The following is a 72,089-nucleotide window of genomic DNA, read 5'->3' as shown; positions in this document are numbered from 1 at the left end:
TCCTATACTCTATTCCTCTAGAAATTAATGCCAACATTGCATTCGCCTTCTTCACCACCGACTCAACCTGGAGGTTAACCTTAAGGGTATCCTGTACGAGGACTCCCAAGTCCCGTTGCATCTCAGAACTTGGAATTCTTTCCGCATTTAAATAATAGTCTGCCCGTTTATTACTTCTGCCAAAGCGCATAACCATACACTTTCCAACATTGTATTTCATTTGCCTCTTCCTTGCCCATTCTTCCAATCTATCCAAGCCTATCTGCAGACTCTCTGTTTCCTCAGCACTATCGGCCCCTCCACCTATCTTCGTATCGTCAGCAAACTTAGCCACAAAGCCATCTATTCCATAATCCAAATCGTTGGATGTACAATGTAGAAAGAAGTGGCCCCAACACTGATCCCTGTGGAACACCACTGGTAACCGGCAGCCAACCAGAATAGGATCCCTTTATTCCCACTCTCTGTTTCCTGCCAATCATCCAACGCTCTATCCACGTATGTAACTTTCCCGTAATTCCATGGGCCCTTATCTTGTTAAGTAGCCTCATGTGTGGCACCTTGTCAAAGGCCTTCTGAAAATCCAAATATACAACATCCACTGCATCTCCCTTGTCTAGCCTACTTTTAATTTCCTCAAAAAATGTAATAGGTTTGTTAGGCAGGATTTTCCTTTAAGGAATCCATGCTGAGTTCTGCCTATCTTGTCATATGCCTCCTGGTACTCTGTAACCTCATCCTTGACAATCGACTCCAACAACTCCCCAAACACCGATGTCAAGCTACCAGGTCTATAATTTCCGTTTTGCTTCCTTGCCCCCTTCTTAAATAGCAGAGTGACATTTGCAATCTTCCAGTCCTCCGGAACCATGCCACAATCTACCGGCTTTTGAAAGATCATCGCTAATGCCTCCGCAATCTCCACAGCTACTTCCTTCAGAACACGAGGGTGCATTCCATCTGGTCCGTTAGATTTATCTACCTTTAGACTACTTAGCTTCCTGAGTACGTTCTCTGTCGTAATTGTGACTGCGCACACTTCTCTTCCCTGCCACCCTTGAGTGTCCGGTATACTACTGATGTCTTCCTCAGTGAAGACTGATGCAAAATACTCGTTCAGTTCCTCGGCCATCTCCTTATCTCCCATTACAATTTCTCCAGCATCATTTTCTATCGGTCCTTTATCTACTCTCACCTGTCGTTTACTCTTAAGGTACGTAAATCACCTGGGCTAGATGGTCTACATCCCAGAGTCCTCAGAGAGATTGCTGAAGAGATAACGGATGCATTGGCCATGATCTTTCAAGAATCACTTGATTCTGGCATGGTCCCGGAGGACTGGAAGATTGCAAATGTCACTCCACTCTTTAAGAAGGGAGGGTTATAGGCCAGTTAGCCTAATCTTAGTGGACAGGAAAGTGTTGGAGTCTATAATTAAGGATGAGGTTTAGAGGTACTTGGAGACTGATGATAAAGTTAATTCAAAGTAAGCATAGTTTCTGTGAAGGGAAATCCTGCCTGACAAATCTGTTAGAGTTCTTCGAGGAAGTAACAACCAGGATGGACAGAGGCGAGGGAGTGGATATCATTTACTTGGATTCTCAGAAGGGGTTTGATAAGCTGCCACACATGAGGCTGCTCAACAAGATAAAACCCTATCTCGTTACTGGAAAGCTGCTGGCGTGGATTCCAGAATAGCTGACAGGTAGGAGGCAGTGAATGGGAATAAAAGAAGCCTTTTTTCGGGTTGGCTGCCAGTGACTAGTGGTGTTCCTCAGGGGTCAGTAATAGGACAGCTGCTTTTCATATTGTTTATCAGTGGTTTACATAGTCGAATTGATGGCGTCGTGGTAGAATTTGCGGATGGTACGAAGATAGGTGGAGGGGTAGGTAGTGCTGAGGAAGCAATGCAATTGCAGCAGGGCTTAGATAAATTGGAATAATGGGGAAAAGTGGCAAATGGAACACAGTGTTGGGAAATATATGATAATACATTTTGGTAAAAGGAACAACAGTGCGGACTATTATCTAAATGGGTAGAAGTTTCAAATATCAGAGGTGCAGAGGGACTTAGGTGTCCTCGTGCAAGTCTCCCAGAAGGTTAATTTACAGGTTGAGTCTGTGGTAAAGAAGGCAAATGCAATGTTGGCATTTATTTCAAGGGGAATAGAATATAAAAGCAAGGAGTTTGTGCTGAGCCTTTATAAGACACCAGTGAGGTCGCAGTTTATGTATTGTCAACAGTTTTGGGCCGCATATCTCAGAAAGGATGTGTTGTCATTGGAGAGAGTCCTGAGGTGGTTCACGAGGATGATTCCAGAAATGACGGGAAGTACATATGCGGAGCGTATGGTAGCTTTGGGACTATACGCACTGGAATTGAGAAGAATGCGTGTGGATCTCGTTGAAACCTACCTATTGTTGAAAGGACGAGTTACAGTGATGTGGAAAGGATGTTTTCTATGGTGCGGGTATCGAGAACTAGATGGCACAGCCTCAACATTGACGGGCGACCCTTAGAACAGAGGTAAGGAGGAATTCTTTCAGCCAGAGCGTAGTACATCTGTGGAATGCTCTGCTACAAACTGCGGTGGAGGCCGTCCGTGCATATAGTTAAGGCGGAAGGTGATCGTTTCCCGATCGGTCCGGGCATCAAAAGATATGGCGAAAAGACAGGCGTATGGGGTTGAGTGGGATCCGGGATCAGCCATGATGGAATGGCGGAGCAGACTCGATGGGCTGAATGGCCTAATTCTGTTCCTATGTCTTATGGTTTTTGATCTTACTGTAAAATTCACCCGGAATTAGGTTAGGGTTAATCAGGTTTGTGCAGCTATTGGGGTGACGTTGCTCGAAAGACAGAAATAGCCTACTCTGCGCTGTATCACTAAATGAATGCATCATGGTTCGCTGTATAATGGGATCTAATGGTCCAAGCGATTGACAGAACTATGTTGACTTCGCAGCTTCCTGTGAATTACATTTCAGTTTCTCCATAAAACAGCTACGTCTGAAATCCTTAAACTCCCCGTAGATAGTCGTGGATGTTATGTTTTGTTGTGAGATCCAGGCCGAGGACCATCAACACCATGCGAGAGAAAAAAAACTGACACTCAGACATTTTTTCTCCAGTCCAGATCGAATAGCTGCTGATGGTACGGAGGATTTCAATACTTACTTAACTGTGACTCACATCAGTTAGTTGGACCTACATTTCTTTAAATATTCTAATATATAAGGCAGAATAGGACCTTCCGGCCATTCGGGCAGCGCCCAGCAACTCCCGATATAATCCTGGCCTAATCACTGGACAATTTACAATGACCGATTAACTTAGTAACCGGTAAATCTTCGGACTGTGGAAGGAAATCGGAGTAATAGGAGGAAATCCACGCATTGCACAGAGAGGACGTACAAAATCCTGACAGAGGATGGCCCCACCCAGTTATTCATGCCAAACACATCGGAGACTCATCGCTAAACCATCGGTCTATTACCTGTGAGCTATTACTACACTAATCCGAATGTATTGATTATACTCCACTTGAGCTTAAACAAGTCTGTTTACAAGTGTGGTCCATTAAACAATCTTAGAATATAATCAGAAACGCCAAGAATGGACTCCAGTCATATTGTCATTCAGCATTTAATGTACGTACACATTCCTTCAGCTTTACCCTATTTAGCTCCTATTGGTGAGGCAAATTAATATTATAATGCAGCTTGGCTTCTCAGGTTCAACAGAGATCCGATTACATCTCATGAATTTTAGTTGACGCTCATATATGTTATTTTAGCGGACCACCAGAGAGGTCTGATTACAACTATAGTACATTACAATGATCGTTTCAATCTGCTTATTGCCGACCTTTGTTGTATTTTTATCTCTTGACTGGGATGCAAAGCACGGAATGGATGTGAGCCTTTTGGCAAATTGTACTTACCTTTCGGGGTCCTGATGTTTGCTTTCACAGTAGATTGTGAAGGTGGGTGCGTGGCGACACAGGAGTATGTTGCGTCCTTCTTCCAATCGGCTGAAGTCAAGTAAAGGAGGCTTCTGGTGTTGAAGGTCATGTCCTGTTGAAGTGCAGTGGGGAAGCTGGTAGCGTTCGAGTAGAATGCGGCTCCGTCCTTCTGCCACAAAACGGTTATGTCATCGGGGTAGAATCCCGTTATCATGCATGTGAGCGTAACGATACCCACAGTTTTAATCTCCTCTGGAGACGGGGGCATGAGGCGTACCCTTGGTTCCACTGCTTTGGCTGCAAGAGAAGGTCGACCAGTGTTAATCTCCAAAAACTGTCTTTTTACGAAATGTGGTTGAAATGAAACGGTGCAAATAATCAGCTGGACTTGTAGGATCTCCGGAGAAGAAACATTGCCCCCTTTCTATTTGACAAGATTTCTAACAAAGCGCTTGTCAAGTTGTTTAAGACTCCATGGTGAGCAGTCTACTTGTTAGTGAGCTACTAAGGGTAATGGCGACAATAACTTTCTGTTCGGAATTATGCTGCGTGCGGCGTACCACAGTCCTGTGATCTTTGTTGTTCGTGATAGAAATAACCATTTCCATGTGCTTATAGGAAGTATAATTTTTCAGGTTATGGTTGACACTAAACTTGCTGAATCGTGAGGCTTGGTGTCTAAACCTGTGACACGACACAGATCAAATAGAAAGTTGCACGTGCGGCGGCAGATGAACTTTAATAGCTCTTTATTAAGAAACGTTTATGAACAGAGAGATATTGTAGTTCAAGTCCATAGTACCCTGAAAGCGGCAGCACCGCTAGGTGGAATGTTGACCAAGGATCACGACATACTTGCCTTCTTAGATCGGGGTTTAGCACGTGAAAGTTGGGAAATTCTGTTTTAAATTTACCAAACACTCGTGCACTCCCGTTTGAAATACGGAGTTCAGTTCTGGTCGCCGCTTTATAAGATAAATGCGCTGGAAAGGGTGCATATGATATTCAACTGTATGTTAACTGGATTGGAGAACCTCAATTATGGCGAGCAATTGGATAGGCTGGGCTTGTTTTCTCTGGAGTGAAGGGAACTGAGGAGTGACCCAATGAAACCAGATACAATTATTAGCGACAAAGATAGGCTAAATAGACAAAATCGTTCCTTATTACTAGGCTATGAAATCCAAAGAGAACACATGCTTAAGTTAAGAGAAGGAGCTTTAGGGAAAGGTATATCAAAGGAAATTGTTGATATCTGAATCATGCTGGACGTGGACGTGGTCACTACATTGAGAAAATATTTGGACGATCACTGAAGTAGGAAAGATATTTAAAGAATTATTTTCTGTTACTACACATTGGATTGAGATAGATGTGAAACAGCTTTTAATATGGATTTCAGAGGACCAGATGTATTTGTGTTGTGTGATTTTATGACTTTGCGATAATTGAGTGTGGTAGCACAGGGATACCGCTATTAGTATATCTGACGCAAATCTCTAGAAACCTGGTTTCAGTATTGATCTGCTCCGCTGGATTTTATACGGTTGTCGAGTGACTGCTCGCGTTTAATTTAGATTCTTCAATTCCCATGTCGGCGAACATGCAGGTGCTTGCTACGTTGACTAGTATAACTTACTCTTAATGTGGAGGTGGAGAGTAGAGTCTGTGAGGAGTTGTTGAAACTACAAAACAATTTTTAAAAAATGTAGTCCTGACGAAGGGTCTCGGCCTGAAACGTCGACTGTACCTGTTCCTAGAGATGCTGCCTGGCCTGCTGCGTTCACCAGCAACTTTGATGTGTGTTGTTTAAAAAATGTAGAATTCGTTAGTGCCGATGCGCACTCTGTTTTACTGGGCCGAAGAGGCTGCCCCTATGTTCTAGGACCCTATATTTCCAACATTTCGTTTAATAATGCATTGGGGGAACTTTATCGGTGCACTAATTATCGCAAGGCCCGTCTTCCCCTGAATTATATAATGCCTTACAACTCTACCAGAGGCCAACTCGCTCACCACCATGCCTGTTTTCCTCTGCAATCTGCTGACTGACTTTCAGCAGTTTCTGTTCCTCTTTCTGCATCTGCACTGCTTTGCATTTCGATTGTTGCTATTGCACCCACCTTTTGCGTTTCGTGTCCTTTCTGATAAGGGAGCAGCTGATTGATTGTCCTGCACCGAGCAGGAGTATTCTACCCCGCTGTCCCACTCGGCCACGCTGCTGGTCAAACGGCCGACTGTCATGTACTGACTTCCGATCTTAGCTGCTTGTTCTGTTTGAACACCATCAGCCCTTTCCTTCCCACCCACTGTCCAAGAGATGGAAACCTCAGCTGGAGTTGTGGCGATCACTTCACACACCAGTGTGGCAGTTTTGTTTATCCACATTTCTTCAACGGTAGGATCTCTGAGAAACAATGCGAAACCTAGAACACAAAATTGAGAGGATGATTTATTGATGACGAACCTGAAACTTAGCAATGATTTCAATTTAATAATAAAGAAGGGCGAAGGGACGGATACATTCGGACATTCCCTGAAAGGACGACATGATAAAATACCGGAGTGGCTTGTGGCAGAATAGTCAGAGGTATGGAGCTAGCCAGAGAGGCAGACTGAGCGAGGACAGAACACAGAAAGTTAGAATGTGGAAGCGAATATTAGATGGAAAAAGGCAGCGTCTAAGATCATTCCATGTATTTATGCAAAAATGAAAGACCAGTTTAGCACGAGGTTTAACTGTTGAAGTCTTCCGGTGGCTGCCTCGACTACTTTCTTCCTTTCATTTATTTCTTTTCCAACACTTTCCTTATTGCATGCTATTCCAGCCAGAAATATAACATATCAGCCCTAACGTGTTGCGAAATTTAAAGAGGATCGCAGCAGATTTCCTCATCCCTTGCCCTTGCTTCTCTTTTAAGATGCCCGGATTCCTTAGAATCGTTTCGGATACACAAATTCTATTCGATGCATTAACGTGATCGGAAAACAATATTCAATGACGCACCATGACATATTGTAACTACAGTTTCCAAGATTTGTTTGGAATTCTTACCTCTGATATTTCATATTTGCTCCCTAAACCTTCAGAATCACATTCCTGTCTGTCCCTTATCCAAACTTTATATTGACGTTCATCTCAACCTTTATTAGTCTGGTTCTTTTTAATTCTCTTTGATAAATGATCACAACCCAACAACTGTAAAACTGAGGATGAAAGTGGAAATATTTCACCTGTAAATTGGGAACTCCCTCTCACCTGACTCAGCTCGTATTCCTTTGCGGATGTTGCTGCTGGTTGCAGAGTGGGATACTTGGCACGTGTACACAGCACCACTGGCCCATTCGTTCACAGGCACTTTGAGCACACTTGCTGACGTAAACGTTTCGTCTGATGTTTTAGCCGGAGGTCTGGTGATAAAGCCGGACTGTACGGCTTGTCCGTTTTTCTGCCAGCTCACTGCGATGTTTTCAGGTAGGTATTCGCTCATGAGACAAATCAATTCCACAGAACCCCGTGCCTTTTGTTCGTCAGTTGCAGAATAGACAAGATTGATATTTGGTGGTATCGGTTGCCTTGCTAAAATTAACAAAAATACAAGACTTACTTCTACTGATTTGGTTAGACACTTAACACTGTCCTGCAAAATATTCATCTCAGAAACATAGTTTAAATAATTCGATCAATTTTACGTTTTTCTTCGTGAGATCTTGTTAAGCATAAGACAACTATAATATTCCTTACTTCAAGAGCTTAGCGCTTCTGAGACGTTTTGGCTGAAGGTATTCAAGCTGCGGTATTTCCTTCAGTATAATGGTATCAGAGCTTACAGTGAATATTTCGTGTACGTTGAATGGTATCTTGAAATTTCGCCTGATAAACTCTTGGCGTTTCAAAGGTGGTCACGAAGCAACACAGAGAAGAAAGATTGAAAATCCAGCTGCCAGAATAACAATCTTTCACTCAATGTCAGCAACACCAAGGAGCTGATTATTGACTGCAGGAGGAACAGACCGCGGGTCTATCAGCCAGTCCTCATCTTGGGAGAGAATCACCAACTTCAAATTCCTCAACCTACACGGAATCCAAGCTCGTAAGTGTCATTAGAAAGAAAACATAGCAGTGGAACTGCTTTCTTAGAAGTTTGAGAAGATTCAGCATGTCACCTAAAACGTTAACAAACTTATGTAGATATGTGGCAGAATATACTATTGGAAATACCAATGCTCTTTAGTGGAAAGCCTACAAAAGAGGTTGTGGATACCGGCCAGTGCATTACGAGTAAATCTTCCCCCCCCCCCCCCCCCCCGCCCACCATTAAGCTCATCTATATGGATGGCTGTCACAGGAAAGCAGTATTTATCTTCAAGGACCGCCGCCATCCGGGCGACACTCTCTTATCGCTACCGCGATCAGAAAGGAGGTACAAAAGCCTCAGAACCCAAACCATCAGATTCAGAAACAATTATTACCCCTTCAAGATCATGTTTTTGAACCAGAAAGGATACCTTCACTCAACTTCATTCACCCTGATCCTGAGCCTTTCCCACAAACCACAGCTCACTGTAAAAAAATCATCTCATGTTGTCGATGTTTATTGTTTATTTATTTATTATTGTTATTTTATTTGCTTTTTAAATTGATTTGCACAGTTTGTGTTTTGCCCATTGGTTGTTCATCTTGATGTGTACCGGTTTTCATTGATTTTATTCTGTTCAATCATATCAATGAAATTCATTTAATATGAATACCCGCAAGAAAATTAACTTCAGGCTTGTATATAATGACGTATATGTACTTTGATTATACTTTGAACTTTGCACTTTGATGATCATGATGTACTTAATACTCGCAGCAAAAATACGAGTAGTGCAAAGTTTGTTAAAAGGTGATCATATCTGAAACGTCGTCAATCTGCCCATAGCACACAACACTGTATTTTATAATCTGCACAATTACATTTTTTCAAACTGCACCTTAATGTTGATGAGTGTCGAGGTGTACTGAATGTGGGAATCAACATGGCAAGTTTACAGTGTGCCCGCTGAGATGAACCTGGCATTAGATAGCATTGATCATTATGCCACTTTAATTCTCCAAGTCCACCCTGCCCATTAAGTATCCCGTTTTACACTACGAGAGACAATTTCCAGTGCCCGGTGGGATGAAACTGAAGCAAACTCGTGAAATGCGCCGTTTGTGTCAAATCAAATTAGCCAGGAATATACTGGGCAGCCTGCAAAAATTACCGTTTCCGGCGCCGACATAGCACGCCCACACTCACTAACCCTAAGCGTAATGACGGACAAGAATGTACAAACTCCTGACAGACGGGAATTGAACCCCAGTCTTATAGCTGACACTGTAATTGCGTTATTCCAACTGCTCGCTAGAATCACATGGATAGGTGTTGGGTCCCAAATATTTATAATTGGTCTAAACGATAAGGACGAAGGCAACATGGATATTTAGAAAGAGTTTTGGAGAAGTAGAAGGCACACGGTAGCTCAGCAGTTATCGCAACGCTATTGTCATTCGGCGAGTCTGATTTTGGAGTTCAGTACTGGCCCCGTCTCTGAGGAGTTTGCTTGGTCTCCCGAGACCGTGTGGGTTTCCTCCCGATACTCTAATTAACTCCTACAGACCAGTTAGTAAATTGTCCTATGGTTAGGTTAGGATTAAAAAGGAGAGTTGCAGGGAGGCGTGACTAGTTGCGAAAGAAGGTCCTTTCTGTGCTATATCTCTGAATAAAATAAAGGCAATAAGCGAAAAATATAGAAACACGTGTTTCGATCCACCGAATGTGTGCCGAACTTATACAAGTCATTTACACTAATTCTACATGAATCAATTTTGGTTTATTCGCCTCCACAATCACAACAATTCCACCCAAGTTCTTTCATTGTTCTAAGCACTGTGAGCTGTACTTTTTTGACAATTAACTAACCAACTGCACGGCTTTGGGATGAGGGAGGAAACTGGAGCATAAATGTGGGGTTCCTCTTTTATGACAAAGTCTAGGTAAAGTTTTCTTTTCTCTCGTAGTGTATTACAAATGTTGAAATTATTTAAATGCAGTAAGAGGTTATTGCAAAACATTTTAAAGCAGAGACGGATGCGTACATACAAAGCAAAAGGCAATCACATATCACGGGTGGGGAGTGAAGGTTTGAGCTCATAATAAGACTGACGCTGGTGAAGTGGAAAAGTAGGATCTGCGACGGGATGGCCAGGTCCATTTCCTAATTTGTATATTTGAATTCTTGCCTTGAGTGTAAGCAAAGGAGTCAGAAGCCAAGGGTGAGGAGAGTTGGTGAGCAGATTTAATTTAATAGTTGCACCAGTTGAGGGAAATGGGATGGGAAATCACATCCATAATGTCGCTGGAGTTATGAAGTCACTGTCTGAAGCGTGCGTGCAGGCAACAACTGTGATCCTATTTTGAAAATGCATGGTTCCCTACAGTTTGCAAGATGCAGGAGGTTGGGCTCACATTGGATACTATGGGGTTAAAAGCCTCATTCCTTCTGGGCCTTCTCTTACGCATTACTGTACTACTAACCAACTTTCGATCACCTGCGCAGTTTACATGGGGTGGGAAAGTGAACAAATAAAAACGAGGAAGCGACAAGCAGAGTAGTCATTGTGTAAGTAGAGCAGTGTTGGAGTAGGGAGGATTTGACTCACCAGGCTTGAGCGACAACACACTTGTGCGAGGTAAGTATCAGGTTACTTTCTTCTTCTATATTCTTCCTCGGTTGGTACAGAGAGCAGTGAGGATTGCTCCAGGGACGTGTTGTGTTCTTTGTGTGAGAAGTGGAACTCTGGGAGACCTCCAGCCTTCTGGATAACCACATTTGTATCAGGTTCACCGAACTTCAGCTCCTCAGAGAACGTGCTGTGGAACTGGAGCTGCAGCTCGTTGACCTTCGGCTCATACGGGAAAATAAGGAGGTGAGAGATTGTACCTACAGGGAGTGGTCACCCCTAAGCTTGGCGACTGTCAGGAGAAGGAAACAAAATGGGCAGCCAATGCAGAATACCTCTGTGGCTGTTCCCCTCAAAAATAAGTATATCATTTTGGATCTGGTGTGTGTGTGTGTGTGTGTGTGTGTGTGTGTGTGTGTGTGTGTGTGTGTGTGTGTCCGTGTGGTGCAGTACGACGACCTACCAGCAGGGGGAAACCGCAGCGATAGGGTTTCTGGCACCGCATCTGCTGCTGTGGCTCAGAGAGGAAGGGGGCAGAAGCGGACTGAACTAGTGATAGGATCAGTTGACGCGAGCATCTGTGGACACGATAAAGGCACACGGATGGTATGTTGCTTCCTAAGTGCCAGTGTCAGAGACATCTTAGAATGGATCCATAGGATTTTAAAGGGGGAAGATGAGCAGCCAGAAGTCTTGGTACTTAGTAGCACCAATGGCATAGGTAGGAGAAGGGAGGAGACCTGAACTGAGAATTTAAACTGCTTAGTAAAAAGCTGAAAACCAGGACTTCTAGCGTTGTACTCTTTGGAGTTCTGCCTGTGCTACGCCACAGTGAGGTTAAAAGTAGGATGGTTAAGCAGGTGAATGTATGGCTGAGGAACTAGTGAAGGAACACTGTTTAAGATTTATGGATCATTGGGATCTCTTCTGGATGACCTACACAATAGGAGCGTTTTGGGGACCAATATACTTGCGGAATGTTTGCAAGAGCTGTTGAAGAGGGTTTGAACTAACTTGGCAAGGTGATGGGAAACTGTGAGATAGTGCTGAGGATGTGGCAGCTGGTATGTAAGCAGAGGCAGTGTGCAGTGGGATTGTCAAGAAGGTCAAGTAGATGATTGGGCAAAATGACAGTCAGTGAGTTGCAGTGTAACAGGGGTCAAATGCAAAAATGGTTATGAATACTGGACAGAAGATCTTATATTTGAATGCATGCAGTTTGCGAAATAAGGTAGATGATTTGTGGCGCAGTTTGAGACTGGCAGATATGACGATATAGGCATCACTGAGTCGTGGCTGAAAGAAGATTATAGTTGGGAGCTTAGCACCCAAGGATACACATTGTAAGGAAAGAACAGGCAGGTAGGCAGAGGGAATGGTGTGATTCTGTTGGGAGAAAATTAAATTCAATCCTGAGAAAGAGGTGATACAGGATCGAAGATGTAGAATCGTTATAGGTAGAGTTAAGGAACAGCAAGGGTAATAAGGCATTGACGGGAGATACCTACAGACCTCCAGGATGTGGGCTGCAAATTATAACGGGGGATAGAAAATGCATTTCCAAAAGGCAATGTTATGATATTCATGGGAAATTGAAGTATGCAGATAGACTGTGTAAACCTGGCTGGTGCTGATTTTGGATCCCAAGAGAGAGAATTTTTAGAATACTTATGGTATGACATTTACAGCAGGTTGTGGTTCAAACCACTAGGATATCAACTATTCAGGATTTGGTGTTATGAAATTAACTGGAAATGGTTAAGGGGCTCAAGGTAAAGCAAACTTTGGGAGGCAGTGATCATAACAGAATTCAACCTGCAATTTGAGAGGGAGAAGCTAAGGTCACGTGTATCAGTATTACAAGAGGTGTAAAGGGTACTATAGAGGCACGAGAGAGGAACTGGCAATAGTTTTATTGAAAGCCGACACGAACAGGGATGACGGTAGAACAGCAATCGCTGGAATTTCTGGGAGCAATTCGGAAGGCGCAGGGTTGATACATCCCAAAGAATTAGCGTTCTTAGGCAGGACGACATAACTGCATCTGATAAGGGAGTCCTAACCAACAAAAAAAAAATCAGAGCTAATATTGCAGGAAGTTAGAGGGTTGCGAAGCTTTTAAAAATCAACAGAAAGCAACTAAAACCCCATCCATAAGGAGCGGAAATATTAAACATGAATATCAACTAGCCAATAATATCAAAGAGCATACCATTATTTACAGATATATAAAGAGTAAAAACGAGGCTAGAGTAGATATCAAACCACATGAAAATGACACTGGACAGCTAGTAATGGTGGACAAGGAAATGACCGACGAATTGATTAAGTATTTTGCATCAGTTGTCACTGTGGAAGACACTGGCAGTATGCTGGATACCCGAATGTGTCATGCAGCAGGAGTAAGTGCAGTTGCTATTACTAGGGAGAAGGTGATTGGAAAGTTGATAAGGCTGCAGGTAGATAAGTCATCTGGACTAAATGGACGACAGCCGAGGGTTCTAAAAGTGGTAGCTGATGAGATCGTGGAGGAATTAGCAGTGATCTTTCAAGAATAACTAGATTGTGGCATGATTCCGGAGGACTGGAAAATTGCAAATGTCACTCCACTCTTCAAGAAAGGAGGGAGGCTGAGTAAAGTAAATTATAGGCCAGTTAACCTTACCTCAGTGGTTGGAAAATGTTTGATTCCATTGTTAAGGCTGAGGCTTCAGGGTTCTTAGAAGCATAGTTTCCTTAAGGGAAAAATCCTCCCAAATCATTTAGAACTCTTTGAAGAAGTAGCCTCGGCATTACGGGCAAGATACCAGCATGGATAGAGCATTAGCTGATTGGCAGGAGGCAAAGAGTGGGAATAATGCAAGTCTTTATTGATTGCCTGCCGTGACTGGTGTTCTACAGTGGTCTGTTGGGCCGCTTCTTTTTACGTTATATGCCAATGAATTGCATGACGGAGTTGATGATTTTGTGGCCGTGTGCGGAGGATTCGAGATATGCTGAGAGTCGGGTAGTGTTGAGAAAACAGGGAGTCTGCAGAAAGACTTAGACGGATCAGGAAAATGAGCAAAGCTGTGGCAGTTGTAATACGAAGACAAAGTGTATGGTCATGGCCTTCGGTAGAACGAATTAAAGCCTAGACTATCTTTCTGAATGAGGAGAAAATTGAAAATAAATCTGTGATGTAAAGGGACTTGGGTGTCCTTGTGCAGGATTCCTCTAAAGATTAATTGGAAGTTGAATCGGTGATGAGGAAGGTAAATTCAATATTAGTATTCATTTTGAGAGGTCTAGAATATAAAATCAAGGATGTAACGCTTTATAAGACACTGGTAAAGCCTCATGTGGAATACAGTGAGCAGTTTGGGGCCTCTTATCTTAGAAAGGATGTGATGACATTGTTGAAAGTTCAACGGAAATTCACAAAGGTGATTCCGAGTTTGAACGTCTATCAGATGTGGAGCGTTTGATGGCTCTGGCCTGTATTCATTGGAATTTAGTAAATATAAGAGGGTGATCACGTTGAAACGTATCAAACGTGGAAAAGCCTAAATAATGTGGACGAGGAGAATATGGTTCCTGTTGTGAGGGAGTCTAGAATCAGAGGGCACAACGTCAGAACCGAGGGACGTCCATTTAGAAAGGAGATGAGGATGAATTTCTTTAGCCAGAGGGTGGTAAATCTGTGGGTTTCGTTGCCAGATCATTGAGTGTATTTAAAGCTCAGGTTGATGGATTCTTGATAAGTCTTGGCGTGAAAGGTTTCAGGGAGAAGGAAGGAGTATATGGTTGAAAGGGAAATCGATCAGCCATGATGAAATGGCGGAGCATACTCGTTGAGCCGAATGGCCTAATTCTGCTCCAATGTCATGGCCTTATGGGTAATCTTGGGTACTAATTGAGAGACTTCATTCTAACGTCACTGGATTTACAAGGGAAGGAAAGATGAGGATAAAATATGTGCATTGAGTTATGGGGACCAAGACAGAAAACCCGGGTGTCACTTGTTGAAGGGAAGGGAACCTTGAGACGACTTGGAGATCAGGAGCCATCCATTCGTGTCATTGGACTGAATAACAGGTGCTGGTATCAAAACAGCTTCCTTTCGATTGTCATTAGTACAGTAAAATAGAAAAGGCATTGATTTAGTTTGGAAGTGTTCAATAAGTTCACCGTTTGATACTCCTCTGTCGAATCCTTCCCAAATTTTCGGTTAAGTGCGCGGAATCGGCTGTGTTTGACGTCTGAGAAGCTCCTTTCACCAAAATGATCAAAACCCAAGGGGCAGGTCTACTTTAATTGCTAGAGTATTGGGAGAAAATGGGCTGGGCAGGCGGAATATTATACAACAGCGCTACATGCGAACAAAGACGACTTTTTTACTTGCCTATTTAAAAAATAAAACACGTAGAGTTGGACTAGGTTCCAACAAAAATACAAACAAAAACGAGATTCAGAGGATTTTTAAAACCATCTAAGTTCGGACAAAGGAGCTCCACAGCATGTTTAAAACTAAGAAAGGTGAAGCAATAAGGTCAAGTAAATTGCACGAATTATGGGTAGTTTTGCAAATTGCTTCCCTCCGTTTTTGTGGGTCCCAGGATACCGTCAGACGTTTACCTTCTTTTGAGTTTGTATTGTGGAGGGATTTCTTGTAGGCACTATCGTTCAATTCATTTGATGAAAATTAAATCCCGTTTCGCAGCAATGTTTCCATTGCAACCTATATTTTAGCTTACTGATTAACTAACGGCAGCTTTATATTCTGTACTGCAACACAGTCTGTTTAACACTGGGGACTCTTATAATTGGTGTCTTTACCAATACTGAACATCTGAAATAACATTCATTACGATCTGGAGTGTAACTTTTAATTGAACTTAGCTCCGTGGCGATTGACTTAGAAGCATTCAGCGAGATGGTGGAGACTTAATATTATCATGTCCTGGTTTCACAGAGTAAGTTGATTATGTCATCATTCAACCAGTATCTCTTCTGGCCTTGCGATCAGAACCACATTTCGCCTACCTCTGCCCTCCCTGACCATTCTGACTATTGACATTAAAATATAACCAAAGGTATACAAGTCAAACGAGTCTGACAATATTTGTTTCATCCAGTACTTCCAGACTTGTACGAATTTTAAGGAGTTGTTAGACCACGATTTGTGTTTCTAAATGAAAGGCATTTTATTCTATTTCAGCAAAGTACCAAGTTGTTTTTACTACGAGTTTATGCTTCAACTTCTCCGCCAAGTATCAGATTATTAAAATACTGTTTATATTTCTATCCACCCCTTTGTGCACTAAAACCTATTTCATCTTCAAAGTTCTTTCGTACTTGGGTTCACATTACACACTAAATCTTCATATATTTGAACCGATAAAGAATTTTTCTCTAATATAGGTATCGCACGGCACTGGAGGTCATGTCTGCGACCAGTGGGAAGTTAATCGGCACTCAAATATATGAAAAATCGTATTATATCAATGCATAAGGTAATACTTTAAAGTTACTTTCGGAGGAGGCGTGCAGCAGGTCGAGGGTAATTGGTGCGCTTCGATTTGTAAAAATACTCCAAGCTCAATTTTCTTTTTAGCCAACGAAAATACTATAGTGGGACAAAAGGCGCGTATTTAATTTCTTCGGGACATTTCAGCGAGTTAGCATTTTTCTATTCCAAAAGTACATTATCATATTGCCCTACTCCGTTTGCATAATTTAAATTAGAATATAATTGCCCTTCTCATCGGAGAACAATATGCACTTGCCCAAAATGCAATAAAAGATGTCACTTACCAGCTTTCACAGTCAGCTTTGTGCCACCTCCGTATTCGCAAACACAACGGTCTACTTCCTATTCAGCCCAATACAGAAAGCAATACTTAAAAGTGAATTATAGAGGTAGGTCTTCCAGAATAAGACTGGAACAAAAGGCTTGACAATATATTCAAGTTGTCAATGGGTCTCAATTTCTTTCAGTTTTCCTCCGCCCTTGTGTTTGTTTGGCGCATTATAAGGGCATGTGATATTGAAACCGGAATTTTGATGATTGAGAACCAAGGAATGTGGGTAGAATTCAACCCAAAGAAGAAGTGTTTTTTTCCAAATTATGTCGAGCAACATCCATGAATGTAAAGGCACAGTTTGTAATCCCATTTTCAAATCGACGAATAAAATAAAACTTTTCCGGAGGTTTGTGCTATGGCTTAGACCACTGTGGCATAGTACAGGCACATCATTTCACGTGAGTACAATAACCTCACTGTTGTAAATAGTGTATAAATTCGTCAAGTAATCCAACACCTCCATGATATCAGGGCACTGTACATGAATGAAATGGTTTTACTGGCTTCTGTCGAAATAACTCCCAGTCAGGCAGATATTAACGAAAATATCAAAGCTTTGTTATTAATATGATTATAACATTTGTACTACAATTACACAAATATATAGAGGAAGGCTCCATTAGGCATACCAGTGTCTGGCAGAGGTAGAATGTTTGGGAGTGAAAAGTTTTAGTCGCTGAATGAATGTCTTGCATTAGTTTTGCATAAAGAACTGTGGAAGAGATTTATGTATGATGGGAATTGAAGATTCATCACTGTGACACGCCCCATACACACAGTCATTGATACTAGGACTAAAAGGTTCCTTGTACATCAATACAAGATCATGAGGTCAAGGGGCAAATTGCAATCTTGCTGAACACCGTTTATATTCCATACAACTACTTTTATGACCAATAATCCTTCGAAAATAGTGTCTGCACTGTACGGTTCAGAAATAGGTTAGCATTGTCCTTTCTCCAATTACCAAATGCATTGGTGTTTTTTTGAATTGCAGAGTCCGTGTTTTGGATCACTGTGACAGTATATACTGGCACAGTGGTTGATTCAATAGCAATAAAGTCACCATTTGCATAACTCTGGAAGGAGAGTGACGCTGCACCTCCAACTGTGCCCACTTGGATATATGCGGCATAGTGACTGTCGCTAACTTTTTATAAACCAACCCTCGCTCTACAGTGGAATCCGTTACTGCTCAGCAATTTTCTTTTCCACAGGACCGAAGCAATAACAGTTTCTTGCGTGAAAGATTTTCAAACGTATTTGAATTGGCTTGTGCTCAGTTTCGTTACTGTGGCAGTCACAAGCCTGGCAGAAATACGTGGCTGTGTCTTCAGGTATTAGATTCCTGATCGTCAGGGAAAAGGCCTTTGTTGGCTTGTTGACAGATTCCGCATATCGTCCTCTAATCGATAAGCTTTCCCTATTGCTTTGACCCGGCCTTTGGCGGTACCAATATGTGCTATACAGGTCACAGGAAGTATCTTTTAAAACACAGTTGATGGTCAGAGTTTCGCCTGGTTGTTTTGTTGCTTCTCTTGGTGTCTGTTCTACCCATGCACTGAAGGCATCTGAAGGGAGAAAAACATATTTAATCATCGCATATCTGAAGGATTTAACATAAAATGAAATTTGTTTACGCAACGGTAAAATAGTAATCATTATTCTCTTTAAAAATGAACTGCACGTACTGGGTAGCCACGCTAAAAATATCGATACACACAAAATATTCATTGTTTCTTCACGACCAGAAAGCCTGTTAAGTAGAGAAAGTTCCAGACAGCAGCGTCAGTTGTCTGTGCAACCATGTGGAGGACCAAAGACTTTATAAGCCTCGAGAGCCTGGGCTCATTTGCATAATTCAGTAGACGTATTAACTGCGATTATAGCTCGAATAATGATATGCATTATATCCGATATTTCCATAACTACATCGGTGAAATATATGACGCATTAACATAAATGTATGGATAGAGATATAGAGAAAGGTCTTCATTGCTTCCTTCCATCCGCACTGAATGTATTTCCATTATTCTTTGCTTTATTATCTGGAGAGGGCTTCAAAAATATGTTAAAAGCATCCATGAGTAACCGTCAACTTGAGACAGGAAATACACTAAAAGCCATTCGTTTAATAACGACGAATAACTAAATAATATTCCTGTTGTTGCATATTACTATCTCGCGGTCCTTCGTGTGTTCAACGTTGGTGGTCAACATGAATCTGAGGCCAGCCGTACTTACAAAATCTGACCCTGAATTTATTGTCAATAGTGGTCTCTTAGAATTTAGTGACATCGCTTGCAGTGTATGTGCGTAATAACAAACCAACACACAAGATTCTGGAGGAACTCGGCTAGCCAGAAAACATTACTGCGAAAAAAGAATCCAGATGTGCCTAATTTAGGGCAATAATCCGGGTCATTTATGGTCAGGAAGAACAGAACAGGGAAAACACTGCAGCTAGATTTAGGGACGAAGATCCTGTCAGGTTGTTTATTTTAATTCGAATAACATGGCAAAATACGACACACATTTCATTTTGAAGTACAGGGAAGAAGCAGATGGGCAACGAATGTGAATAATTATCAACCATCGAAGGTCGATATTACTCATAAAAATACCTAACTTGAATGGAATATACAACTTTTAAGGAACCGTCGATGACGACAGGCGTGACAAATTTAGTTAATAAGAAAAATAAAGCATTCATAAGGTTTAGGAGGATTATATCGAACAGTGATACCGAGAAAATATAATCAAGCCCGAAAAGAACTTCAGAATTAATTTAGAGGACAGAGGGAGATATAATCATATTTTGGTAAGTTGGATACATATATCAAGAGACAGGGGATAACTAGGATGAGAATAGAACCACTGAAAGAAAAAGTAGGAAGCATGTTTTTGGAGAGCGAGCGGTGCGGTTCTAAATGTGTACTTTGCGTCGGTTTTCACCAAGGAGAAATATTTACAGGATAGTGAGGTCACAGTGGAGCATGCTAAGTGCTAGGAAATTTTGATAATGAAATAGGTAGCGTTACATCACTTTAAAATCATTTTTGATCCAAGTGTTTCCGGGTCCTTATGAAGTATTCTGTAGAGAAGCGATAGGTGCAACTACTGTTGACCAACAACGTCGGTCAAGTTCAAGGTCATGTTCATTGTCATTTGACTGTACAACCCAAATATTATAATATTCAGTACAGTCAGACTACGGTGCTTCAACATAACATACAGTATATCACACACAGCACTTAAACCAAAGTATTATACTATAAATGAGTTAGTAAAATATAATTGAAAGTGCATGTTGTAAAGCGCAGCACAAGTAACCAGTAAACGGTTTGCAGTCCTAGTAACGGGACCTCAGTTGTGGCAGAGTATTCATAAGTCTCACAGTCTTCAGGGAAGAAGCTGTTACCCTGTCTGGCCGTCCTAGTCTTGACGCTTCTTTATCTCCTTCCGGATGGAAGTGGGTCTAAGGGATTGTGGGACGGGTGATATTGATCCTCAACAATGCTTCTGGTAAATGTCACAAATGGCTTGGTGGGGGGGGGGGGGGCGGTGTGGGAGACTCCCAGTGATCCTCTCGGCTGGTTTTGTTGTCTTCTGATCTTGCGGTCCGATGCCTCGGAGCTTTGGTGCCACGTAATGATGCAGTCAACATGACACTCGATGGCACTTCTGTAGAAAGTTGTTAGAATGGCAGCGGGAGACTTGTACGCCTCAGGCTCGCATTAAAGAGCTGCCGTGCCTTCCTGACTAGTGAAGAGGTGTTGTACGTCCAGGTTAGATAGTAAGTTATATGCACACTGAGAAAATGTGTGCCCTTGTATCTCTCTCTATGGCACAGCCAACGATGTGCAATGGACAGAAGTCAATCTGTGCCTTCCTGAAGTCCACAGTAATCTCTTTTGTCTTGTCCACCTTGAGACTCAGATTGTTATTCTAGCAACATTTGACATGCGTCTATACCTTATCTCTGAATGCTAATTCATGATTGTTGCTGATGAAGCCAACCACTGTAGTATCATCAGTGAAGTTGATGATGCGGGTTGAGATGAATCTAGCAGTGCAGCCGTGAGCCCGAAGCATGAACAGCAGTGGTCTGAGCATACAACTATGGGAGCTCCTGTGCTCAGCATGATGGAGCTTGTGATGTTCCTGCTGACACGGAGTGACTGGGGTATTTCCATCAAGGCGTCCAAAGTCCAGTTACAGAGAGGGGTGTTCAGTCACAAATAAGAGAAGATCTGCAGATTAGATTATGAGGGAACGCAGTCCTCTTTTATTGTCATTTAGTAATGCATGCGTTAAGAAATGATACAATATTCCTCCGGTGTGATATCACAGAAACACAGGACAGACCAAGACTGAAAAAACAAACAAAAACCACATAATTATAACATATAGTTACAACAGTGCAACAATACCCTAACTTGATGAAGAACAGGCCATGGTACAGTTAAGAAGTTCAAAGTCTCTCGAAAGTCCCACATCTCACGCAGACAGGAGAAGGAAGAAAACTCTTTCTTCCATGCCCGACCACAGTCCAGCTCTGAGTCGTCCGAAAACTTCGAGCTCTGATCAGCCCTCTGACACCGAGTAGCGAGCACCATCTCTATCCGAACGCTTCGACATCAGCCTCGGTCGCCAGCAGCAGGCAAAGCCGGGGATTCTGGGGCCTTCCCTCCGGAGATTCTCGATCGCACAGTAGCAACGGCAGCGAACCAGGCATTTCAGAAATTTCTCCAGATGTTCCTCTGTTTCTCACGTCTTCATCAAATCAGAATTGTCCACAGTCCCTATTTAACAGATACGATATCATTTCACTGGAGAGCTGAGCGCGCTCCTTCACGCTGCCATCTTTTCCTCCCGCCTTAGTGCTGGAGATCCAAGCAACACACATAAAATGCTGGAGGAAATCAGCAGGACAGACAATATCTATGCAAAAAGTACAGTCGACGATTCGGGCAAAGACCCGAAACGTTGACTGTACTTTTCTCCACGGATGCTGCCTGTGATGGGAAAGTGGCCAAGTGGTTAGGGCGTTCGTCTAGTGATCTGAAGGACGCTAGTTCGGACCTCAGCTGTGGCAACGAGTTTGTGTCCTTGAGCAGGGCACTTAACCACACATTGTTCTAGTGTCTGTGTGAGGAGTGGCGCCCGCCGCAGGCCTCTTATGGTCTGAGTCGACGTTCCCGGACCTGCTGAGTTCCTTCAGCATTCTGTATGTGTTGCTCGGATTAACGGTTGTTGTAGTGAAAATGACCATAGAAATAATGTCTTGGAAGCAGATAGATTGAAAGTAGCAGTCTCCAGTAGATTACGAATCAAAACTGTCGCTCGGTAACTACAAGGTTATATTTAAGTGAATTGGGCATTAATCAAGAAACGTTCAGTAGGTTCAATGCGGGAATCACAACATATCTTAATGTTCAACATCTGCTTGGAGAGCAGAATGAAGGGAAGACGCTGCGTGCTTCTGAAGAAAGATGGATGTGAAGAGAAGCGTCCCTTGCTCTGTGTAAAAATCAGAATAGACCTCTTACGCGAGATCACCAAATCCTCGAATTACTACCTTTCAGAATGTAGAGTGCATAATGAGAAGAGTGCTACAAGCAATAATACTCATCATTTTTGAATTCCAAGTTTGCAAAAAGCTGTTAGAATCTGCGATGTTTTCACACCAAATTGACGTTGTAGTTCTTTCAGGAAATACGTTCCATGAATTATGATCTTATGGTCTTTTATATCTATAGCGTTGAAGTTTAAAAACGATATGTACCAGATAATCAATCGAAAGGCTCTCCCACATATTTCAATTGTCTTTCCAACTGAGGACCCACAAAGAATTTTCAGGGGCTCTGTGTACCTTTATGATCCTGCCAAGGCAGTGAGCAGAATTTTACTCTTGGTTGCTTCTTGTAAACGTGCAATGTAGTTGAGCAATATACATCCAATTCTCTGACTTCCTAGTTCCTCTTAACACAAGAACACTTACAATATATATTCCTTTCTCAGTTTTCCCAAACAAAATGATACTTCTCACACTGTCCAAAAATGTATTATTTATTTACCCAAATCCCAGTCTACTTCTGAAGCTTGTTACTCGCATGTTTATTCTTTACATCATTCTGGAATGTTAATTCCTGTTAGTGACAATCGACTGAATAAATTGCATGGGCAAAGGAACCAAGATTGGAGACCATGTAACCTGATAGAACAATGCCGATTTAATGGCGCTATTTAAGGTGGCCGAGTCCTCTAACAGGCACAGCGAAATACTTTATTATCTCTTGAAATTAATTGTGTTATCCACGTCAGTACAATGACCAAAGAGCAGAAAGATTTGAAAGCAAATTGAAATCGATATTCATCATTTTCACAGACTAACAAGAACACTTCCGACTGATGGTATTGCCGTGACTTTAAATATATTTATTCATGCAAACAGCCCAGTCTATTTCTTGATTCTTGGTGCTATATTATGACTGTCTTGGTGTAACGAGGTTGGTGCTTCAAATGAGTACATGGAGCTTTGAAAAACCATTCACCGTTTCGCTACAAGAAATAAGTGACACCGGCGCACCTATCTTCAGTTGCCGTCCATTATCGTCCATCTGTTCTGCATTAGTGACCGCAACATCTGAGGTCGGGTTTGCCCCGTACTGCATTTAGAAGAAGGTGTTCACTTAACTTTCAGGAAGTAAAACTACGGGATGAGTCAGTAAATACAATTATAACACAGGCTGACAGATAGAGTAGGTTGGTGGAGGCGGCAGTAGTTTTGTACAGCTGTTTCAGTGGGCGGAGCTGCCAACTGCACTGCGTTGAAAAATCAAAGCCATAAACAGATTTATTGGGCATTCACTTGGTGATGTTGGTCAAATGTAAGCAATTAATTCAATTGAGATTTTAACCTGTGGCTTCTCAATGCATTTAGCTTGTACGGTGGCCTCAGAAACACTACAGTGATGATTTTGTAACCGCTCACCAATAAGATTCAAAAAGCCATATACACACATTTCCAACATTGTTTCAGGGCTCCAAATAAACACTGACCAAAATTTTGATACTCTGCTTCTAGAAGATGTACCTTACATACTGGAGTGCAAAAAATATATTGTCTACTGCTGTTGTTTAGAGAATCATGATAGTGTTATGATGCTCAGGTGCAATTTCAGCCTCGTGATCTGACGAAGTAGTCGGGATATTTGGAAGAATTTATTGAGGAATTAGCGAGGTCAGGCCATATATGTACTCAGTGAGAAAATGAACTCAGTTAGGTGCAGCAATTTCTATACCAAATGGTGTGGAAGATTTGGAAAAAGATTAACAGTTTCTAGTTATTGTCAAATGCTGAACCTTGAAAAACACAGTGAAGAAAAAAAAAGACAGAGTTATTAAGGACTACGGGACAAATGGAAATGTGTTTCGCAGATCTCTTCGCATTTTGAACATAGAACAAGCGCACTGGTTAGCTGTTGGGTCTTTTGCTTGTTCTGTCTCTCCTTTTGCAACTCCCATACGTCATTTGGACATAGTGTCGGTCACTCGCATGTACCGCAGTTCCATCTAGAACATACTTCCTCCAGGTACATCAACTGAGTTCAATGTCTTCCCAGTTTGTAGATGTAATGTTGACTTTCTTCAGACTGATTTTGATGGTGTATTTGAAGTGTTTCCTCTGCAATCAGTTCCTTGCTGAACTTCATTCAACTGAGAGTAAAGTATTTATTTCGGGAGGAGAGAGTTAGGTGTTTGATTTACATGATCTATCCTTTGGAGATGGTGTTGCTTTATCGTGGTGGAGATGATGTTCATGTCGGCTTCCTCCAGTGCTGTTAGTGCGTCTTCCGTTCCAGCATATCCTCAAACATATCGTAAGTATACAGTATTTGGTGGCATTGTTCTGGGGCTTTTTAGGTTTCTGCTCCATAATTCAGCTCCATAAAGTAATTCTAGCTCAGGGGACTGCTCTGTAGACCAATGGTTTTGTTTGGACTCCAGACTGTACCTCATAAGAGGAGGAAGACCTGGATGATGCGGGAGTGCGAATGGGATTTGGTTCTTTTGCCGTTTATATTGGATATCAGTATTTAAGTGCAAGATTCTCAGTATGATTACCCGCACTGCGTCGCCACTTGAAACAGTGAAAGGCATGGAACCTTTAGGAATCAGTTAGATGCATTATTTTCCCAAGGAGATTTTGAGTAAATCCTTCAACTGCCGTTAACCGCCTTTTAATCTCTTTCCGTATCAAAACTTGGAATGAAATGTCTGGTCCATGGTCTGTTGTCAGGCATCTGAACAACCTGAGCTACTGGAAGGAGATGTGCGATTTGGACCAGTGATTAGAATTTAGGATTCGTGATTAGGGAAATAAGCTATTGACGAAGGCATACTGGACCTTTCGTTGGCAAACGCAGGGAACGCAGATGGAGAGAGGGCTGAAAATAAAACGATAGTATGACCTTAAATTCTAGTCATCCTACAGCAGGAAAAATGTGATTGCAGTTATTAAGGTGCAGAGGCGATGGTGGTTGGATGCTCTTGACTACACAAAGCTTCTTTTGGCTAGAGACTCCACGTTTGCCACGCGTTAAATGCCCTAAAGAGTCCTTCCAGTTGCTGTGCTTCACCTGTGAATCCACCGAGGTCATTATTGCATCCGGTGCGGCCAACTCTACAACTGTGAGACGAGGCGGGCCTGGTAGACGGCTTCGTCGAGCACCTTCACTCAGTCGGCCGTAACATCCAGCCATTTTAATTGCATTTTCCATTCCCAAACTGACATATCTGTCAAACTCCTCTTGTATTGCTTCGGTAAGATCTGTCGCAGATTAGAAGAATAACACCTCATATTCAGTCTTCATAGTATCCAACCTGACGCCATCAATATAGACTTTTTCTTCTGGTGACCAGTCCCCTCTGTTCCCCTCCTCCTTTATTTTCTCATCCCTCTTGCCCAAACGTATTCTTTTCCCCTCCCACACCCTCACGCCCAGCCCATTATCCACTTCGTCTTTCTTCAGGTTAGAGTCGGAGTCATAGAAATGTATAGCGTAGTAAAAAGCCCTTCAGCACATCTAGTCTGTGACCATTAAATTAAACTGCCACGCACATCGACCTGCGCTCGGACCATAGCCCTCCATACCACTCGCATCCATGTACCTATCCAAACTTATCTTAAACGTTGAAGCCGAGTTCGCATGGCAGCTCATTCCATACTCTCATGACCTTCCGAGCAAAGACGTTTTCCTTCATGTTCCCTGTAAACACTTCACCTTTCACCCCAATCCATGGCCTCCAGTTGCAGTCCCACCCAACCTCTGTGGAAAAAGCTTGTTTACATTTACTCATAATTTTGTATACCTTTATAAAATCTCCCCTCCATCTTTTATGTTCCAAGGAATAAAGTCCTAATCTATTCCATTTTTCCATATAACTGAAGTCTGCCAACCCTGGCAACATACCTCCAAATTTTCTCTGTACTCTTTCAATCTTATTTATATCTTTCCTGTAGGTTGGTGACCAAAACTGAACACAATACTCGAAATCCTGGTTTGTCCTACTGAATTGCAACACCTCAAACATGTTTGGAATAAAATCCATCTGCCTCAAATTTCACAAATTCACCACCCTCTGGCTGAAGAAATTTTTCCACATCACTGTTTTAAATGGACGCCCCTGTATCCTGCGGCTGTGTCCTCTTGTCCTAGACTACCCCACCATGGGAAACACACTTTCTCCATCTACTCTGTCTAGGCCTTTCAACATTCGAAAGGTTTCAATGAGATACCCCTGATCCTTCTAACTTCCAGCGAGGGCTGGCGAAAAAGAAATCTGATAGGAGAGAAGAGTGAACTATGGGAGAAAGGGAAGGAAGAGGATTTCCATTGGAGGTGATAGGCAGCTGAGGAAAAGAGACAAAAGGCCAAAGTGCGGAAATTAAGAAGAGGCAGGGGAAGGGAAATTAATTATTGGGAGTTGGAGACATCGAAGATCATGCCATTAGGTTAGAGGCTAACTAGAGGCTGTATGTGTTGTTGATCTTCCAAACTGAGAATGGCCTCTTTGTGGCAGAAGAGGAGGCCATGGACTGACATGCCGGAACAGGAATGGGGATAGGAATTGAAATTGGCTACCCAAATATCTTGCTTTTAGCGATAGAGCTGAGGGGCTTGACAAAGTGGTCCCCAAAACGGTACATCGGGACTCACCAATATAGAGGCGGCCGCGTCAAGAGCACCGAATACAGCAAACGATCCGAACAGATATGCAGTTTAAGTGTTGCCTCAGCTGGAAGGACTGTTTGAGGCCCTGAATAGAAGTCAAGGGGAAGTGAATGGGCAGGTGTTGTTCTGCCGTTTGCATGTTAAGTGCCAGGAAGGTCATTAGTGTGGAGCGATGAATAGACAAGGCGATCACAGAGGGAACGATCCCTGCAGAAAGCGGGAGTGGGGCGGGAGCAGATACAGATGCCTTGGTGGCAGAGTCCCGTTGCAGGTGACGAAATTGTCGAAGAATGACGTGTTGGATGCGGCAAATCATGTGACAAGGGCAGCTATATTCCCAAGGTGGCAGGTAACTTTAGATGTCCTGGAAATGGAGGAGATGTGGGTGAGTGCAGTATCAATGGTGGAGGAAATGTCTACTGTTCACTTCACTCCATAGATGCTGCGTGAACTGCTGAGTTCCTTCAATATTTCGTGTTGCTTTTCCTTTTTATGAGCCCTCTTTATCTTTTCTGAAAGCTCCATACCAGGAATGCAAAGCTTCCAGCGGTGTCATTTGAACTGATGGGTGTTATCTATGATTTATATTTCCTGTTTCCAATATCTCAGCTCATCTGCGTTTTTGGCTTTTTCGTAAAGGAACATACCACTTTCTACAGGACATATCCTGGTTTAATCCTGCAATCCAATCTTTGCAAAACAAAAATCATCAGAATTTACATCAAATTACAAAATAAATATTTAGATTCTCTCCATATAATTTTTGAGCAAATAAATATTGGACGCTATTCAGCCACCCGTATTAATTCTAATTTTTTTCATTGCAGATATAAATCCTGGGGTCTGCTCCGAGGCCATATATAGCACAGCGTTTCCATATTGCAAGGGAACTAAAATAAGGCACTGGCACGTTTGCAAATTTTAACATGGCATCCATTTAATAAAGCATCAATAACCGCTCCAGAACAAGACTTGTTACCTTGCCGTCGACAGAGAATGAGATGATTCTCATAGCTATTCTGTGTACCAATATCAGTCGGTTTAAGCTCAGTGAACTTGCAGATCTTTGGTACCATTGAGAAGGTGGGATCATAGCATACATCATGGCTGTTCCAACACCTCCGACAGCTCTTCAGTCAGAAATGGTTGTGGTGACCACTTATCTGCCTTTAAAGTCAGGTAAGTTTGGAAGGAAGTTAAAATATACCTTTACTAAGCAAACTATAGCTGAAATTTCTTCCTGGTAAATGGGTGCAGTAGACTTTGAAGATAAATTGTCTTAAAAGTGGACAATCTGTTTCACGGATAAGACACGCTAATTACAGTCACAGAATTTTAACAAATAGGCATTGAAAATAACGCATACAACAAAACCCGAACTTCCAAATGACTAAAGGTTTTAATATTAGGCCCAAAATATTAATTCGCCATAATACTGCAGATGCCTGCATGGCTCCAGTGCTCAGTTACAGGCCAACAACTTCCACTTGATCAGCTGCGCACTGCTTTGCTACAACGTATCAGCACATTCTCCAAGATGAACGTTGTTCAAAGCTTTATTTCAAATTAAAGGGACCTACATACATTACATAATTACAACTCTTGCTATCAATTTTTGGGTCGATCACAGCATAACTAATAATTAATTCATAAATTAATTATTATGCTAAATCCAGTAATTTTACTAACTGAGGAACTATTTATGATTATCTTCTAGATTCTAAGAATTTGCAAGTGCAAAAACATTATTATGTAAATCAGGGGCGAACCCGCACCATGTCACGCATTTCCATGTCCGCAATTAAACCAATGTAGCTATTCAGACTACGACTGAACCGTGCAAACCGGAAGAGGAGCAGGAAACAACAAAAGGTGCAAGGCAGTGATAACAAGGGTAAAACCTCCATTGAGTTTCGTGTGAGTAATAGTGGCAAAATAAACAAATAATTTCAACACCATCATGTGAGACTGGGGAGTAGTTCTGCAGATGCTGTAATGCAAATCAGTAACCTAGAATCCAGATTTTAAAGGTGTGGAGCAGTAAGAATGTATTAATCTGTCAGGAGCTGTGTTCCTGTAAGGTAGAGATAAATCAATTTTCTTAATTTATGTATCAAGTTTAAATTATGGAGGTTTGGCAGAAATGCATTGGGCAGTTTTGTTTTCTACCTGTTGCAGAGCTTTCCTATCCATCACAGTGCGGTTTCCAGCTTACCCACCATCAAGAACATTTTCGTATGCACAGGCTAGTAAAATCATGGAAGATCACACCGACTCCGCTTATGCACTGTCTGTCCCTCTCCCTTCAGTGAGGAGGGCATGTAGCATCTATGCCAGGACCACCAGAGAGAAAAACAGTTAGTTAAGGCCGATCGATACGTCCGCCAACTAACCCACTCCTTCATACCCCCAACCACCACAACATTAAAATTTCTTCTCAGGCACCTTATGCACAGACAACCGTATGGCTAGCCTCACTTTACAGGCATATGATCAATCCATGCACATAAAATATCTTACATACTTATATTTATTGTGTTATTATTATTGTGATATTTATGTGCTATGCTTTTTTTGTGCTGCATCGGATCCGGGGTAACAATTATTTTGTTCTCCTTTACTCTTCTGTTCTGGTAATTGCAGTAAACAATCTTGAATCTTGAATTTTGCTCAAATATTTATTGTGTAGTGATTAGCACTCATTTCAGAAATCAAACTAGAACAGATGTAAAAGGATATTAAGGGTGTGGAGCAGTAAGTGGACCAGTGATACAGAGAAATAAATAAGAACATAATCAAAAGTAGTGGAAGAGTGGTTCTCTTCAAGACTGCTCATTTATTCGTGACATACTAGGTGATCTGCACTTGACTTCGGACTTTGTTGCCTGATCAGCAGAATCTTACACACTCAGGGATGGGACTGAGTGAGGCCTGAACTTTTCTTCCAAGGCTAATGGAGATTAATGAGATATTTCATGGATGTATTCAAAGATATTTGGTCTTTTGATTGAAAAATGCCCGTGTTATAAGTGCACCAGACAAGCTTGGGTAGTGGCACAGCTACTTAGAGTCACAGAGACATAGAAGCATACAACTCAGAAGACGGTCTTTCTGTTCACCACACCGAATCTTTCTCTTTGTTCAGTCTGTATCCTGACACACGTTGCCTACTCAGTTATCTCCAAGCCCATTGACCTGCTACTGGGATTTAGATTAATGCCATAGCATTTACTGGAACCAGTCCTTTCAAATATTTCTTGATATGGTGTGGACTAAATCCAATAGGCTGAAGAATGCTGTTTGTGAAAGTGGAGGTCTCATGAGGAAGCGGAGATGAATTAACAGTTCAGCACTTAGGTTTAAACATGCTCATAGATGTTACAGTCATGTACAATCATATTATGTCCCACCATCATTGAAGATGGTGGTATTCTTAGAGCCTCCTGTAACGAAAATAATTTAATGTTCTCTCTGTCTTTCTCTCTCTCTCTCTCTCTCTCTCTGTCCCTTTCTCTCCCTCTCTCTCCCTCTCTTTCCTTCTCTCTCTCACTCTCACCCTCTCTCTCCCTCTCTCCCCCCTTGCCTCTCCCCCCTGTCTCTGCCTCTCTCTCTCTTTCTCTGCACATAACTTAGAAACAGAGACAACAGTATCCAAGAAAGAAAACATCCTTTATCAATATTTAATCTCAATGATATGCATTCAGCACATCTCCAGACTGTCACCACATTCAAATATGACACCATTTTATCATACAAACTTTCATTTCGTGTTACAAATCTTGGCATTTACCAAAAAGGTATCATGTTTAACTCTTTCCTGAAACGTCACCCCATGATTCCTCAGTAGTACATTTTACCAAAAAGTAAAATACTACACAAAAAACTAAAATAAGTACAAAATTAATATAGACGTTAAACAACAGGATTACATTACAATTAGAGTTCCATATGGGTAATAAATCACACGATATAGAGGCCGTCTGGCGTTACAATCGTCTAACATCTCCCTTCAGGCAGTAAGTTAAAACAGACAGTACTCTGAGCAAAACTGATGTTACAATTATGGCAAAAGTTGAAAGGATCCTTAGCAGCATTGTATCTCGACATTGCTCCCTCAATTCCAAAACCTACTTCTAAAGTCGGCCTCCATTGAAGGGAGGAAAATTTTTCTCGGTTACGGCTCTCCAGTGTCCTTCCCGTGCACTCAGTTGCATTGTGCAGCAGGGTCCATGATATTGATTGGATTACATCCAACATCCTAATTTCAGCTAAAAGAAAACAAAGCATCTGTTTATTATTATATTTAAATTATTCTCATTTTGTCTGTTCCTGCCTGTTTATATACTAAATGGTCTGCCCATTGTACTGATATCCAGCAAGTATTACCATCTCCAATTTCTATAACCTCCCCATTGCAATCCAGAGAACTTGGGATGCTCATCTGTATTTGCGCTCCCCTATAGGAAATCCTTCTATAGTGCACGCCTCTTGCTGTGATTCCAAAGTGTATTTGATCATTCTAGTTATCGATAATTCTTGGGGCAAAGGTCCCTTGTTCATAAAGTACAAAGCTTGGTGTAGCCACCACTGTAAGATGTGGGTCAATGTCAATAAACTAAGACGTTGTTCCGAAAGTCCATTCATCCTCTCAGTTCGTCTGATGCTTGGTGAATATGGTCTGTGATATTCCCAATAAATGCTTTTCCTGGCAGTCCTGTCTTTCACTGTTTGTCCTTAGAAATGAGACCATCTATATGATTGTATCTTCTGGGGGTCCACATGGCAACTAATTAACTTCTGCCATCACTTCAATGTATCATCTGGAGTAACACACACAAAATGATAGAGGAACTCAGGAGGTCGGGCAGCATCTATGGAAATGAATAAATAATCCATATTTAGGACTGAGACCATTCATCTGGACTGGAAAAGTAGGCTGAAGATGCCAGAATAAGAAGGAGGAGAAGGTGATAGTTGGTAGAGGATGGATGATAAATTAAGAAACTTCGGGATGATAGGTGAAAAAGAGAAAAAAAGAATCTAGGAGGAGACAAGAGAGGACAATGGGAGAATGGGACATAGGAGGTGCACCAGGAGGAGGTAGTAGGCCAGTGAGGAAAATCTTTAAGAAGCCAGAGCAGGGAATTGATGATCAGGAAAGGGGAGGGGCCTCCATCAACCGTGGGTTTGAGCTCAAGAGCAGTAAGGTAATGTTGCAGCTATATAAGACCTTGGTTAGACCTCACTTAGAGTACTGTGTTCAGTTCTGGTCACCTCACTACAGGAAGGATGTGGATACCATGGAGAGAGTGCAGAGGAGATTTAATAGGATGTTGCCTGGAATGGAGAGCGTGCCTTGTGAGAATAGGTTGAGTAAACTTGGCCTTTTCTCCTTGGAGCGATGGAGGATGAGAGGTGAACTGATAGAGGTGTATAATATGATGAGAGGCATTGATCATCTAGATAGCCGGAGGCTTTTTCCCAGGGCTGAAATGGCTAACATGAGGGGGCATAGTTTTAAGGTGCTTGGAAGTAGGTATAGTGGGTATGTCAGAGGTAAATTCTTCACCCAGAGAGTGGTAGGTGAGTGGAATGCATTGCTAGCAACGGTGGTAGAGGTCTTTTAAGAGACTCTTAGATAGGTACATGGAGCTTTGAAAAATGTCCTGCTGTAGGGAAATTCTAGGCAGTTTCTAGAGTAGGTAACATGGCCGGCACAATATTGTGGGCTGAAGGGCTTCTTCTGTGCTGTAGATTTCTATGTTCTATATTCTATGTTCTATGTTATATTTTCTCGGACTTGGCTCCAGTTTTCTGCCTATTCTGGATGCTTTCAGCTCTAATTACCGACGAGGAACCAATCAGCACATCTTCAGCACTCCATTCTCCTCTTCGAACCTTACATCCTCTGCCGTACTGTCGTCCACTCTTTCCGCACCAATGCTAATCTCACCATCAAACCCTTAGACAAAGGGGGTACTGTTATCGCGTGGCGGACTGAGCTCTACCTTGATGAGGCAACTTCCCTCTCAGTCCTTTCTCTTACTTACCCAGAGAGAAGGATCCCACTCAAGACTATCAGAACATTGTCTCCTACACTATCACCAACATCACCAACTCTGAAGATCTTCAATCCATATTGTCCATTGACCCCACACTGCTCACTTCTACCTCTTATTCAAGGTCCACAAACCTGACTCTCTGGGTAAGCACATTGCGTCTACCCGTTCCTGCCCCACTGACCTCGTGTCCCCATTCCTCAATGCCAATTTATTACCCTTGGTTCAGTTCTTTCTCACATACATCCGTGATATTTCACTTGCTGTTGACCTCGTCAGCAACTTAAAATTACATGGCCCTAATCACCTCTTTTTTTTTTTTACCATGAATGTACTTCTATCCCCCATCAATAAGACCTTAAAGCCCTCATTCTTGTTATCAATCCTGACCAGTTCCTCTCAACCACCAGTCTCCTCCATCTGACATAACTAGACCACTCTCTATGGTTTCTCTTTTGGCTCCTTCAACTTTCTCGAAACTCAATGTACAGCTATGGACATTGACATTGGCCCCAACTGTGCTTGCCTTTTCTTTGGCTACATGGAACAGTCCATCGTCCAACACTTCCCTGGTATTTTTCCCCAATACTTTCTGCCCTACATTGATGACTGCATTGGTGCTGCTTCGGGCATCCATGCTGAGCTCGTCAATTCCATAAACTTTGCCTCTAACTTCCACCCTGCCCTTAAATTCATTTGGTTCATTTCTGACATCTATCTCCCATTCCTCAGTCTCTCTGTCCTCACTGCTAGAGACAAACTGTCTGCAGATATCTTTTATAAACCCACTAATTCCCATGAATATCTTAACTGCTTCCCAGACCGGCTCCTGTAAAAATGTCATTCCCATTTTACAGTTATTTCATTTCCACCGCATCCGTTCCAAGCATGAGACTTGCATTTCCAGGATATCAGATATGTTTCCCATCTTCCAAAATTGGTGCTTCCTTCATCCACATCCACTTTATTTCTCGGTCATTTGTGCTCACCCCATCTTCTGGCCGCCTGAACAGCGATAGAGTTGTCCTCACCTATCATCCTATAAGACACCACATCCAGCACATCTTTCTTCATAACTTCTGGCATCCTAAACATGACCTAAACAACAAACACATCTTTACTTCCCCCTGCACTTTCAGCAAGAATTTCCTCTCTCTCTGATTCTCTTGTCCATTCGTCCCTCTGCACTCTGAGTCGCAATCAGTCCTTCCAGGTATGGTAACACTTCTCCAGCATATCTGCAACTCCCAGTGTGACCCAGTCTACATTGGGGAGACCTGATGTACAGTAGATTGGGGAACCACTAAGTTGAGCACCTCCAGTCTATCCACAAAAAGCGAAATTTGCCGAGGCCAACCATTTTAGTTCCTACCACTACTCCCTGACCTGTTCTTTTGCCACAATAAGGCCGCTCTCAGGTTGGAGGAGCAAGACTTCATATTCCGTCCAGGTGACTTCCAAACTGATGGCATGAATATCGATTTCTCCAACATCCGGAATTTCCTCTCCCCCTTCCCTCCTCTTCAATTCACCACTCTGACATCTTTATATTTGCAGCTTGTCTTTCAAGGAAAGCTCTTTGTCACACCTCACTATCAGATGTGGGTAAGCCTGCTCGATGAAGGTTACCAGTTGGAAAAAAAAAGACGGTAAGCCACAACAGCACATTAGTGCTAGGGGGTTTATTTAGTGCCAGGTTAAAAAATAGTATTTGCTAATAGACAAATTAAAATAAACATGTACAAAAATTTACAAATATATGGAGGTTTTCTCCACGACACACTTTGCCATTAACCATCCGAGAATATTTGCATTTTGGGAAATCTGATCATCTGGCTCCTCTCCTGTCTGCAAACAGGCAGAGACTACAAAGCAAGACTCCAGAGGTAAGATCAACAAAGAGATGGTCCCTCTCTGGAAACCAGGATTGCTTTGAGTAGGTAGACTATGCCGTGTTCAAGGATTCATCAGACATAACGACAGTCGTGGAGGAGTGTGTCCCCACAAAATCATTTAGAGTCTTCCTCAACCAGAAGCTCTGGATGAGCCAACAGATCCGTAATCTGCTGTGGGCCAGATCAGTGGCATTCAGGTCTGGTGACCAAATAAAAATACTTGGTCCAAATACAACCTCAGGAAAGCCATCTCACATGTGAAGTGGCATTTTGGGTCAGAACGTGAACCACAGAAGCATCTTTAACAATTGTGATAGGGGTGAGAATTCTATATCTCCAATAAAGTGAAACCAAGCGACATATGTGACAATGACGTTTCACTTCCAGATGCTTTTTATGTTCGCTTTCTCTGACAAATCACCCTCGACGACCCTGCAATTTTAGCATCCGGGACCGACCTGAGAGCATCCTTCAGGAAGAACTCCAGGAAAGCATTTAGAGCAGATGCTTCAGTACCTGGCTGAGTACTGAAGACCTGTGTTATTCAACTAACTTTTCACCTTTACATCTTGCTTCGCCAGTCTGCGATATCCAGTTGCTTCAAGTAGGCTTCATTTATACCACCAAGAAGAACGGTGGCAACTTGCCTTAATGACTGTCGGGCAGTAGCCTGTACATCCGCTATCATAGGATGCTTTGAGAGGTTGACTATGATGCATATCAACTCCTGCCTGAGAAATAACTTGGATCCACTCCAATTTGCCTACTGTTACAAAAGATCAACAGCAAATGTCATTCATTGGTTCTTCACCCAACCCTGAACCGTCTGGACAGTGAAAATGCATACATCAGGATGCTCTTCTTTGACTGCTGCTCTGCATTAAGCACCACCATCCTCTCAAACTTAATCAATAAGCTCAAAACCAAGGTCTCAGTACCTCCTTGTTCAACTGCATCCTCGATTTCCTCACCCGCAGACCTCAGTCAATGCCGATTTGCAACACCCTCTCCTCCAGAAATACCATCAGCACAGGTGCACCATAAGGATGTGTGCTTATTCCCCTGCTTTACTCGCCTATGCTCATGACTGTGAGGCTAAGTCAGCTGCAATTACATATTTAAGTTTGCTGATGATGGTATTGTTGTGGCTCCAATCAAACATCATGGCGAATCAGCATATCAGTGGGAGATTGAAAATCTGGCTGAATGTTGCCAGAACAACGTCCTCTCATACAATGTCAGTCAGACCAGAGGCCTGCTCATTGACTACAGGAGAAGGTAACCAGAGTTCCATAGGCCAGTTGTCATCAGAGGTGGCAAGAGTCAGCATCTTTAAATTCCTCATCTTTATCATTTCGAAGGATGTATCTTGGGCCCAGCACATCAGTGCCATTGCATAGAAGGCATGACAGCAGCTCTACTTTTTGAGAGGTTTACGCCATTACGGCATGTCATCTAAAACTTTGATAAACTTCTATAGATAAACTTGTACTGAATGGTTGCATGATAGCCTGGTATGGGAACTAATATGCTCTTCAATTGATAGAAAATACTTGAACAAGTAGTGGATACCTCCCGGACCATCACAGTTAAACCCTTGCCCACCACTGAGCGCATCTGTAAGGAGTGCTGTTGCAGCAAAGAAGTATCCATCATCGAGGACCGGCATCATCCAGGCCCTGCTCTCTTTTCCCTGCTGCATGCAGGAAGGAGGTACCACGAGGTTCAGGAATACTTATTACACCTTAACCATTAGGATTTTGATCCAGTTGGAATAACTTCATTCACCCCACAATCTACTGATTCCGCAACCTATGAATGCACTTTAAAGGAATATACAATTCGAATTCTTGAAATTTATTTCTTACTGATTTTTAATGTTTTTGATTTTTTCTCAGCTCAAGCAGGCAAAACCTGAGGTATGGGCATCGTCAAACACATTCATCTCTCAGTTGCTGAGAACTTTCAGACTCTTCTGGAGGTGCTTAGTATTGGTTTTCTCTGGAGACTTACATAAATATTACCATATAGGTTGAGATGTTTAAGGCTTTGAGAATCTTGACCTCAGGAAGATAACATATATAGATGTTACTGTTGGGACATAGTCATGTTCATGTTTCAATTTGCTCTTTTAATTCAGCATATTTCTGTTGTGTTTCACTTCTTGATTTGTGTATGTTGGGTGTGTTTGGAGTGGCGTTATCTATTAAGTAAGTTGTTCTTGTTTGTTTATCTGTAATATTATATCCAGATGGTTTATATAGATTGTCCTATCTGTAATAATGCATCAATTGTAATATTAATTTAGGACCCTGAGTTTAAAATTGGATCAGCCTTTCATTTTTGGTAAAGTATGATGTATTTTATGAGGTTGAATTTTAAAACAAGATTGGTAAATGATATTTGCCCCATGATTGTGCCTGTCTAAGTAATGAAATTGAGTTAACCTGCCGCAGGATTCTGTAATATATTGGATTCTTTCTGTTTTCTCTTAGCATTTTCGCCATTTATTGTCTTTTATTTGTTGATCTTTTATTATGCATCTTTGATATCTTTCTGTGTTTACCACTTGGTCCTGTATTGTCGCAAGGAACCTTTCTGCTTCTGGAAAGAGATCTCCATCTCTGAGCCAGCCAGTTGATGCTTCCCTGTTGACATCTGTCTTCTCATATTGTGCAGATGTCTTCCACGGAGGCTTATACTCGTCGGTAGTGATTTTTATTTTCATTTGTATGGGTTGTGCTTTCATTGAAGTTTAATGGTGTGTACAGAACTTCTTATCAGACTTGAATATGCTCACATGGGGTGCTGAGTCCTGTGTTATCAGATTGTTGTGTAAATTATTAGTTCTGTTATTCCTCTTCCTCCTTCTGTCCTAGGTGTTAATCTAAGTGTTTTCGGCTGTATATAGTATTTTGTAACATTTGTCATTTCAGTTTTCATTCTTCTTTGTAATTTTTTTTTCAAATCGGTTTAGGCCCATGTTATTGTGCCAACAGAAAACGTTGATATGGGCACAGCGAAAGTGTTTACTGCCTTTGTTATACTTTTACTATTGAGCTCTGTTTAACAAATTTTCTTCAGCCCTGAAGTAAATTCTATCAAAAAATTTCCCTTTATTGCCCTATAATCTACTTTCTGTGCTTGTTGATATCCCATTGGTTGTATAGTTTCCTGCTGCTATCTTTTATATTCTGCTAGCTCTATTGCACCTTTCTTTATGTATAATATTCTGCATTTATCTAGTCCAAAGTTCATGCTCATAACTTTAGCAAATAGTTCTACAATCTGAATTAAACAACTTAGCTGTACTAATGAAAGAGCATATAATTTCATATCTACCGTGTATAGAAAACTGCATCAAGGTATAATTCATTTGGTTGTCTTAGATCTGATGCTCTATTTTCTTCTGAGTCTATAAATTACGATTTTTGCTCTATTGTTATTTTTCTCTCTGCTGAAATTGGTATAAACTGAAGTACAAGCATAGCCCAGCACATTCATTTCTCTATTGTGAGGGACTTTTGGACTATCCTAGTGGTGTTTAGTAGTGTGGCTTTCTGGAGGTTTACAGAAATATTGATGTAAAGGTCTAATTGCTTAATACTATTGAGTAGTACTTTGGGATGATACCAGCTGTAAATATTACTATTGGGACAATGTATACCCTTGTCCACATCTAGTCTGTGCAGCTCGCAGGAATGTCTTCCATGGAAAGTCTTATTCTTCCATTAGTTAACTTTTTCTTCAGTAGTGCTAATTTCTTCGTTTTTCTGGGTTGTGCACTCATTTAAGTTTAGTGCTGTATATTTCTTATCAGAATTGGATATGCTTGTGTGGAGTGCTAAATCCTGCTTTCCTGGATGAAAATATATCCTTAGAAGTTTTAACTGATGGCTGTGTAGATTTTAATTACTTTTATTCCACTCTCTCCTTCTGTCCTAGATTGTGTTAAGCTAAGCACATTCGAGAGTACATAATGTTTTCTGAAATTTGTCAGTTCAGTTCTTATTTATCTTTATAAATTTCCAGATCGGCTTGGGACCTAAATATTATGCCAAAAGAATATGTTAATATAGGTATAGCAAAAGTGTTTATTAGGTTAGAGAATGTCGAATCTTTGTAGGTGGAGTTACAAAACTGCAAGGGTAAAAACAACATTATGAGAATCATATCTATGTCACAATGGGGGGCGGGGATTGCTGGACCCAAATGCAAGCCACATCTTGTGAGGTTAATTAAATTTAGTTTATTGTTCGATACCAGGAGAGCAAGGCAGGAGCAGGAATAGCGAACTGGACAAGGACTCAGGACTACGACTAGGCTGGGACTAAGGGACTGGGCTAAGACTCGGAATCGGATCCTAAAACTAGAGGAGACATGAAGAGGCTACCGTATGGACTCCGAGCCAGAGACTGGGCCAGGACCCAGTACCTGGGTCTTGCCTCCGGCTCGGACCCCAGAACCAGGCAAGGACATGGCATGGGCTAGGGAGAGGAGAAACATGGGAACACAGAGCCTCGGTCTCGGGAGAGCAGGTACATGGAACCATGGACGCATACACAGAACACAGGGTCAGGACTTCTCCTTGGGTACAGGACATAGGGCCGGGACTCACACACAGAACAGAGAGCCGGGACCCCTCCTTGGGTACAGGACATAGGGCCGGGACTCACACACAGAACAGAGCCGGGATGCCTCCTTGGGTACAGGACATAGGGCCAGGACTCACCTACTTCAGGACAGGACAAGACAAGACGTGACCCCCCGCGAGGGCAGCGGCAAAGCGACCTGACTTACCCCACGGAGGCTAGGACAAGACAAGACAAGACATGACCCCCGCGGGGCAATGGCAAGACGGCCAGACTTACCACACGGAGGCGAGGACAAGACAAGACCAACACGAAAGAACACCAGAGAGTACCTATCTAGCTCCGGCGATAGAACTAGACCGAAGTGCAGGCGAGGGCTTCAGATGAGGGCTAGAGGCGAGAGGGGCAGAGAAGGGATTCAGACTGTGGGGTAGGACAGGAATCACAGACCGCTAGGGACAGGACTTGACTCGGAACTTGGATGCCGCCAGGGCCGGGGATTGACTGGGAACTTGGATGCCGCCAGGGCCAGGGCTTGTCTCGCAACTTGGAGGCCGCTAGGGACGGGACTTGACTCGGTACTTGGGTGCCGCCTGGGACGGGACTTGGCTTGGTACTTGGATGCCCCCGGAACCAGGACTTGATTTGGAGCCTCTGGGTAGTGGCTAGCTATCGACTCGGCCCGGGAACAGTAGATAGCGGTTCTAGATGCCCTCTGACAGGTTAACTGACGGACCCACCTCGCTAAGGAAACTTTGCAGGCTTGCTTTGGCAAGGTAACTTGACAGGGCTGCTCCGGTGAGAAAAGGCGAATTACCGGCACTCGCTTCGGGCGGAGACTATGTTTGCTCCAGCCAGATGACATTGGCACGCCGTACTTTTGGTGACTTTGCAAACGCTCTTGCGCCGAACAGCTGAAAGCCGGAGACTATAAACTACCGGTTCAGCTGAGAGTAAATTGCCCCTAATCACCAAGGCCGACGGACACGGGAAAACAAGGAACCAAGGGGAAACAGGGAGTCAACGGTCCGGATCGTAACATAAATAAAGTAAATTTAAAGAGACCCCGATCCAGACCATGACAATATAGGCCTCCAAATAGCAGCTAAGATGTGGGGTTGAGATTGCAAATGGAGTTGGAAATTGCATGGTAATAAGAGTAATGTCGCAATTGTAATATGGGACGTGAATATGTAAAGGAATTGGAAATATCAGATTAATTCGGATCACAAGAGAGGACATTTGTTGAATGCCTACGAGATGGCTTTTTAGAGCAGCTTGTGCCTGAGCTAGGGCTATCTTAGATTGGGTGCTGTGTAAGAATCCAGAATTTATTGGGGAGTTTAACGTAAAGGAACTCTTAGGGCAGAATGATCATAACATATTTGAGTTCAGTCTGCTGTTTCAGAGGACAATGTATAAGTCAGATGTAACAGTATCACAATGGAATAAAGGGAATTACAGAGACATGATAGAGGAGCTTTCCCAGGTGGAATGGAGGGGGATACCGGCGGGGTTGACGGTAGAGTAGAGGTGGCTGAAGTTTCTGGGAATGGTTCACAAGGCGCAGGATAGGTATGTCCCACAGAAGGCATCGTTCCCAAGTGGCAATGGTAGGCAGCCATGGCTGACAGGGAAAGTTAAGTGCTGCATAAAAGCCAAGGAAAGTGCATATAATGCAACAAAAGTGAGTCAGAAGTCAGGAGATTGGGAAGTTTTAAAAATTCAACAAAGGACAACTAAGAAAATCTATAAGAAGAGAAACAAATGAAATATAGTGCAGACTAGCCAATAAAGCAAGATACCAGAAGTTTTTTTTTCAGTTATATAAAGAGTAAAAGGGCAGTGAGAGTTGATATTGGATCACTGGAAAGTGATGTCGGTGAGGCAGAAATGGGGGGCAAAGAAATGGCAGATGAACTTAATGAGTACTTTGCATCTGTCTTCACTGTGAAAGACACCAGCAGTGTGCCAGAGGTCAGTGAGCATCAGAGAGCAGAAATAAGTGCTATTGCTATTACAAAGGAAAAAGCGCTAGGCAGACTTAAAGGTCTTAAGATAGATAAATAACCTGGACCAGATGGACTATCTCTGGAGGCTCAGTCCACAAATATCCAGTAACAGGCAAGCAATTGCATTTCGAAGGATGTGTATCATTCAGCTGCATCAGGTTGGTTAAAGGACCAGAACCCTAGGGTTTGTTCACTCTATTTTGTTTTTACTGTGGACTCCAAAGAGCGGTGTTCTGATGTACAGAGCTGTAACTCAAATAGCATTTCAAGTAAAGGGAGGCGCAGGGGGGGTGTAGGGTGTGAGCCACAGCTTCTCGGACAGCCTTGCTCTGGACCTCTAAAACGTTGCCTCTTTTCCTAGTTACTTGCTATAGAGGACGCAGCAGGACAGTTGGGTGTGGCTTACGCCGCCTCCAGTAGCTCAATAGCCCCACAAGCCTTTGCGTCTGTTGATTATTGTTAGGGACAGCTATTTTTACTATCTTGTTTTGTACTTTACCCAGGATTATATCATGTGCTGTGACCCACTGACAACCCAGTAACTTGACTGTCTGGCTCGGCCCATGTATTTTCAGTAGAATCACCCGTTCTCTGTCCTTCATGTGACTTACCTGCTCCTCCTAGGCTTCAGCTAATCCTTCTCGGTAGGGGCTCTTAGCATGATGTCTTCTATATAGTGGGCTACCAGATGAGAGCTCGAGTACATCGAGGACCCACACTATCAGTCCATGATACAGTGTACTGCTGTGTACATACCCCGAACCAATCTAGTGAAGATTTACTATTTGCTGGGACTCTGATCCTGGGACTCTGGCAACAGAGGAATAGAGAAGATTGCATTGGCCAGAACTAATGCGGCGTACTGCTCCATTTGTCCAGTAAGGTCACCAAATCCGGGCAGCAGCAGTTAATGGAGGAATGTTTTTTTTCAGCTGACAACAACAAATTGTCATCTTTGAACTGCTGTATGATTTCCATACTGAATAGACAGGTCCATTATACTCAGAAGTTATGTGTTCATCACTTCTTATTTTAACAGCTCCGCTATGTGTCCAAGATTTCCGAATATCCAACCGTAATTGGGCACTGCTTTGCACATGCCACACTAGGTAACAGTATCATAAGAGGTTAAAACAGTTTTTCGCACTAAAACAGATTGTTTCCCCCACGAGAGTGGCACTAGGCTCATCCCTTTTAGTGCCGTTGTGATGCTTCAATGAGTACAAATTCAGTTAAGGTGACACTTTGCTGTTTTAGGGTCACCATTTTCCCAAATAGGGTTTTTCTAATGCACGACACATGTCAAATGACTTTTTCAAAAGCACACACCAGGATCTAATAGGCTGCATCCTATTGTTTGTGAACTCCCACCTTATTTAACAGAGGGGCTCCCATTCGGGGACGTCAGGACTACCACTCCCCACCTTGGCTCTCTGACATGCTGGAGAGCAATCCGGGGATAGTGTACTCAGTAGCTACTTTTTTAGGTAAACTTTGACCCCAGTACTTTTTCATTCCTTCGTCGTATCAGGCTGTATCTTTTTATATCGAACAACTGTCGGCCTGGCCATAGCTTATAAACATAGACAAGAAGTCTGAAATGAGGAAAACATCTTTCATCAGTATTGAATTTCATGTATATGTGTGTTCATGAACATCTACAGACTATCACCAGATTCAGTTGACTTAATTTCGTCTTACAAACCTCCATTGGTGTTAAATACCTTAGCATATACCAAGTAGGAAACACAGTTTAACTATTTCTTTACACCACATCATTTCATTTTAAGTCCAGTTGTCCATTTCCATTCATGATTTTTATAGTTGTCAAGGTGGGAACATGTCAAAATAACTGTGAGAGTCAGTGTTTCTGTAAAATGTGTCAGCAGATAATCTGTCTCCGAAATTGAGGAAAGAGCAGAGAGCTATCAGAGATGGACCAAGTAAACTGGAGTGTTGGGTAGAATTTGGAGCTAAAGTTGATGAAATTGAAGAGCTCAGCATAGATGCAGAAAGCAGCGCACATATCTTCATTGAAGCAGTCTTCAATGTAACTAACAAAAAAATGGAGTGCATTACCAGTGTAGACTTGGAACATGGAGCATTTTACACAGCCGACGAAAAGACAGATGTTGTTTGGGCCCGTGCAAGTTTCCATTGCTCACGTTCTGGTCTGGAGAACATTGGAGGAGCCGAAAGTGAAATTGTTGAGGGAAAGTATCAGTTCTACCAAAGAGGAGAGTGGTACTGGAGAGAAACAGGTTAGGTTGGTTGTTCACAAAAAAGCAGAGAGCCATAAAGTCTTCACGATGAGGGATGGATAGGGGTTGGAACTGGATGCCCATTATGAAAATAATATGATCAGGGACAGGAAGCAGAAAGTTATTGCTGTGATGGAGAGCATGTCAGGTGTCACAGATGTAGATAGGAATGGTTAGGGTTAAGGAAAGGAATGAACTAATTGGAGAAAATGGAGTTAAGATATGCAGAAAAGAATTCAGTGCGCAGGAGCTGGTAGAAACAATAGGCCTACCGGGCAGTTTGGTTTGTAGATCGTGGGTAGCAGTGTGCAGTGCTGATTTTGTTAGTATTTCTCAAGACTGACAGCATCTGCAGAACCTTGTGAGTTCATTGACTTCAGTCCCTCTGTTACTAAACAGTCCATATATTGGAATATTGTTAAGTACCTCACCAACTCATTTATCTCAGGCTGCAGAAGGAAGCCAGTGTTGACAGAGTAAACTCACAGTAAATGAGAGAACATGCAAACTCCACTAAAACAGCACAAGAAATCAAGATAAAACAGATTGCTGAGTTGTTAGGTAACTAGTTTACTGGATGTGCCACTGTGCAAGTCCATTAATACTTATGTATTAAGTATAGAAGTGATGCTGACCCCAGTCTCAGAGCCACTATTCCTCCTACACCTCTATGGGAATGATTGCTTGTTGACTTGACCAGTGAATTTGGATTTCACGTAGGCCCAGTCGCCTTCTTAATTATGGCCCAGATCTGGAGAGTATGCAGAGGAAATATCATAGAGCAGCAAGTTCCTTTATTCGGGACTTATTACACTGTACAGAGTGCACATTGAGTGTGAGCTCAAAAATACTCTAATGATCCAAACAACCTCCAGAAATTTGCAACATTCACGTTACAACAGTTGTAGATTTTATTGTTTCACATTAATTCAACAGTGACCTCATTTCCATTTTAGGTTTTGATCATTGCCAGTTGCTGGAACAGATACTATTCAGCTTATCAAAACTGCTCCGCCATTCCATCATGGCTGATTTATTATTCCTCTCATTCCTATTCTCCTGTCTTCTACCCATAATCTTTGACAGCTCACTCAGTCAAAAACCGATCAAATGCTATTTTAAATATACCCAATGACTTGGCCTACACAACGGTGTGTAGCAATGAATTCACAGATTCATTGCCATCTGGCTAAAGAAATTCCTCCTCATCACTGTTCTAAAGGGATATTCTAGTATTCTGAGGCTGTGCCCTTTGGTCCCAGATTCACCCACTACAGGAAGCACCTTCTCCAGCTCCAGTCTGTCTAGGTCTTTCAATATTTGATAGAAGAATGTGGGGATCCAATTTAAACCTAAACTCCAAGGAGTTCAGGCCCAAAGCCAACGAACGTTTCTCGTACATTAATCCATTAATTCCCATGATCATTCTCATGAACCACCTCCGGACCCACTCCAATGTCAGCATATTCTTTCATAGATAAGGGGGGCCAAAATTGTTGTCAATAACCTAGCACGGATTGATAGGTTCTTGATTTAGCAAGGGCGTCAAAGATTACTGGGAGGAGAATGGGGTTGAGAGGGACAATTCGCCCATTTGGGAAATAGTCTACGCCTTTATTCCTCCTACCAAAGTACATTACCATACACTTGGCTGCATGAAATTAAAACTGCCACTTCTTTGCCCATTCTCCTAATCTGTCTAACTTTTCTGTAGACTCCCTCCTTTGACAACACTTCCTACTCCTTTACTATTTTGATATTGTCACAGGCCTTCTGAAAATCCAAGTAAACAACATCTACTACCTCTTCTTAGTCTGACCTGCCTATTATTTCTTCTATGAATTGCAACAGATTTGTCAGTTAAGATTACCCCTTAAGTAAACCATGCTGACCTCGGTCTCTTTTATCACAAGCCTTCAATTACCCTGAAATCTCATCCTTATTAATGGACTCCAACAACTTCCCAACTATTACCTATCATATAATTTACTGTCTTTTGCCTCCTTATCGCTTTGAAGAGTGCAGTGACCTTTGCAAGTTTCTAATTCCCAGAAACCATTACAGAATCTAGTCATCCTTCGGAGATCTGTAACACCTCCATAATCATTTAGTGCAGAAAGGGAACCCTGAAACAGAGCTGTTGACAGCATGTCAAATGAATCTGGAGGAGCACAGGAATCAGCTTTCTGGCTTTGAGCTGAGTGATAGAAAGTAGGATTAATACTGATGGGTCCTCACTCATCAGTGTGGACAAGCTGGACTGATATCCCTACTTCTATGCATTATGATAGGACAACCCATGTTGTTCTCCCTGTAGGTGACACTGTTGAAACACAATCATCGCATATTTTCCTTCAAATGCCTTCGACAACCAAGAAATCAGCACGTCTCCGCCATCCATTACTTTTAAGCTAATCTTGCTCAATGCTGAATACTTCCAATATTATTCATTCTATCCTTGGATCACCTTTGAGCAGTTTTGACATTCTCATTTTTCTCCAACTTCTCTATGATCATATGCCTCCTACTTCTATAAGCTAAGTCTCTGTTGATCTCCAAACGAAGTTCAGTTCTCTAATCCTCTCCTATTGGACAAAACCATATTTTGTCATATTACAATTAACTTTTAATTACCGAGGCCATCGAATTCCGTTGGTAAATGTTTTGGATTCTTAACATGTCTGTTATCTTTTAAGAATTAACTCCTTGCCCTAGTTTATGTTAGTATCACCTGATGACATTCAGCACCAATTGATTCAATTCTGCGTTGCACAATAAATGTGGAACTTGGAACATGGAACGGTTCAGGCCTTGGCCCAAGATGTTGTGTTGACCTATATAAATCTACTAAATGATTAATTATACCCCTCCCTCCTACACAGCCCATAACCCTCCATTTTCTTACATCTGTATCCCTAGGTAAGAGTCTCCTAAATGTTCCTATTGTATATGCCTTTACCAGGACCGTAGCAAACAGTTCCATGCACCTAGCACTTGTTGTGTAAACAAAACATCTATTTTGATATCTCCCCTAAGGTTTACTCCATTCAGCTTAAAAGGGTACCCTCTAGTATTGGCCATTGCTTTCCTGGGAAATACGGTGCTGGCTTCCAAATATCTCTATGCATCTCATAATCTGAAACGTCTCTAATCCTTCTTCATTCCAAAGAGGAAAGCCCTATATTGCACAATCTTGCTTCGTAAGGCATGTGCTCCAATCCAAGCTACATTCTACTCCCTCACTAAAGCTTCACGTCCTTCCTATGATGAGATAGTCAGAGCTAAGCACAATACTCTAAGTAATGTCTCACCAGAGTTTTACAGAGCTGCAACATTATCCTGTGCAGCTACTTTGAGAGATCTATACTCTCATATCGTCCACTCTGTTCCTCCACACCGCTAAATATCCTGTTGTTAACCCTGTGCTTTCTTCAAGTTCAACCTTCTAAAGTGTATCCCTTCACACTTTTCTAGATTGAACTCCATTGCCATTTCTTTACCCGCCTCTGCATCCTGCCTTTATCTTATTGTAAAGTATTACAACCATATACACCATAAACAACATATGTTTGTGACACCTGCAGACTTACAAACCCACCCTTTCACTTCCACATCCTGTTAATTTATAAACTTCACAAAGCTTAGGGATCACAGAACAATTCTTGCAAAACAGCACCATCAATAACCTCCAGACAGAATACCCTCCATCTTCTTCCATCCTCTGTCTTCTGTCGGTAAGACAATTCGAATCCACACAGCCAGATTTCCTTGGATTCCACATCTTGTGTTATTCTGTAAAAAGCCTGCCTGGGGAACCTTGTCAAACACTTTCTAAAATCCATGTAAACCACATTCACTATTTTACCTTCATAGATTTTTTTCACCTCCTCCAAAACCTGAGTCATGCTCGTAAGGCGTTATCTTCCCCTTACAAAATCGTGAAGTTTTGCGATTTAAATTCCACTGCATCTTGTTGTGACCAAAAGTTATGAACCACTTGCATGAAGATAGCATTTCCTTTTAAATTTTATTTCCCTTGCTCCTTTTAAGATTTTGTGACAGGCTTCTCCTGGGTTTCTACAACTCTGAAAGGTTTTCAACCTGGCATAAAGGAATTGGGATGTTATTCTCGTTACTATGGTGGGAGTACGTGTTCTCCATTTGGTTCTCTTATTTAAACAGCCCAATGAGTTGCACAGGGAGCCAGTACTGCACTTGCGCAGATAATTGATCCGTCTCAAGGCCATTGCCTTTGTCTATTAGAAATGCGAAAACTTTCCAAATCAATTCAGCTACCGATGTAAGTAAAGATTCGAGAGATGCATACAAGTGCTACATTGTTCTTCCAATGTGAGCAGACAGGCAGCTTTCGAGTTACAGTAATGCAACTTTCTGCCCACGGTGAATGCCACAACATTCGGCCACTCTATTTCCTGACTGAGATGAAAGGGCACAGAGAAGATAGGACCAAAAACATATTAAGACTCTTTCTCTTACCATTCTCACTGATAGCGTGTTACAGGTTCAACAATCTAGGTGGGAACACATTGCATATTGTGGCCTCTGCATACTGTGGAAGTCGCGGTAAGGCAAGCGTAAAATGCAACATCCAGCAGAGGATGACTGCGGCGGTGTGTAGTCAAATCCAGATCTTTAAAGTGACACACACAAAATGCTAGAGGAACTCAGCAGGCCAGGCAGCATCTATGGGGGAAAAAAGAGTACAGTTGACGTTTTGGGCTAAGACCGGTCATCACTGTCCTGTACAATTTTCCATAGATGCTGCCTGGTCTGCTGAGTTGCTCCAGCATTTTGTGAATGTGCTTAGGTTTCCAGCATTGGCAGATTTTCTCTTGCTTGCTTTAAAGTGAAACTGCCGGCACCAATATTGCCAATGCAGACAGATAGGTGAGAATGAACGTGGTAGTGGGTAGTTAGCCTAGAAGAACATAGTTTCTCTTTACATGGTGTTGGGTGCCGGAGACAGACGAGATTAGAAAACAGGAATGATGTGAAACACACCCCAAGATGGACAATCAAAATATCCTCAGCTGTTTCAATTTACTTTTAATACAATTAAGAATGTTAAGTACATTGTATGGGTTGGAATGTACCAAGTGAGTGCCTCAGCCATCGTTAGAGAAAGGAAAATGTGGGAAGATTGTAGATTGTTGAATGTAGATGTGAAATGCAAAAGCGTTGAGATGAATCTTGTGAAAAGGACAATGTGTGTAAAAGTTAAAGAATAAAAAAGCAGAGGAAGATCAGGCAAAGGGTAAGTATCTACCTCAGTGTTCCAAAAAAAAATAGCGCCAGAGTCTGAGGATGAACTAGGCGCTGTACCCCCGCCTTCTTGTTACACTGCTTCAACAAGGACATGCCAAGTGTTGCCTCTGGAGTACTCGGTGAGGCCGGCATCAGCCTGCGTCCTGCCACTGTTCCTAACAGGACTACAGGAGACGGGAGGCAAAGGGGTGTAGAGGGGATGAACGAACTGTTGCTTCAAATGTACCTTGAACTGATGGAGCCAAAAGAAAATGTTTCCCTCTTTATAGATTGCAGTGTCTGATAGGAGACAATAATGTTAATTAATGTGTGGAACGTGTGCGTAAATGTTTTCAAATGTATTCCAGATGACTCCAGAAGCAGGGATGCCATCCTAACAAAACTCCCCTCAGCAGCTATGTGCAAGGACCCATAAGAAGTAGACATGTAAACCAATACTTTGAATATGGAATATAGTTGAAGAGCTTCCAGCAGTAAATCAAACCTACCAATACTAATCTGTTTTAATACTAGTCAAAGCCGAAAAAGAATCTGAATAAATTATAACTTTGCAAGGACAGATTTCCTCCACCCACTGCAAGCCCAAAATGATGGCAACCAATTCTGCTGTTCATACTGATAAACGGTTGGTAAGAAATTTTTTGATTGCGACCTGTAATTCAGGCATAAAAATAGCCACACCAACAACCCCAGTCAAATTACCTTTTGACCCCTCAGTAAAAAATGGTTAGCATGTCACAATAATGTTCCTTAACATACTGATGAATCAACAGACTCTCAGACATATCAGGATCCTTGGACTTCATTAAGGCATGCAACATAAAATCAACTAAAGTCATTGGAAAAAAAACAAGATGGAGTTACTGAGAAAGCTATGGTGGGACATATTTGAAAATCCATCAGACCCATATTCAGAGCGTGAGAAGATCCCAGCCACCCAAACTAAAAACACTCCCCTTGTGATGTTCCCAAAAGTCTTCCAACACAATTTCAACATGGTGATCATTCCTCTGTCCCCTCAAATTAATCCAGTATTTTACCAACAACTTCAACATCTGTAACTGTAAGGGTAATTGTCCCATTTCAACCAGTAAAGCTGAAACAGGAAGCAACCTTACTCCGCCACAACACAGTCTTAAAGCCTGTGGTTGTATCAGATCCAGACATTTTAAATTTGAATATGATGCTGATCCATAAGCTACAGAGCCATAATCAAATACTGATCCAATTGAACAAATGTATATGGTCAACAGAGATTTTCATGTAGCACACCATGAATATCCACATAGACACTGAAGGAGATTTAATGCCCTTTTACATGTCAATTATTTAACTGATATGGTACTTTCATATCTGCTTACTATCCAGCCATATGCCAAGACATCTTACCACTGACACTTCAAGAGTTTGACTATACAACTTCAAATTAAGTACGTTTATTGATCCTATTTGTAAAACATACAACTTGTGTTTTAGCTACTGAAAGCTTAAAACCCCATCTATTTGCCCACTGTTTGTCCTTATTAATTGCTAGTTCTTGATTAGTCAGGTCATCAAATTGTATGGGGAGTAGGCAAGGGAGTTGGGATGACTGGAAGAATTGGATCAGCCATGATTTAATGGTGGACCAGACTCAATGAGCTGAATAGCCTACTTCTGCTCCGATATCTTATGGCTTTATTTAGGAAAATGATCACTTCCAATATTTGATCTCTCATGAGATCTCTCTCACTCACTCCAGCCAAAATGTTTGAAACTAAAGTTAAATATATAGCAGTTTCAGAACTATAATGAACCTTGAATTTCATGCCCCTCCCATCATTAAGACACGCAAGGTGTGAAATATCTAAAAATTCTTCTACAATCAAACCATTACCATTATTCTGCGAACAACCCTACAGTGAACTATGTGCATTAACATCCCCACACCATCTGACCCTTAATGAGCTAGAACTACATGTGTTTTCTAACAAAATCAAGGGCTTTTCACAGTCATAAGAATTTACCACTTTAATGCTCCTACCCGTTGAATCAAATACTTCTACTACAAGTGCCTCATACACTTCATTTACGTCCACAACTCTATGTCCTATCAATTTCGTTATAAAACTTGTAACATCACCCCTTCTACCAACTAGTATATCATGCCTTATAATCCTGCAAGAAAAAAAAAACTTATATGTGGTAACAACCAGGTTTCCTGAATATATTTGATAAACGATAAATCAGAAATAAATTTATTAAAGTCTTGACCATTAGAAATCAGGCTTCTTGCATTCCACTGCAATATTTTTATGCCAGTTATGTACCTTCACAAGGAGACTGAAATAGAGATACCTCAGCCATTAGAGCTTCATTTACAGCTTTCCATATAACACCTGTTATATCCAGATACTTTTTATGCAGCTTTCATGATAATTTTAATTTCCTCAGTATGACTAGATGTTTAAGCACTACAATTAAACACACTGCTGAGCGTTTATGAGGCACTGGTGAGGCCTCACCTTGAGTATTGTGAACAGTTTTGGGCCCCTCATCTTAGAAGGGATATGCTGGCATTGGAGATGGTGCGGAGGAAGTGCACAAGGGTGATTCCAGGAATGAAAGGAACGTTTGATGGCTCAGAGTCTGTACTTCCTGGAATTCAGAAGTGCTGGGGGGGGGGCGTGGTGGGGAGGGGGCATATCTCATGGAAACCTTTTGAATGTTGAAAGGTCTAGACAGTGTAGATGTAGAAAGGATGTTTCCCATGGTGGGAGAGTGTAGGACAAGAGAGCACATTCTCAGAATAGAAGGGTGCCCTTACAAAACAGAGATGCGGATAAATTTCTTTAGCCAAAGGGTGGTGAATTTCTGGAATTTGTTGCCACATGCAGCTATGGAGGCCAGGTCACAGGGTGTATTTAAGGCAGAGATTGATAGGTTCTTGACTGGACATGGCGTCAAGGGTTACGGGGAGAAGGCTGGGAATTGGGGTTGAGGAGGAGAAAAAAAAAGGGTCAGCCATGATTGAATGGCATAGCAGACTTGATGGGCCAGATGGCCTAATTCTGTTCCTATACCTTCTAGTTATGTGCATCAGAAACTTCATTTTATCAACCAGTAAAATATCTTTAGTAAGGGAAGTATGATGCCGACAAATAGCCACTAACTTCACATTCTGTTCTCTGACTGGTAATGCTTTATCAGCATTTGGTTAAACTTTTCGCACAGCCTCTGCATGTCACACCTAAATGTACTTCAACCTGTTGAAATTCAGCTGCCTTCCTAAGCACTTCACATCCTGTATAAGCTGCACTATGTTCTCCTCCGCACTTAGGCCATAAGACCATAAGACAAAGGAGCCGAAGTCGGCCATTCGGTCCATCGAGTCTGCTCCGCCATTTTATCATGTGCTGATCCATTCTCCCACTTAGTCCCACTCCCCCGCCTTCTCACCATAACCTTTGATGTCCTGGCTTCTCAGATACCTATCAATCTCTGCCTTAAATACACCCACTGACTTGGCCTCCACTGCTGCCCGTGGCAACAAATTCCATAGATTCACCAACCTCTGACTAAATTTTTTTTTCGCATTTCTGTTTTGAATGGGTGCCCTTCAATCCTTAAGTTTTGCTCTCTCGTACTAGACTCCCCCATCATGGGAAACAACTTTGTCACATCCACTCTGTCCATGCCTTTCAACATTCAAAATGTTTCTCTGAGCTCTCCCTTCATTCTTCTGAACTCCAAGGAATACAGTCCAAGAGCGGATAAATGTTCCTCATATGTTAACCCTCTCATTCCTGTAATCATTCAAGTGAACCTTCTCTGTACCCTCTCCAACATCAGCACGTCCTTTTTTAAATAAGGAGACCAAAACTGCCCACAGTACTCCAAGTGAGATCCCACCAGTGCCTTATACAGCCTCAACATCACATCCCTGCTCCTATACTCTATTCCTCTAGAAACGAATGCCAAAATTGCATTCGCCTTCTTCACCACCGACTCAACCTGGAGGTTAACTTTAAGGGAATCCTGTACGAGGACTCCCAAGTCCCGTTGCATCTCAGAACTTTGAATTACTTCCCCATTTAAACGAGTAGTCTTCTCGTTTATTTCTTCTGTCAAAGTGCATAACCATACACTTTCTAACATTGTATTTCATTTGCCTCTTCTTTGCCCATTCTTCCAATCTATCCAAGTCTCTCTGCAGACTCTCCGTTTCCTCAGCACTATCGGCCCCTCCACGTATCTTTGTATCGTCAGCAAACTTAGCCACAAAACCATCTATTCCATAATCCAAATCATTGATGTACAATGTAAAAGGAACCGGCCCCAACATGGACCCCTGTGGAACACTATTGGTAACTGGCAGCCAACCAGAATAGGATCCCTTTATTCCCACTCTCTGTTTCTTGCTAATCAGCCAACGCTCTACCCACGTATGTAATTTTACTATAATTCCATGTGCTCTTATCTTGTTAAGTAACCTCATATGTGGCACCTTGTCAAAGGCCTTCTGAAAATCCAAATATACAACATCCACTGCATCTCCCTTGTCTATATAAATATATATTAATGACTTGGATGAGGGAATTAAATGCAGCATCTCCAAGTTTGCGGATGACATGAAGCTGGGCGGCAGTGTTAGCTGTGAGGAGGATGCTAAGAGGATGCAGTGTGACTTGGATAGGTTAGGTGAGTGGGCAAATTCTTGGCAGATGCAATTTAATGTGGATAAATGTGAGGTTATCCACTTTGGTGGCAAAAACAGGAAAACAGATTATTATTTGAAAGGTGGCCAATTAGGAAAAGGGGAGGTGCAACGAGACCTGAGTGTCATTATACACCAGTCATTGAAAGTGGGCATGCAGGTACAGCAGGCGGTGAAAAAGGCGAATGGTATGCTGGCATTCATAGCAAGAGGATTCGAGTCCAGGAGCAGGGAGGTACTACTGCAGTTGTACAAGGCCTTGGTGAGATCGCACCTGGAGTATTGTGTGCAGTTTTGGTCCCCTAATCTGAGGAAAGACATTCTTGCCATAGAGGGAGTACAAAGAAGGTTCACCAGATTGATTCCTGGGATGGTAGGACTTTCATATGATAAAAGACTGGATCGGCTGGGCTTATACTCGTTGGAAGTTAGAAGATTTTATGGAGGATCTTATTGAAACATATAAAATCCTAAAGGGATTGGACAGGTTAGATGCAGGAAGATTGTTCCCGATGTTGGGGAAGTCCAGAACGAGGGGTCACAGTTTGAGGATAAAGGGGAAGCCTTTTAGGACCGAGATTAGGAAAGCTTCTTCACACAGAGAGTGGTGAATCTGTGGAATTCTCTGCCACAGGAAACAGTTGAGGCCAGTTCATTGGCTATATTTAAGAGGGAGTTAGATATGGCCCTTGTGGCTAAAGGGATCAGGGGTTATGGAGGGAAGGCCGGTACAGGGTTCTGAGTTGGGTGATCAGCCATGATCATACTGAATGGTGGTGCAGGATCGAAGGGCCGAATGGCCTACTTCTGCACCTATTTTCTATGCTTCTATGTTTGTATGTCTAGCCTACTTGTAATTTCCTCAAAAAATTGTAATAGGTTTGTCAGGCAGGATTTTCTTTGAGGGAATCCATGCTGAGTTCTGCCTACCTTGTCATATGCCTCCAAGTACACTGTAACCTCATCCTTGACAATCGACTCCGACAACTTCCCAGCCACCGATGTCATTCTAACAGTTCTATAATTTCCTTTTTGCTTCCTTGCCCCCTTGTTAAATAGCGGAGTGACATTTGCAATCTTCCAGTCCTCCGGAACCATCCCAGAATCTATCGACTTTTGAAAGATCATCGCTAATGTCTCCGCAATTTCCACAGCTACTTCCTTCAGAGCACGAAGGTGCATTCCATCTGGTCCGGGAGATTTATCTACCTTTAGACTATTCAGCTTCCTGAGTACTTTCTCTGTCATAATTGTGACTGCGCACACTTCTCTTCCCTGCTACCCTTGAGTGTCCGGTATACTGCTGATGTATTCCTCAGTGAAGACTGATGCAAAATACTCATTCAGTTCCTCCACCATCTCCTTATCTCCCATTGCAATTTCTCCAGCATCATTTTTTATCGGTCCTATATCTACTCTCACGTCTTTTATTCTTTATATACTTGAAAAGGCTTTTAGTATCCTCTTTGATATTATTTGCTAGCTTCCTTTCATAGTTAATCTTTTCCCTCTTTTAACCTTCTTAGTTTCCTTTTTTAAGCTTTTAAAAACTTCCCAGTCCTGTGTCTTCCCACTAATTTTTGCTTCCTTGTATGCCCTCTCCTTTGCCTTAACTTTGGCTTTGACTTCTCTTGTCAACCACGGTTGCATCCTTTTTCCACTCGAAAATTTCTTCTTTTTTGGAATATACCTGTCTTGCACATTCCTCACTTCTCGCATAAACTCCAGCCACTGCTGCTCTGCCGTCTTTCCCGCCAGTGTCCCTTTCCAGTCAACTTTGGCCAGTTCCTCTCTCATGCCACTGTAATTTCCTTTACTCCACTGAAATATTTACAATGATAAAACTTTAGCCTTCACAATCTTCATACTTATGCTCCCCGCCACACTTTTTACATCTGAGTTTCCTACTACATGCTGCTGCAACATGTCAAAACCTCTGACATTTGTAACATCTAAGTGAGGGAGAAATATAAGCTTGAACATTATAACGAACATACCCCAAACTAACTTTATCAGGGAGCTTCACTTCGTCAAAGCAGGTCAATATCGATAAATTATCCATCCTTCCCTATTTCAGACTATTTGCAATCTCTTTACCTCCTTAACCTTGCATCCTAATAAATGAGACTGACCTCGTCTATCAAAATCTCCACTGGAACATCTGTTATAACACCCCTAACACCTCTATTTCCATTAGGCAACATAGATACTATCTTCTTGTCAAGTAAAGTTTTCAATCGTAATGCCTTCTCACACTGCTTTTTAATCCTCGCAAACAATTAACATCTTCCATCCTCTTACTGCCCTTCCACTCCATCTCTTAGAATTGTTCCAATATTATGTTTCTTTTTCTGTTTTCCAGATCCAGGTTTAACTTCATTCCAATCTGCCCCCACCAACCTATCCTCACCCGAACCCGCCATTTCCGGTTCCTTTTCCAGATCCTCCCCCAACATCCCCACATCATTGACAGCCAGTACCACCAACTGTCAAGACCCTCCACTTTGGCAGGGAATGGGAGATCTCTTTAAATAATCATAGAATGCGTAAAACATTTGTCTGTCACAATTAACTTAACAAGATTAAACCGAAGACACAAGGGCTTAACAACTCTAGTTAAGATATTGACCGGTAAAAAATTCAGGTACTCAAAAACTCCAGAAGCTTCACTCTCTATTGCAAACCACAGGGCTCATGACAGCGCTCAGGCCAAGGCAACTTTGATAACGGTTTTCACCATACCAGCACCATAGAATATACATTTGTGAATGATAAACACAAGAGGAACTGCAGGTGCTGGAAATCCAGAGGAATATACTGAAAAAACTCAGGTCATGCAGGATATATGGAAATGAATAAACGGTCAACATTTTGGGCAGAGACCATTCTTCAGGACTGGAAAGGAAGGAGGAAGACACCAGAATTTAAAAGAAAAGGTCGGGAAGGGGAAGGTGGACTAGCTAGAAGGTGTTAAGTGAAGAGGAGAGGCTGGGAAATGCCATGGGCTAGAGAAGATAGAATATGATAGAAGAGAGTGGACTATAGGAGAACGGGAAGAAGCATTGGCAACAGGGGGAGGAGGAGAAGTAAGGGACCAGAGTGTGGAATTAAAGAGGGAAGGAGGAGAGAAAATATTCATGGGAAGGAGCAATTGATGTTCATGCCATCAGGCTGGAGGCTACTGATAGGAAATAAGAGGTATTGCTACTCCACCTTGAGAGTAGTCACATTGTGGCAGAAGGGGAGGCCATGGACAAAAATGTTGGGCTGGGAGTGTGGAAAGGAATTAAAATGATTGTCAACTGCTAAATTCCACTGTTGGCAGATGGAGTGGAGGCGCTCAGTGAAGCAGTCCTCAATTTACGCGGGCTCTCACCAGTGTACAGGAGGCCGCATCGGTAGCACCGGACACAATAGACCGTCCCAAAAAATTTGTAAGTGAATTGTTGCCTCCTGAATGGAGATAAGAAGCACATAAGTGGCAGGTATAATTAATTTAAATATCCGCCGGACTGTACTTAATAATTTGTACGATTTTAATCCTAACTGTTGTAAACTGCCACCTGACATAAGCCCTCATGATTTTTTTCTTTGATGGCTTTTCCTCCCGATATGATATTGAAAAAATAATGAAAATGTCTCGTGGGTATGCAGGATGTGTACCTCATAGCATCTGAAGTGGCGCAGCTTCCTTTCCCCCTGTTTTTGCCTTAACAAAAGCTTGCAGCCGGTGCACTGAATTCTATTATGCCTTCGGAGTAGGATGTGACAATCGACAATTATGGAAACTACATTGGTTTCACACCTCTTCAAAACTCCGATAAAAGACTGTGTACTAACTATGAACGTTTGCTGCTTTTCAGCCCCTTACTGCGATTGATGTTATAGACTATGTGGTGCATACTAACAGGAAGGATGAAATATCTGGAGGGAACAAACGAACTAACTTTGCTAAGGTAACAACAGCAGATCTTTAAGGGCACATAGCACTGTTGTGTGATCAGGCTGCCTATACTTTTCAAATTATTTTAATAAACTAGGACAATCATGGGCAGTAGGGTGGAGTTGTAAGGCACACCTTCCCTGTACTAGCCTGCAGGCCACGCTTGGGCAAGATGTAGCACCTGCTTAGCCCCCAATCAGGCTCACATGAAGACATGGGAGATGTTGGTAAATGGTCGTATGAGCAGCTGGTGCAAATGGCAAGTCCTGGTTGTGTGACCAATGACACCAGACAGATATTACTGAAGAATATTGATAATTGCTGCGGTCACCCATCTTGTAAAGACACTGCCCAGACAAAGGCAATGGCAAACCATTTCTGCAAAAAAATTGCCAAGACAATCATGCCAAAGGCCATGATCGCCCAGTCATGACGCGGCACATAATGATGATGAGTAAAATTACAGCATGATGCGTCAGGGGCTGAAAGGACTTTATGGACGAAAGCACACTATTTGCAAAACTATAAAAATTAATGGGCATAATTGAAAACGAGAGATTATAGCCCATAGCAAGAAAAGTAGCAGCGACTGTATGATTTGACTGAGGCATAATCCCAAAAGACAATGCTGGTATTTGGCTCTTCTGGGTCTTTCCCAGGATTTATTTGTACATCTCTAAGTCAACTTTATGCAGTTACCTAAATGTATGGGTTGTGATTATGTTCTTATTATTTTGCTTTTGTTACCTTCTGTGGGTAAAGGTTTATCCAGCTCAGTGAAATGATGCCGTAACTGTTTATAATTTTATTTTTAGAATTTATTCCTATGTTTGGGATCCCCAAGAAAATCTCAAGTGAAAAATGTCCTCGCTTTTTGAGTAAATTTATATGAGATGATGAAATCCGTGTAGTGGAAGCATCGTTTCACCTGCCTTTACCAACCTCAATCTCACAGAGCAGCTGAAAGAATGAACGGGGCCCTGAAATGCAGGTTAGCTAAATCATGCAACGAGATTGAGCTAAGATGGTTAGAGGCACCTCCACTACCCCTCACGACAATGTACTGCGTTCGAAACTGTGCAGCAGGGCTATCTCCATGTAAGATTGTTTTGGGAAGCCCATGTGCTTGCCAGTTGTCCCTCTGTTTTTAGTTAAATAGATAGATATCCACACTATAAGCGAAAACAGGGTGTAATATTCTATAACACTAACAGAAGCTCTTAAACTTTTGCATCAACAGGTTCTTGAAGCCCAGAGTATCATGTTGGATACCTAGTGCCATACCCACCAGCTGAAAGATTGGGCACTGGTGAAACCCTACTGACTAAGGAGCTGCTGGAAGCCCCACTGAAAATATCCATTCCGAGTGTTGCTGTCTGCATATATCGTTTTAAATGTCCGAAGATGGCCGACACAGATATACACCTCACCTGTTACGCCAGTGGAGCAGGTGGCCAGAAGAACATTGATGATAAGGACTGATAGACTGAACTCTTTGCTATTTACCACCTTAATTAATCACTATGCATTATATGTTTTGGGTAACCTGCGCATCTATGCCTAAATGCAGTAGTATCTCATGACACTAATACTGATAACACTGTTTTTTGCGTTCGTTATATGAGTCAGTTTGTTGGATGCGCTCTATAGAGGGCCTATGTATTTAGAAGGTGGCTTGCCAATATTTTTATGCCCCTGAATCATATTGAGTTTGATTCTGTGTCTTATTCTGATAATGAAATTAGAACTGTAAGGGTGGCACAGAACTGCACTGCCCATAGGAATGACTCTTGTTAATGCAGCTGTTTTGAGGGTTAGTATCAAGCTAGTTACAACGATTGCATAACCCTCACTGCTCTGAAGCTACATCATCGGGATGGGCTGAAGCATGTTACTGTAACCATCAAGGGATGTAATGAAACTTTTGTTACAAGACTGTGAAATGTCTATATACTGTACTTTCCGAATCCAATTAACTGGGTATTAAGCCGGCAGACCTATCACTGGCTGCCATAGGTACTCCTTCTAAAATGAGATATTTGGCCTGAACCAAAGCCATAGAGTGGTTGTTGTAATTTGGTCCATGCAGTCCCATAGATATATCACGTGCCTACTCTCTTTCTACAGCTCACTGAGTGGGGCTGCCTTCAAAGGACTAAAGAGACTGAATTTTCCTGGATTGTCACATTCCTGTTCTGAGAACCTGCAAGACCAGCTCATGGGTAACCCATGTTAATTAAACCCAAGGATGTAATAGTAGAAAGCTCCACCTGTAGAGGGATGAAAACAAGGTTTACAGATTTTTTTTAAAATGAGAACTTGGGGGGGGTGGGCAAGGGGAAGCTATGCAAGAATGGGCCATGTCTGATGCAGGCATGGGAAACTGAGATTAACGCAGCAAACCTATTAGAAACTAAAGATATAAACTGTTAAATGTGGAGTTAGTAGTTTAAGGTGACAGCCCTGGAAGAGAGACAATAGCGATGAAAGATCTACTGAAGCTACAGCTATAACTAGCAGCAGCTATAACAAGAAAATATCGGCACAGATGAATGTCCAAGATCTCTACTGTGTAACCGGGAATTAATTCTGTTAAATCACACCAAGGGATTTGGTGAGTTAAATATTTTATTGTTCCGAATTTATAAATTTGTGTGAACTATGTTCAGTAATGTTGCAACTGAGAAAAGTTTGGAAATGACAATGTGATATTGAGTTACTTTGAAATAGAAAATAGAATGTGTATAAAAACTTATTGATTGTAATCCTGTTGTATGCAAGTCAGATATTTTTGTGTAAGCATTGTGAATTGACTTTCCATGGATGATTTAACTATTTCATACAACGAACTGTGAAACAGGATGGTGAGCCAACCAAGATTGAAGAACCAACACGGGAATGAAACGTTTAATGGTGTAGAGGATTTAATGCAGTTGGATGTATAAGTTTATTTTCATTCAAGGGATATGAATTTGATTTTCTGAAAGAACTGATTATTTTTGCAAAGAGTTTGATAAGTTACTAAACAAGATTTTCTTTGTTTAAAAGTTGTAATGTGGAAGAATTGTCGTGAAAGGAGTTAAGCTGTATGTAAATAATTTTTGAATTTGAATTTGTAGACATATTGACTGGAACTGCAACTGAAGTTAACCATAATACATAGGAATAGGAATTCAATTAGTTTCTAACCAACTAGGGATAAATAAAAAAGGAAAGGTTAGTCTGTAAACCTTTAAATAGTGAATAACACTAGATCTAATTAGAGAAATTAGAGTCACAAAGGTTATTCTAATGAATATTACTGATTCTAACTGAACAGGAATTTGTTTTTTGTTGGTATTTGAGATTAGGAATCCAAAAGAATGTTGGAATTTTGAATTTTTCTTACTCATAAATATTTTGGATACATTTTCTATACAGTATAAACAAAACTTACCTCCAGAAGTGAGTGTTTTCTATTCACTGCCCTGTTTTGATACCTAGAGCTTCTGATGGCCTTCTAGCATTAAATGTAGTACAATGTAATTTTACTTTTCTCATAAATAGCGCAGCAAGCAGTCACACAAGATAAGACCAGTGCTACACAGATGTTTCAAAAATCTTGATGTGCCAGCCAGGAGGCAATGTATTAGATAACCAGTACACACTGAGTTTATACAAGGTACTAAAAGAATCTTATTGTTCAAACTCACTCATTCAATTAATACCTACAGTGAAAGAAAATGGAATTCATAGAGGAAAAGGGTGTCAAAATCCCAAATGCTGTTATAGTCAGCGGCATAACAGGAACAAAAAAAGATGAGGAAGTACTCGCTTTCTAAGAGAATATGGCTCAGTTGCCAGTTATTCCTCTAACTGACCCCGTTGCAGAATTGCCACGTCCTTCACAGTAGAGTACAATTTTGGTCCTGCAGTGCAAGATATCCAGCCCTTGCTACCGTACTTTCAACAGGCAGGCAGTGACCAAAAGGTTTTTGCATGTAGCTACTTTAGCCAGTGTTAACACTCAGAAAGTTGGAAAAGACACCACTTGGTGAATTGAAAACCAAGCAAAGAGCATTGGAAAAGAACATGACAAAAGCCTGAGAGAGCTGTTAATCCAGGTCAGTGAAATCCTTACTATCGAGAGTCGGGAAAAAGTCAGTGTTCTTTTCTTTCTTTTTAAAACTGCTGAAGATGTACTACATAACAAGACCACTACTCTTCAGAGCAGACTCCCCTGATACTAATTGCCAGAAACAGTTCTAGTTGCTGTGCAGAATAATTCAATCCCTGTAATACAAACTAATGGAGTGGCAGAGAACCCATCCCTCTCTCCCAGAGATTTAAACCCTCCATATGTTCAAAGAGTCATAGTAGAGCTCATTGCGTGCAGTAATGACTTGATGGCTCATTGGAATCCACAAGTAAGGCTCTGGACTTTTTCTGGTACAATCCCTAGTCCACCTAATGAGGTGGATTATGAGACTTGGTGTGCTGGTGTTGAACTGCACTTGCAAGACCCAAGAGTGTCTGATCTTCATTGAACACAGAAAATATGTGGAAGTATTTTTTCACCAGCTTCTGACATCATCAAATCAATAAGCCCTGCAGCATTACCTGCTATTTACGGGTGTTATTCCTGTCTCAGCTTTTGCCAGCATGTAGGACAGTGATGAATTATTTGCCAAATTCATGAACCAGTACAAAACATGGGTGAAAAAATATCTCCCTACCTGCAGTGGCTACAGGTAGTGCTGACCCTGACTGTAAAGTGAGGCGGGGTTGCCAAAACTGAGATTAACAAGCATCTCTTAAAACTGTTTTGTAGGGAATGTTGGGACCACTCCCCAGTGTTAGAGCTGGAACAGAAAAAAACAAAACCTACCATCGTTTACCAAACTATTGACATTTCTACGCAATGAGGAAGAGAAGTATGCTTCAAGAACTGCACTCACAAAGCAGCATGTAGGAACAGTCAAACAACTTGCCATTATACAGTCTCAGACCACAGGCCCCTGTAACGTGTAAGGAAGATGAAGTTGCACAGCTAATTTCAGTTACTTCTCAACTGACTAATTAATAGCTGAGCTTCAAAGTCAATTAGCTACTCTACAAGCTATAAAACAACAGAAGGTAAAAGGGAGCACTGAGATAGCAAGTGATATGTCACCAAAGGGAAAGGGTGACACAAAGGATAAGTAAGAATCTACAACCACTCACAAACAGCCAAGTGTAAAACCAAAACCTTGGCACTGTTTTAAATGTGGTCAAGATAGGCACATAGCCAGCTCTTGCTGCTATCAACCCAATCCGACATTTGTAGCAGAAGAGAAAAGATGGCTTGAAAAGAGATGGAGTGAGTGGAAGTCATGTCATGGTACTCCTAAGCCTAATTTTAAACCAGAAGCAGTTCGTGTTGTGTGACAAATGGGGACTGATGTTGGAAAAGCCAAAAGCTCCAAGAACTTGCTTGGTGAAACAAAGTCCCAGGAAGAATGGGAACACATCTTGAAGTTTACTGAAAGTCATCTGGTGAACTCAAATGATGTAGATGAAGTTAGCGCTGATGTTGTGCAAACTGTATGTGACAGTCATCTTATCGAAAGAATGGAGCCTGCCACAGATGTTGCCATTGCATATGTTTGATCCTTAACAATGCATTCAGGTGCTATACCTAACAGTTATGCACAAGCAGATCAGTGTGAGGGATTACCAGTCATTTCTCATCGCTATGATGCAGAGATTACAGACTGCCAGATATCAGATCCTTGTATACGATGAAAACTGGACAAAAACCATCTCCTTCAGTGAGGAACACAATCCCCAGACCACCCTACCTTCTCAGAGAATGGGATCGTCTAAAGCTGAAAGACTGAATTCTCTACAGTAAAAGATTAATTAGAGGGAAAAAAAATATACCAGTTTGTTTTAACTGGAGAGCTTCAATTTGATGTACTGAAGAGACTTCACAATGAATTTGGTCACATGGGTTTTGATTGTACTCTGGATTTAGTCAGAAGCAGATTCTATTGGCCCAAGATGGCCACTAATGTGGAACACAAGACCTTGCATCTGGTCTGCTTGGGCTTTCTTACATTAGAAACTGATCAACGTAACACAACAGGTGTGTTAGTTATTAGTGATAATTTCACAAAATATGTTTTGGCTATTCCTACATCTAACCAAAAAGCCAAGACAGTTGTGAAGTACCTATGGGAGTACTTCATTTCACATTATAGTCATCTTGAGTGCCTACACAGCAATAGGGGGCCTGACTTTAAATCCTACTTGATTAAAGAACTGTGTGAGATGACTGGAATTCAAAAAGTTAGAACTACACCATATCACCCCAGAAGAAACACTGTTGAGAGGTTTAACAGGACCCTCTTAAATATGTTGGGAACTCTGGAGATGAAAGAAAAAAGCCACCGGTGAGATTTGTGAAACCCCTTAGTCCATGCTTATAATTGTACTAGGAATAAGATGACTGTCTTTAGTCCATATGATTTGATGTTCCAATGACAACCTTGATCTCCAGATGACTTATCTTTCAGGCTACCATTGAAAGACAAACATGGTGCATCACACTCCCAGTATGTACAAAATTTGAAATCACATCTTGAAGAAAGCTTCAAGATACAGTAGCTAGAGGGAACTCACAGAAAATGGCAAACCAAAACCAGACCAGATATGCCAAACGTGTGACAGCTTCAGAGTTGAAAGAAGGAGACCAAGTGTTAGTAAGGAATGTGCGCCTCTGAGGTAAAAACAAACAAACTTGCCGATAAATGGTTAGAAATAGTCTATGTAGTGGTGAGCCAAGCTGGTGATCTGCCTGTCTACAAAGTACATCCTGAGAACCAATCTGGGCCCATATGAACATTACGTAAGGATCTATTGCTCCCTTATGGATTTCTTCTAAAGACAACGAACAACTTTCTCCAGTCCCCGTTTGCAATTACACAACTCACAGGAGTACTAAACATGAACAGTCGGTTGAAGAGGAAGAAAATCCAATTGACTCTGAAGAGGATGAGGATTATTACCTCAGACCAAGTCTTGATATTGTAGACAACCTTCTAAGAGTCGAGAATCTTGTAGACAGTTACACAGAAGAATTGTGGGCTCCAACCCAAGCCCAAACCAACCATTTACAACCACTCCAGTTGCAGACCCAGTGCTGGAATCCCAAAGAAATGGAAGTTACTTACCTGATGTAGAGGAATCCATTAGAAAGTAACTTACCTATCAGTCTTGAAGAAAACCGTGTGGAAGAAACAACAACTGAGGAAATGTGTAATCAGTGTATCCTATCTGATGCAAGAAGTCTGCAAATTTCATCAATCCCAAATGAGTCTGAGATTGACAAGAAAAAGAGATGCATGATGAAGTGTTGACTAGGAAAGACACGACAGATGAAAATTTTCACAAAGAACCTGAACTCAGAAGATCTTCTAGACACAGAGAAAATCCTAAACATATCCTGAGCTAGGAAATCCTTTAGTGACAATAGTTCAGTCCTTTTTCCAAGCTCTGAATTTAGCTATTGTCTAATCTCTTCTAGATTCCACAAATGTTGAATGCCCCAAACCCATTACAGTGCAACCTGTAGCCATATGCAAAGGGACTGCCAGAAATTCAAAGGAGGAGGGTGTACCTCACGTTAATTAAACTCCAAGATGTAATGTTAGAGAGCTCCACCTGTGGAGGAATGAAAATGAGGTTTACAGAATTAAGAACAAAGAGAAATTAGGGGAGAGAAAAAGCTATGCGAGAACGAGATGTAGCAGACGCAGGCATGGGAAAGCAAGAGAAATGCAGCAAACTGTTAGAAACTAAAGATATAAACTGTTAAATGTGGAATTAGTAGTGAGTATCTCTACCTTATTAGCTTGAAAACCTCAGAGTGAAGTCCCTAGAGGAGAGATAATAGCGATAAAAGATCTATTGAAGCTACAGCTATAGCAGCTATAAGGAGACAATATCAGTAGAGACGAGTGTCCAAGTTCTCTTTTGTGTGACCTGAAATTAGTTATGTTAAATCACTCCAACAAAATTAGTGAGTTAAAACTTTTACTGTTCCGAGTGTATAAATTTATGTCTGAAATATGTTCACTACTGTTGTAACTGAGAAATGTTTGGAAATGACAATATGATATTGAGTTACTTTGAAATAGAAAATAGAATGTGTGTAAAAACTTACGGATTGTAATCCAGTTGTATACAGGACAGGGTTTTTGCGTTACGTATTGTGAATTGACTTTCCATGGATGATCAACTACTTCATCCAATGAACCAATGTCCGGTTCTGGTCACCTCACTATGGGAAGGATGTGGAAGCATTGGAAAGGGTACAGAGGAGATTTACCAGGATGCTGCCTGGTTTAGAGAGTATGCATTATGATCAGAGATTAATGGAGCTAGGGCTTTACTCTTTGGAGAGAAGGAGGATGAGAGGAGACATGATAGAGGTGTACAAGATAATAAGAGGAATAGATAGGGTGAATAGCCAGCGCCTCTTCCCCAGGGCACCACTGCTCAATACAAGAGGACATGGCTTTAAGGTAAAGGGTGGGAAGTTCAAGGGGGATATTAGAAGAAGGTTTTTTACTCAGAGAGTGATTGGTGCTTGGAATGTACTGCCTGAGTCAGTGGTGGAGGCAGATACACTAGTGAAGTTTAAGAGACTACTAGACAGGTATATGGAGGAATTTAAGTTGGGGCTTATATGGGAGGCAGGGTTTGAGGGTCAGCACAACATTGTGAGCTGAAAGACCTGTACTGTGCTGTACTATTCTATGTTCTAACGAAGAAACAAGATGGTGAGCTACCCAAGATTGAAGATCCAGCGTGGGAATAAAATGTTTAATGACATAGAGGATTTAATATGTTTGGATTTATAAGTTTATTTTCATTTGAAGGATCTGAATTTGATTTTCTGAAAAAACTGATTATTTTTAAAAAGATTTTTATAAGTTACTGAATGAGATTTTCTTTGTTTAGAAGCTGTGATGTGGGAGATTTGTTGTGAAAGGAGTTAAGCTGTACATATATAATTTTTGAATTTTTAGTCATAATGACTGGAACTGAAACTGAAGTTAACCATAATACTTAAGAATTGGGATCCAATTAACCTTTAAATAGGAAATAACACTAGATCTAATTAGTTAGAGAAATTGGAGTAGCAGAGGTTATTCTAATGAATATCACTCATTCTAACTAAACAGGGATTTGTTTTTTGTTGATATTTGAGATTAGGAACCAAACAGAATATTGTAATTTTGAAATGTTCTTACTCATGAATATTTTGAATTTTTTTTTACATAAACAAATCTTGCCTCCAGAAGTATGTGTTTTCTATTCATTGCCTCCTTTCAATATCTAGAGCATCTGAAGTCCTTCTAGCACCTAGTGTGGGACTATGTAATTTCATTTTTCTCATAAAGAGTGCAGCTGCCAGTCACATGAGATAAGACCAGTGCTACACATGGCTTCAGTACTGCTTGAGAATTCGACTAACGATACAACCTTAGCTCTACATGATACGAGCCAGGCAATCCACTCTGTGGCATTTCAAATTCGACTAGCACGGAACATTTTGTTGTCTAAGTGAGGTCATAGTTGTGCCATAATTAATCAGTGGTGTTGTACCTACATCCCAGATATCAACAGCTACTTGTTCCTGATGAAACTCTCAAAGAGTTTCAGACTCTCTGCACTACTGAAATTCAATACGATTTATGTTACCCTCTACAGGACATAGAGGGGGATACATTGAGGCACGGATTAAAGCCACCATCTAGATGGGGATGACTGCAGTGGTGTGCAGCAAAACCCAGACAAATGATACATTAGAAATGAGACCACTGGAGTCAATCTTGCCCTTATAGACAGAGAGGTGAGAGTGGGTTATCAACCTAGCAGAATGTAGCTTCCCTTTACACAGTAGTTGGTGCCAGAGTCCGACGAGATAAGAAAAATTGAACAATGTGAAGCACACCCAACAACTAAGGGGCAGTTGCTTCATTAAGTTCAAAATATCATCTGTTGTCAGCTTGAAGTTTCAATTAACTTTTAAAACTTCTATTGTGAATGACGATTAATCTTGCAAGTATGAAATTCAAACATATACAATTTACCAAATGGTCATTATTGGTAACTGGTAAAGATCAAAGTTCAAAGTAAAATTTGTTATTAGACTACACACATGTCACCACATACAACCCCAAGATTCTTTCCTGCCGTCGTATTTAGCAAATCTATAGAACAATAACTGTAAACAAACTGTGCACATGCAGATATAAATAAATAACAATATATAATGAGCATGAAATAGCAATATATCATCCATCAGTATAACAGAGTTCTTTAAAGAGTGTAGCTATCCCCTTCTATTCAAGACGGATGGCTGAGGGGTAGTAACTGTTCTTGAACCTGGAGGTGAAAGTCCTGAGGCTCCTGTACCTTCTACCTGGTAGCAGCAGTAAAAATAAAGAACAAGGCCTAGGTGGTGAGGATCTTTGATGATAGATGCCGTTTTTCTATACCAATGTTTCATGTAGATGTGTTAAATGTTTCGGAGGGTTTTACCCATGATATACTGGGCCGAATCCATTACCTTTTGTAGAATTTTCTACTCAAAGGCATTGGTGTTCCCATACCCGGCCGTAATTCAGCCAGTCAGCACACTTTCCAACACACATCTATGGAAGTTTGACAAGGTTTTTGATGACATGCTGAATCTCTGCTGACTCCTGAGGAAGTCAAGGGTCTGTTGTGCTTCCTTCACAATAATATTTATATGATGGGTCCAGGATCGGTGCTCTGAGATAGTGAGACTCAGGGATATAAAGTTACCGACCCTCTCCACCTCCAATCCTCTGATGATTTCTGGCTCATGGGCCTCTCTGTTCCATCTCCTGAAGTCTACAATCAGTTTCTTGGTCTTATTAACATTGAGTGAGAAGTTGTTGTTATTACACAACTCAGCCACGTTTTCAATCACCCTCTAGTATGCTGATTCATCACCCTGTTTTTTCATATGGCTCACGGCAGCGGTGTTTTCAGCAAACTTGTATATGGTCTTGGAGTTGTACTTAGCCATACAGTCATAAGTGTAAAGCAAGTAGTGCAGGGGACTAAGTACACATTCCTGCAGTGTGTCTGTGCTGATGGAGGCTGTGGAGGAGATACTTCTGTCAATCTGAACTGACTGGGCAATACCGTATAAAAATAGCAGTTTTCTGTTCTGACTTTAGAATAGTGCGTGTGATACGAGCCATTTTGTTCTGCTTGTGCACAAGTAAAATAAAATATGTTCACTGATAAGGGAGCATGTGTTCTGTGCCCAGTTATTTTAGTTACATCACTTTATTATCAGTGATGACAATACTTTGGCCACAACATCTGCTTGAAAATTCAATGATCTCGGTTTTCCATCATGATATTGGGAAGTCAAAAGAGACATTGCATGGCTCCCTTCAAAATTATTCATGCATATATCTCATGTATTTATTCTAAAGGGTTATGACATATAATCAGAATCAGAATCAGTTTTAATATCACTGGCATATGTTGTGAAATTTGTTGTTTTGCAGCAGTAGCATATTGTAATAAAATCTATAAATTACATTAAGAAGTATATATATGTATATGTAATGCAAAAAAGAGAGGAAAAATACTGAGAACCTGTTCATGGGTTCATTCTCCATTCAGAAATCTGATGGCAGAGGGGAATAAGCTATTCCTGAAACTTTCATTGTGTGTCCTCAGGCTCCTATACCTCCTCCTTGATGTTACTAATGAGAAGAGGGCTTGTCTTGGGTGATAGGAGTCCATAATGATGGATGACATCTTTTTGAAGCATTGCCTTTTGAAGGTGTCCTGAATGCTGGGGAGTGAGGGTAGTGGCAATGTTGGAACTGGCAGAGTTTACAACTTAATGTTGCTTTTTCTGATCCTGTGCAGTGTCTCCTTCATACCAGATGTCAATGCAACCAGTTAGAATGCTCTCCACATTACATCTGTAGAAACTTACTGATGCTGATCCCTCAATTTGTCCCCTGGACTTATGATTCTTGAAGTCCACAATTAATTCCTTTGTCTTACTGACACTAGTGCAAGGTTGTTGCTGTAACAGCATTCAGTTCAATGATGTATTTTGAAGCTGTATGCCTGCTCGTCATCATCTGAAATTCTGTCAACAATAGTTCTGTCATTGGCAAACTTATAGATGACATTTGAGCTGTTCCAAGCCACACAGTTGTGGATGTAGAGACAGCAGAGCACACATCCTTGAGGAGCACCAGTGTTGATAGTCAACAAGGAGAAGATGCTATTTCTGACCATAGTCTGCTGGTGAGGAAGTCAAGGATGCAGTTGCAGAGGGAGATACAGAATGTTTGTTTAGTACTGAGAGTATGATTGTATTGAACAGTGAGCTATAGTCAATAAACAACAGCCTGGCATAAGTGTTACGATTTTCCAGGTGATCCAAAGCTGAGATGGCATTGTGGATATTGCAGAAGGATGGAATTATGTGTGAAGGTACCTTGATTTTTGAAAGGGATTGTGCTGAACCTTATTTGTGTTCTTCCACATTTCAACAAGCATCGTATATGAAGGAATATCAATAGATATGGAGTACTTGGATTTCCAAAACTAATTTGATAAGGAGACATACGAAAGCTAAGCATACCTTTAAGGAATATAAGAGCTATGTCACATAAGATATCAAGATAAGAGATGTATGTGATAAAGGCTTGTGATACATTGCATAGATAGAGGATTTGTTACAATCAAAGCATTCCAAGTTTATTGATAATACAAAGAGAGTTGGGAAAGTAAATTTTGAAGAATACATAAAAATCTTCAGAGGCATTCTTTATTCTTTATTGATGAAAATGTGGCAGGTGGAGTATTTTTGAGCTCAACGCTAATGCCTTTCACTTCAGTTTGCCACAAAGCGGGTGGGTGACAAGAAAGCTTTTAGCAACTGTATAGGAGATTGAGCAGAATCAGCTTATATAATCATAGAGATACCATTATGATTCTTATAAACTTCTAATTGGTCTTAGTTTTTGACACTCCAATGAAAACAATCTAAATTAATCCCACCATTCCATATAGCTAATACCCTCTAATCCAGCCACTTGTCCACATTAACCACTAGACCATCCATTTACATTGACCTTACATTCATCCCATTATCTTCTCCACATCTTCGGTTAGTCATCCAAGGATCGTCACTCACTTAAATACCATGGGACATTTACTGTGGTCATTCCCTGCCAACCTACATTTTTGTGATGTGGAGAGAAACTGGAGCACCTGGAGTAAAACCACATGTTCACAGGAAAGACATGCTAACTTCAGGCAGACTGCTTCTGAAGCCATTTGAGAGGTAGTGACTCTACTAGCTGCAACTCTGGTGTTTTAAAGAAGATGAAGCATTCTCATTGAAGTATGCACAGTAAGAGACTGTACGAACTTCTCAGAATCGTGGAGATATTAGTCTTCATTGGAAATTCTAGTATTTGAGGGCATAGTCTCATGGTAACACATTGACAAAGTAACACAAGAAGGAATGTCTTTTCTGAGAGGGTATAATTATTTGGGATTCCTAACCAAAAAATATCACTGTGAATGCTGAGTTACCATACATATTCAGGCCTGAATTAGATAGGGAGAGCTTTAGATGGTAGACTGTTTAGAATATAAAATTGATCATAACCATTGAGCATCTTTTCAAATTAAACAGTCTCAAGAGACCACATAAAACATTTCCTTTTTTCTTGCCCACCTGATACCACTCACCTACACCTTTGCAATGCGTTGCATTTTGAGTATTTTTCTGATTTGCTTTTTAAAGTACTTCCACCAGTAGTATTTTACTGATCAGCTCAGCACTGAATGGCAAACACTGGTGTCTCTGCACTGGAATATTAAAGGGACAAGGAAAGGACCTAATATGCAGCACTGACTTCCTTTGTGACATCAGTACTGGACCTAGCAACCAACCTTCTTGACCTCCTCTCATTACTGTCTCAGTTGAGCTTAAGTTGCTACAAGCAGAGAGAGAGAGAGGTAGGTTTTAATTTTGTGCAGCCCTGCATTAATAGAAAGAAATACCAGACCAATTACTGAATGCCAATTTCATTCACTGAAGCGTATTAATCCCAGGGATGAAGACAAATATTCTTGAGGCTGGTGAAACAAAGGCATAAAATACAACTAGACATGAAATAGAGTCATCCACATGGCTTTGTGTGAGACAGGTCATGTTTTACAAACTTGACTGAGATTTTTGAGGAGGTGACAAAGAAGGTGATGAAGGTAGGACAGTGGCTGTTGTCTGCCTGGGCTTTACTAAACACTCAACAAGGTCCCTCAAAGTAGGATGATCTAGATGCACCAAATCCACAGTGACTCAGTTTTGAGTCAGAAATGGCTTTTCCATAGAAGACAGAGGGTAGTGATGAATGGATATAATTCTGGCGAAAGGTCAGTGACCAGTGGTGTTCTGCAAGGGTCAGTGCAAAGCTCCCTGTTGTTTGTGAAATAGATATAAAAGTTTTGGATGAAAATGTAGATAGGTTGGTTA

General features: G+C 41.5%; 1 long non-coding RNA gene and 1 gene segment (V, D, J or C); one reads left to right on the top strand and one right to left on the bottom strand.

The window, feature by feature from the left end:
* The window catches only part of LOC140203966 (Ig heavy chain C region-like), a 23,022-nt gene extending 4,693 nt beyond the window's left edge, over nt 1-18,329 (bottom strand). The window contains 5 exon segments of the C gene segment in view: nt 3,945-4,262; nt 6,089-6,391; nt 7,225-7,545; nt 16,471-18,091; nt 18,212-18,329. Coding sequence covers nt 3,945-4,262; nt 6,089-6,391; nt 7,225-7,456 — 853 coding nt within the window.
* Nucleotides 18,330-50,249: 31,920 nt separating this feature from the next.
* On the top strand, nt 50,250-66,825 carry LOC140203968 (uncharacterized). Of its 3 annotated transcripts, none has more exons than XR_011887468.1 (4): nt 50,250-50,296; nt 56,888-57,518; nt 58,321-58,496; nt 58,746-66,825. It is a non-coding gene; the product is annotated as an uncharacterized lncRNA (long non-coding RNA). The 3 variants fall into 3 exon arrangements; XR_011887469.1 differs by lacking the exon at nt 50,250-50,296 and having other exon boundaries at nt 55,207-56,996; nt 57,426-57,518; XR_011887467.1 differs by lacking the exon at nt 50,250-50,296 and having other exon boundaries at nt 55,207-57,518.
* The last annotated feature ends 5,264 nt before the right edge of the window (nt 66,826-72,089 follow it).

Source organism: Mobula birostris, chromosome 10 (genome assembly GCF_030028105.1).
Source record: "Mobula birostris isolate sMobBir1 chromosome 10, sMobBir1.hap1, whole genome shotgun sequence".
NCBI classification, from domain to species: domain Eukaryota; kingdom Metazoa; phylum Chordata; class Chondrichthyes; order Myliobatiformes; family Myliobatidae; genus Mobula; species Mobula birostris.
Note: the sequence above shows the minus strand (reverse complement) of the source record. Positions and strands in the feature narration are given on the sequence as shown.